This window comes from Triticum urartu, chromosome 7A (genome assembly GCF_056163025.1).
Source record: "Triticum urartu cultivar PI428250 chromosome 7A, HENAU_Tu73, whole genome shotgun sequence".
NCBI lineage: Eukaryota > Viridiplantae > Streptophyta > Magnoliopsida > Poales > Poaceae > Triticum > Triticum urartu.
Window position 1 is genome coordinate 659389126 of NC_141879.1, and position 70807 is coordinate 659459932.

Consider the following 70807-nt stretch of genomic DNA (forward strand, 5'->3'; position numbering starts at 1 on the left):
CACTTGAGCTAGATGATGTCGATCTTGACTTCCTCAAGTTGGACCATCTTTCTTGATTGCGTTGGCTTGGTGAAGACTAGTAGATTGCTTCCCCATACTCCACTATGGGTGAGCAACTCTTCCGCACATCTTCACAAGTCCATTGTCACCACAATGGATGGCAAGCTTCAAGCACTTGATCTCTTCATGATGCATCACTTGAACTTGCACACGGCAACCTAACCCCACACAGAACTCTCACGAAGACCATGGGTTAGTACACAAAGCGTAATTGACAATGCTCACCATACCATGACATCACTTGATCCCTCTCGGTACATCTTCTATGCTTTGTGGGTTGATCAACTTGATTCACTTTTTGACTTAGTGTTTATCAACCTCTCACAAGACTAATCTTTAGGTAATTCCTTAAATAGCACCTTGGTCGACACAAACTCTCCTTGAAACCAACACATGTACTTCAAGAAAAGCCTATGGACAAAATCTTCAAATATAACTCAAGGCAACCATTAGTCCATAGAGATTGTGTAACATCCCAAATTTTCAATTTGGAATGTTATACATTAGATCATCATTGCATACCATATTTTATTTTGCATTTTGGTTGATCCTAGAAATTCTACGCAACTCAATGACCCACGGAGAGAGTTGGGGATTCCGTTATCGATTGATTTTATTTATTTTATCATCAATTATTTCTATTACAAAAAAATGAGAGAGGGAATAAAATGACTTTCCCAAAATAGAGAAATATTGAGGATTTAATAGTAAAATCAAATAAGATTTTATTTCGGAGTTTTCCGGTGTTTTATTTGAATTTAGGAAAAATGTGTGTTTTTCAAAATTGCATTTAGGTCCCAAATAAATGTTCACCTTGTGCGGCTTGATTTTAGAAGCCCGTGAAAATTTATTTCGAAATTTTTGGAGTCCGTTTACTATTTCTTTTTTTTTCTTCTGCGCGTAATTAAAAAAACGAACCGACCTACGGGCCGTGTCCGACTAGGACTCCGGCCCGAGGTGGCCTTTATAAGCCGGCCCAGCCCCGGGGGGGAAACCCTAGCCCCGAGCCGCCCCGCCCCGCCTGCGCCGCCGCACGCGCCGCCGCCGCCGCCCCAGCCGCCGTCGCCATTGCCGCCGCGCCTCGCCGCCGCCACGCCGCCCCGCCCGCACGCTCGTTGAGGTTCGCCGCCGCCTCGTTTTCCGTGCCGTTTTTTTTCAAAAAACCGTCGGTTTTTCGTCGGTTTTTTTAGATTCGGTTTTTTTAAATAGATCGATTTTTCCGGTTTATTTAAATAGCGAGCGTTCGTCCGTTCGTTTGTTCTAGCGAACGTTCGTCGTTTTTCTTTTTCTCGGATTAAATCCGCGATTTTTCTGATCGCGATTCCTGATCCGATTTTCGTTTTAGTATAACTTTTTGCTCGTTTATCGGAATCAGGCGATTCAAGCGCCTAGAGTTTCGTCTCGAAACCCTCTATCCGTTTAACCAACTTAAACAAGATTTTGCTACTGTAAAAATTGCCCTAGATCCAGCTTAGTAGAACAAAGTTGTTTTCTTTCGCCGTTTGACTTTCGTTGCTTCGTTCGATTTGATTTCTTTTGCCAACCGGAGTTCTTAAGTTGAACCTTCTGGCTAGATCTCTTATTTGAGTTTTACCCGTGCATTAGATGAGTACTTATTGTATGCTCGTTTGTTTGTCTGTGATAGAATACCCGGAGTGCGCCGCCTGTTACTTCGAATCGTTAGGTTTCTCGGATCATCAGCAAGGCAAGTAACACTTTGATCATACCTTTTCTACTACCCAGTTTTATTGCATTAGATCAATCCCCACACATTGCATGGTTAGGATTTAATTAAATTGTGGGATGGGAAGTAGATGAGGTAGTACCTATTACCTGTTTATTATCAAACCTTTGGGAGTTACTTCTGTATTTGCTTATTATGCCATGCTATGCTAGTAGACGTGGATTGGGTGAGTGATATGCATGACAGATGTGAGTTTTGTTAATTAATGGTTTATCTAAGGTGGCAACTTAAACACACATCTGGGTGGATTGAGACACATGGGTATTGCAGGACTTGCTTGTTTTCTTTTGGACCGCCACCCAGGCTCAAAGGGATCATGAGACTATTCATACTAGAAACTTCCGTGTGCAGCCACAAGCTATTATGGACTCTAGCATAGTTGACTAAGTTGTGCGAACTCTTACAGTGGTAGACTAGCAGATGTAGGGGATGTAGGTGATATGGTCTACCCGATCGTAAGGTGCTAGCGCTTCTAAAAGACTATGTCTCGGTCATCCGTCTTCTCAAACACCATGTAGTGCGAGAAACCAAACGGAGGCGATCAGGCTGCAACGTTAATGTTGCAGACTTTTTAGACGACGATTAAGGAGTTTTAGGTCGTGGTCCTATACTCAGTGATGCCGTTGGAGTTGATGGACTCACTTATCTTCCAAGCCTTCCGCTGTTATCGTTATTAGATGGCCTTAAGCCATATTTATTGTGATAAGTTCTCTTTTGAGACACTCGATGTAATAAGTGTGTGATTGCTACTCTGCTATAAATCCTCCGAGTACTGTGTGGTGTCAGCATTACTGATCCAGGGATGATACCGGAGCACAGAGATCAGACTGTTTGAGGTCTGGTCGCTACAGAGATGGTATCAGAGCACACGCTGACTGTAGGACACGACCACTAAGCTAAAAGACCTAGATCACTATTCACTCTCTCCTCCTTTGACCTCTCATCTTTTCTACTCATTTAGGATGGCGGATGCAAGGAACAAGTTCACACAACCGGATGAAGATACACCCTTTGGACGTCACTTGAAGGAAGTCACTAGATACCTGAACACAGAAGTACCAAGCTTCACCGGAACCTACAATGCCACTTTACCTGAAGAAGAGCGTTGGATGATTCAAGTTCAAATTCCAGGAAGAACGTTCATGCCAGTCACTGAGCCCATAGAGTTTTATTTTGATGCACTAACTTGGAGTCTAGGAAAGAGCATGGCAGCTCACATCGCCATGGGATGCATTGGAGAAGTCTACCGCAATGATCTCAAGAATACTATCTACCAGATTTGTGGGCGCCGAGATGAGCACTGGGAGATGATCAGCACCCGGAAGGATAGATCAATTGCAGCTTTTATCCAGGAGTTAAACCAGCACATTCGACGACAGGAGAACCAGATGTGCGCCGACATGATAGATCTGAAGAAGGCTAAGACAAGAATCAAGGAACTGGAGGAAGAACTCAAGGCTACACGTGAAGATTATGAAGAAGAAATTGAAGTATTGGTGGATAAGAATGCCGACCTAACAAAGAAGATCGGGATATTTATGGGAGGCCCTACACCAGTAGATGAAGACGAAGAACCCAAGGAGATTCACCCGGAAGACTACATCATCATCGACGACACCGACTCGGACCTAGATGATAGCAATGATGACTATGTTGATGAAGCCGGAGCCGATATCATGGAGTCTGCAACCGAAGAATATTTCTAGTAGACCACCTCATCAGTAGTAGTAGTCCACCATGTAAATATAGTAGTCCGAGCACTTTTGCGATAGATAGATCGATTGTATGCCCTTGTTTGATTGATTGAAGTAAATTGTTTTCTTTTTCCTCATGTGCATATGGGTAGTGTTTTCTCTTTAGACCCCCTCTATTCTTACATCTCATCTTTTCTAAACCCTCAGATGCCTCCGAGACGTGACTCCGGATTTGCCTTTCCACCGGAGCTCACTCAGTTGATCCAGCAGCAAAACACATTGATGCAGTTGCTAGTCCAGAATCAGAATCAGGGGAACAACAACAACAACAACTCACCACCACCACCTGTTGACCACTTAGCCCGTTTTCTTAGGCTGAATCCGCCGGTGTTTTCCAGTAGCACCGAGCCGATAGTAGCAGATGATTGGCTCCGCAAGACAGCTAGGGAGTTGACCACAGCAGGATGTATGGATGTGGAGAAGGTGAAGTTTGCTGCACATCAGCTAGAAGGACCCGCAGCATCATGGTGGGAGAATTTCACCGCCACTTTGCCAGTCGACACTGTCACATGGGACCAGTTTTAGCAGGCTTTTTGTACTGCACATGTTTCAGCAGGAGCTATGGCCATGAAGAAGCGTGAGTTTCGCAACTTGCGCCAAGGAGGACGGACAGTTGGCCAGTATGTGGAGGACTTTAGTAAGTTAGCACGTTATGCCCCATATGACGTCGCTACGGATGCAGCTAAGCAGGAGAAGTTTCTGGAAGGATTGAATGATGAGTTGAGCATGCAGTTGATGGTAGCCACCTTCAACAACTACCAGGAGTTGGTAGATCGTGCTCTTATGATTGAAGGGAAGCAGCAGCAAATTGAGAATCACAAGAGGAAGTATGGACAAGGAAAGTACACTTCAGGAGCTCAGCAGAAGCCACGTTTTATCCCTAGACCGGGAGGACATTTTCAGCATACCCATGGAGGAGGTAGATCGCACAATCACAATGGCACCAAGAATGGAAATGGCAATGGAGGAAGCAACGGCCAGAATCGCACCAACCCATCAACCCCAGCTAAGAAGGACCTGAGCCAAGTCACTTGCTTTAAGTGTCAGAAGACCGGACATTATGCCAATGAATGTCCTGAAGGCCAAAATGGCAATGGAAGTTCTGGAAAGAAGCCGAACCCTTTCAACAGGGGACAGGTGAACCACGTTAGCATGGAGGAGGTTGAAGCTTGCCCCGATGCAGTAATACGTAAGTTTTTGGTTAAGTCATTTACTGCACTCGTTCTTTTTGATACTGGTGCATCGCATTCATACATCTCAAGGGGATTTGTGGATAAGAATAACCTATCAACCCAAGCCCTTAGGTCACCCATGTTAGTAACCTCGCCTGGAGCAGAGTATGTGGCTAGTCTATAGTGTGATCGGTTACCATTAAGGATTGGTAACTATGTTTTTCCCTCAGACCTAATAGTATTGGAATCCCAAGGATTTGATGTGATATTAGGCATGGATTGGTTATCAAAGTATGAAGGGAATATTGAATGTGCTAGTAAGTCAATTCTGCTTACCACCCCAGAAGGGAGAAGGATCAAGTATGTACCCCGACATGTGCCAAAGAGGACTCAAGTAAATTGCCTAACAGGAGTTGTGCAGGAGGAAGTACAAGTGGTAAGGGATTTCCCTGAAGTATTTCCAGAGGAATTGCCAGGCATGCCACCGGATAGAGATATTGAGTTTTTGATTGAGCTATTTCCATGCACAGGGCCAATATCAAAGAGACCATATAGCATGCCACCAAAGGATTTGGTGGAAATTAAGAAGCAGATTAAGGAGTTACTGGATAAGGGATATATTCGCCCAAGTTCTTCGCCTTGGGGATCGCCAGTACTTCTAGTGGAGAAGAAGGATGGATCGTTAAGGATGGTTGTTGATTATCGAGGATTGAATGAAGTAACGATCAAGAACAAGTACCCACTACTAATGATCAATGATCTGTTTGATCGATTGCAAGGAGCTAAGGTATTTTCCAAGATCGATCTGCGATCAGGATACCACCAGTTGAAGATTCGAGAACAGGATATTCCGAAGACAGCTTTTACCACTAGGTATGGGCTGTACGAGTATACCGTTATGTCATTTGGTCTGACTAACGCACCTGCCTATTTTATGAACATGATGAACAAAGTGTTTATGGAGTTTTTGGATAAGTTCGTCGTAGTGTTCATTGATGATATCCTGGTTTATTCGAAGAATGAAGAGGAGCATAAGGAGCATTTGCGTTTGGTACTTGGAAAGCTCAGAGAACATCAATTATATGCCAAGTTCAGCAAATGTGAGTTTTGGTTGAAGGAAGTAGGATTCCTCGGACACGTTATATCCGGAGAAGGTATAGCAGTAGATCCCACTAAAGTTGATACTGTGACCAAGTGGGAAGCCCCAACAACAGTTGGAGAGATCCGGAGTTTTCTTGGACTCACGGGATACTACCGGAGATTTATTGAGAATTTCTCAAAGATTGCGAAGCCTATGACTGAGTTGTTAAAGAAAGATACCAAGTTCATATGGACAGAGGAATGTGAGGCTAGTTTTCAGAAATTGAAAAAACGTTTGGTTACCTCACCAGTGTTGATTTTGCCAGACCAGACCAAAGATTATGAGGTGTATTGCGACGCTTCACGTCGAGGACTTGGAGCAGTGCTTATGCAGGAAGGGAGAGTTGTTTCATATGCCTCAAGACAACTGAAGCCTCATGAGCTGAATTATGCTACGCATGATTTGGAGTTAGCAGCCGTAGTGCATGCTTTGAAAACATGGAGGCATTTCCTCATTGGAAACCATTGTGAGGTGTACACGGATCATAAGAGTTTGAAGTACATTTTCACCCAGAAGGAGTTGAATCTCAGACAAAGGAGATGGTTGGAGCTTATCAAGGATTATGATATGAAATTGCATTATCATCCCGGAAAGGCTAATGTAGTAGCTGATGCATTAAGCCGTAAGAGCCATGTCAATACGTTAATGATGGGAGAAATACCCAAGGAGTTAGCAGAAAATCTTCGTGAACTATGTGTGGAAATAGTTCCTAGAGGCTATGTAGCAGCATTGGAGATTCAGTCAACTTTGATGGATAGAATCAGAGAAGCTCAGAAGACCGACAAAGAAATTGACGCTATTAAGGAGAAACTGAGCAAAGGAAAAGCTAAAGGATTTCGTGAGGATGAGCACGATACCCTATGGTTTGAAGACCGCGTTTACGTGCCCAATGACTTGGAGATCGGGAAGTTGATTTTGCAAGAGGCACACGACTCACCGTATTCAATTCACCCAGGAAATACCAAGATGTACTTGGATCTGAAGAATATTTTCTGGTGGACCGGAATGAAGAAGGATATTGCGGAGTATGTAGCAGTTTGTGATGTGTGTCAGAGAGTAAAGGCAGAGTATCAGAAGCCAGCAGGATTGTTACAACCATTGCCGATACCCGAATGAAAGTGGGATAAGCTAGGCATGGATTTTATCACGGGATTGCCCAGGACTCGTTCAGGCTATGACTCGATTTGGGTTGTAGTCGATCGATTGACGAAAGTAGCTCATTTCATCCCAGTAAAGACCACTTATACCAGTGCTAAGTTGGCAAAGATATACATGACCAGGATCGTATGTCTGCATGGAGTTCCAAGGAGTATCGTATCAGATAGAGGAACCCAGTTTACCTCAAAGTTCTGGAAGCAGTTGCACGGAACTTTGGGAACCAGGCTAGAGATCAGTACAGCTTTTCATCCATAGACAGATGGACAGACCGAGAGAATCAATCAGATTTTGGAGGATATGCTGAGAGCTTGTGCGCTAGATTACAGATCTAGTTGGGACGACAATTTGCCATATGCAGAGTTCTCTTACAACAATAGTTATCAAACCAGTTTAAAGATGGCCCCTTCCGAAGCTTTGTACGGAAGGAGGTGCAGGACACCGTTGTCATGGAACGAAGTTGGAGACCGCCAGTTGTTTGGACCTAACCTGATTAAATAGTCTGAACAGAAGGTGAAGTTGATTCGCGATAGGCTTAAGGTAGCCCAGTCCAGGCAGAAAAGTTATGCAGATTCTAGACGCAAGGAGACAGTTTACGAAGTCGGAGATAGAGCTTATCTTCGAGTATCTCCACTTCGGGGAACAAAGTGTTTTGGAGTTAAAGGGAAGTTAGCGCCACGATTTGTAGGACCATATCGAGTTTTGGAGCGTATGGGAGAAGTGGCCTACAAGTTGGAATTGCCCGAAGGATTGTCAGGAGTTCATGATGTGTTCCATGTTTCTTAGTTAAAGAAATGTCACGCGGAGATGGCTGACATACCGTTGAGGGATACAGTGCCATTGGAAACTATTCAGTTGGATAACGATTTGACGTACGAGGAGAAACCAATTAAGATTCTCGAATTTGCCAGCCGAGTTACTCGCAGCAAGGTTATCAAGTTTTGCAAAGTTCAGTGGAACCACCACACGGAGGATGAAGCCACCTGGGAATGAGAGGAAGATTTGCTCAAGGACCACCCTCACCTATTTTCTAGCCAACCCGAATCTCGAGGGCGAGATTCATCTTAAGGGGGGTAGGTTTGTAACATCCCAAATTTTCAATTTGGAATGTTATACATTAGATTATCATTGCATACCATATTTTATTTTGCATTTTGGTTGATTCTAAAAATTCTACGCAACTCAATGACCCACGGAGAGAGTTGGGGATTTCGTTATTTTCATATTTGAGTTTTCTCAAATTTTGAGAATAGGATCGTTTGATTTTATTTATTTTATCATCAATTATTTCTATTACAAAAATATGAGAGAGGGAATAAAATGACTTTCCCAAAATAGAGAAATATTGAGGATTTAATAGTAAAATCAAATAAGATTTTATTTCGAAGTTTTTCGGTGTTTTATTTGAATTTAAGAAAAATATGCGTTTTTCAAAATTGCATTTAGATCCCAAATAAATGTTCACCTTGTGCGGCTTGATTTTAGAAGCCCGTGGAAATTTATTTCGGAATTTTTGGAGTCCATTTAGTATTTCTTTTTTTTCTTCTACGCGTAATTAAAAAAAGAACCGACCTACGGGCCATGTCCGACTAGGACTCCGGCCCGAGGTGGCCTTTATAAGCCGGCCCAGCCCCGGGGGGGGGAACCCTAGCACCGAGCCGCCCGAGCCGCCCCGCCCCGCCTGCGCCGCCGCCGCCGCCGCACGCACCGCCGCCCGCCTGCGCCGCCGCCCCAGCCGCCGCCGCCGTTGCCGCCGCGCCTCGCCGCCGCCGCGCCGCCCCGCCCGCACGCTCGTCGAGGTTCGCCGCCGCGTTGTTTTCCGCGCCGTTTTTTTTCGAAAAACCGTCGGTTTTTTTAGATTCGGTTTTTTTAAATAGATCGGTTTTTCTGGTTTATTTAAATAGCGAGCATTCGTCCGTTCGTTCTAGCGAATGTTCGTTGTTTTTCTTTTTCTCGGATTAAATCCGCGATTTTTCTTATCGCGATTCCTGATCCGATTTTCGTTTTAGTATAACTTTTCACTCGTTTATCGGAATCAGGCGATTCAAGCGCCTAGAGTTTCGTCTCGAAACCCTCTATCCGTTTAACCAACTTAAACAAGATTTTGCTACTGTAAAAATTACCCTAGATCCAGCTTAGTAGAACGAAGTTGTTTTCTTTCGCCGTTTGACTTTCGTTGCTTCGTTCGATTTGATTTCTTTTGCCAATCGGAGTTCTTAAGTTGAACCTTCTGGTTAGATCTCTTATTTGAGTTTTACCCATGCATTAGATGAGTACTTATTGTATGCTCGTTTGTTTGTTTGCGATAGAATACCCGGAGTGCGCCGCCTGTTACTTCGAATCGTTAGGTTTCTCGGATCATCAGCAAGGCAAGTAACACTTTGATCATACCTTTTCTACTACCCAGTTTTATTGCATTAGATCAATCCCCACACATTGCATGGTTAGGATCTAATTAAATTGTGGGATGGGAAGTAGATGAGGTAGTACCTATTACCTGTTTATTATCAAACCTTTGGGAGTTACTTCTGTGTTTTCTTATTATGCCATGCTATGCTAGTAGACGTGGATTGGGTGAGTGATATCCATGACAGATGTGAGTTTTGTTAATTAATGGTTTAGCTAAGGTGGCAACTTAAACACACATCTGGGTGGATTGAGGCACATGGGTATTCCAGGACTTGCCTGTTTTTTTTTGGACCGCCACCCAGGCTCAAAGGGATCATGAGACTATTCATACTAGAAACTTCCGTGTGCAGCCACAAGTTATTATGGGCTCTAGCATAGTTTACTAAGTTGTGCGAACTCTTACAGTGGTAAACTAGCAGATGTAGGGGATGTAGGTGGTACGGTTTACCCGATCGTAAGGTGCTAGCGCTTCTAAAAGACTATGTCTCGGCCATCCGTCTTCTCAAACACCATGTAGTGCGAGAAACCAAACGGAGGCGATCGAGTCTTGTGGGGAAAAATGCGCAAACCTCTGCAGAGTGTAATAAACTAATCATGATTAGTCGTGTCCCCAGTTATGGACATCTTGAGTATCTAGTACCTGGATTATCATGTGAATCTCAACATGTTACTCTAAATTAATTTTGTTGGGTTATGTTTAATGATGATGATGATGCTTAATTGGGATTGAGAATGCTGTCAACCATTCTCAATGTTTAACAACTACCATGATAGTAATTAAATTTTATTCCTTTGAAGTAGGGAAAAATTGGCTTTACGCAAAACTGTAACCATAGAGCTTTCCACCAGCCAAATATGCACATAGTATAGCTGTTTCATTCCATTACTCTCTATGTGTTACATTGCCAGCATATTCCATGTGCTGACCCGTTTCGGGCTGCAACGTTAATGTTGCAGACTTTTCAGACGACGATTAAGGAGTTTTAGGTCGTGGTCCTATACTCAGTGATGCCGTTGGAGTTGATGGACTCACTTATCTTCCAAGCCTTCCGCTGTTATCGTTATTAGATGGCCTTAAGCCATATTTATTATGATAAGTTCTCTTTTGAGACACTCGATGTAATAAGTGTGTGATTGCTACTCTGCTATAAATCCTCCGAGTACTGTGTGGTGTCAGCATTACTGATCCAGGGATGACACCGGAGCACAAAGATCAGACTGTTTGAGGTCTGGTCGCTACAGATTGTCATCAATTACCAAAACCAAACATGGGGGCACCGCATGTTCTTTCACTTGGCTGTGTAGATTTTAGAACAACGTACCTCAGCTGGAGTACATGTGGTCGGCGTTCCGGCAAAGTTGGAAGATCGTTGTTCCAGCGAAATTTGTAGAACAACGAGACTGGATGCATCCGCAGAGGGGCTTGAGGCCGTCTTTTATGTATCTGACCATCTCACAATAGTATCCTGGACAGAGAGGAATAAGCATTTACCTTTTAATTTGTGGGCTATAGTCTTGGAGGTCAATAAGAATATTTAGAGTTTAAAAAGTATGGTTCAGTACAAATACTACGAAAGACTACATTGCTACTCATTGGATCACTTATCTGAACAAAACAGACCATAAATATGTGATGTGAAAACATTTACTTTTTGGAAGAAGACATTTCCAATACATTCACTACTGCAAAGAAATCTGTGGCGGGAAGGTAGATTGACTGTCTGAAGCAAGTTCACACTTCAGATGATAATGAAACTTAAACGTATATGAATGCTCACGAAACAATTGACCAATCCTCTTCTAACCGATTCAGACAAGTTGTAATAAATCATATTATAGCAACAACGGCAATGAAGGACATGACATCGTCCATATCTAGGGGCTAATCTAGATGGCAGAGAGAAACAAGAGATGTGGGAGGGAAATGGAGAGATGACGTGGAGGGATTGGTCTATAGAGGAAGGGCGACCACACTACCTCACCTCCACCCCCTGTAATTAAAGAGTTGATGTTCTTCTCATAGGCCCAACCGTATCTTCTCAATCATAATACAATGGAAAATGAGAGAAATAAGTAACCAATTAAGCATTAAGGGGAATTTCTACATAGTTCTTTCATTTTGTAAAACATCAAAACTGGGACTCTATACAAAAAACTGTATACCGCAAACCATTGCATATATGAAAGAAATGACAACTCTTAATTAGATGATGTCTTCGTGCACCCACAGGACATCCAAGAAGGAAACATAAATAGCTGAAGGAATTAGGATTGGACACGCATGTCGTTGTGCCCCGCCACACATGTCGTCGAGGGCGCCATCGAACACTCCTGAGAAGACATCATGGCTGGAGAGCACTAAAGCACACGGAGACCAGCAAGTCATGTCAAACCCCGTTGAGGGCACTGACGTTGTAGATGGCCTACGTTCCATGGGCAACAAAAATCAGAAAAATTAGGAACGACGAACCATTTTTGCACGAACAACCGAGCAGTTTCTTGCTCTGTAATCGACACAAAAAAGGTTTCTGACAACAAAAAGAATAAATACTACTACCATTCAATTGTGGTTTCTTGCCCTGTAGTACTACCCCATCCAATCCAATCCCCAACGATCAAGAACTCACAACCAAACCTAGGCTACGATGCAATCTTGGCTATTGGAATCGATCACTGTATCCACACAAAGGCCTTTGTACATGGAAGTGAGAGGCGCGCACGGACGAACTCACGAACCTGGTACATGGATTTCGGAAGTTGTTGAATCGGCAACATGAGTCATTGTTGTCGCATATGACTTCGACGGTCGGGGTTTCGTCCACCCAATGGGCCGCCCCACCAGGATGGCGTGCGGTGCCTCCATGCCCGCGACGGCCGCTGGCTGCCACGATCTGAAGGCTGAAGAAGCGCCGCGCCCCTCGGGCTCCTTCCTGGACGCCTTGCACCGCTCCTCCTCGTGCTTGATCCGGATGTAGGACGCCCGCCCCATCTCCTTCCCGCCGCCGCAGACGCCATCTCTCCATTCCTCCGCCGCTTACCGCTCCAGTTGCTTCAGGAGGTTGGTTCCTCGTGCCTAGGGTAGCAGAGGAGAGGAGTGGCGGGCGGCGGCGATGGGAACAGGGAGGAGTTCTGTGGAGGCTGGGGTGGAGTTGGAGACGTGATGTTTTTTTTTTTGCAACCGAAACGTGATGTTGGTTTAAGGGTAACTAGTACAAATGCCTGTGCGTTGCACCGGACGAAAAATGTAATATAACCTGCTCCACGTGCCATTATGCAATATTTTTTTAACTATTTTTTGCGAATGTCAGAAATATGGTTACACTGAGTATTTCTTTTTGTATAATGAAATTTGGACGCCAGAAATAAGACTACATGTCCACTGATCTTCTAAGAGTGCTCACTGCACTTGTTGAAAGTTTACAACACATGACAACATATTCGGCAGCAGGGAAAAACAAGTAATGTTGTTATCGAACTACAGGACCATGCTCTGCTCTGTATGAGATTTGGTATGTTTAAGAAAAGTATCTCTCAGCTGCATCCTGGGAAAATGAACAGATATTATCAAGTTGCCATACTAAATTCCTCATGATAGTAACCGATAATTATGCGTAAATTATTTACTAATATTTACAACGGCCATATTCGAGTGATTCATTAAACAGAGAACTACCTTCATCATTAACTTCGGATCCTTCAGGTTTCTCCTGAGCGCTTTAGTGTAATGCTTCACTGCTTCTGGGTATTTTTGCTGCTTAGGGAACTCATTAAACAGAGAACCTCATCATTAACTGCCCCAGACTATTAGGGGGCAAAAAAGCAGTGTTAACAGTATAATTCACGCAGGTTACCTTTCTCTCGCTCCTCATCAGCTTTTTATGGATCATAATACTCTTGTTGCTTGAGCTCCTTCTTTGCTCGTTTAGCATCATTTAGTCTTTTCAGGGTACCTGGGTTTGATGCTCAGTTAGAGCCTTCTGGAATCAATGGCAACATCGTAGTCTTTGGAAGACTTGGCAAGTTTGACAAGAGCAGTTGCTTTCCTTGCCAGTGCCCTTGAGACCATCTTGAAGTTAGCACAGTTAGCATGAAGTTCCCTTCCCCTCTCAACAACCGTATCACAATCCTTAATGCAATCATCATACTGGTATTTGGAGAAACAGAATATTAGCTCTCAAATCACCAGAGGCATAAGTAATTCGAGAGGGCTCCCGATTCCAATAATTAAGTTAAAACATGTGGCAGTGAAAAATCATAGCAACACTACTGATTTACGAAATCTGCGGTTCATTCAAGCCCTGTAATATCATACAGAGCAAGTCCAAGCCCCCAAAAGGTAAGAAGGCAGATATATAGAGATAAATTCACTGTTGTTATTAAATATTGATTAATGTGTAAGGATCGCCTCGACGGTGAAATCACTCTAACTACCAGTAGTCTCTATCAAAAAATACTAATGTGTCTCTAAAACGCCCTCGCATGTGCTCCGAGCCACCGCTGCTGATGACGCCTCCTGGCATCATTTTCTCTTAACTCGGTAAAATATGTTTCCGGTTGTACACATATGGTTCCAGCAGTGTGAATAATTTTAAGACAGAATGATAAAAGCACAAGTGCTGCTATATTTAATCCTACAAAAACAATTCAAGACATGTTTGTACTGAATATGTTAAATGCTAATACCAAGAGCATACCAATTCATCAAGAAGGGTGGTGAATTGTGAGCAGACAACGCTAGAAAGACAAAGCCTTTAAGATGTCCTTTTGAACATGAGATGCGGATAGTTTGTATTTACTGGATAGGCTGTGCTCCTGCCATTTATACCTAACAAATTATACAAGTTCCCTAGTTGCATCCAATTTTTTTAAATAAAGATGTCAGAGTTAAGTTATTTACAAGGAATACAAATCTGCATCTCAAACTCAAAGGTGCGGCATACAAGATTTTCTTCACTCACAGTAACACAACTTTTACAGAATTCATACAAACAATTGACTGAATGGCACTCTCATTGAACAGGCATTATCAAACACGATCATAAGCACAGAACAAACTCACCTCCATCTATCTCTCTGAACCAGCAAAGACCGCCACTTCCTGCCCCCGTACCACCAGCAACAAAAGTAGCCCGCCTAATGAGACATCACAGCTTGAAAATGTTGGGGATGGATGGTAAACAAGCAGAAATGTTATGTACCTCTGTAGTCTGCGCACCAGCTGCCTCACGAGACCGTGAAACCTCACCCTTTGCTTCCATTTCCTGCACCACAACAGCTGTGTCCGTATCCCTGACCAGCACCTCATCGGCCTTCGTCTCTGGTTGATGCGCAGGATGCACCTTGGTTGTGTCCCGGACCACCACCTCCTCGCTCTTCACCTCTGGTTCCGGCACCTCAGGTGCTTCGGACACCAAGACATCCTGCACCACGGCGTGCGCTTCCGTTCTCACATCCACCTTACCCTCTTGTTCCAGGTCAACAACTTCAGGCGGTAAAGCATTAACCATGATCTCCTTCCCGGCCTCGCCCATGCTGCCGTCATCAACGTCCTCGATGGCACGCTCGACCGGCACCTCCGACGTGCCCCCCTTCTTCCCCTTCTTCTCCTCCTCGGCCCAGCATGGAGGCCTGCGTCGTCGAAGCTCCAGATCAAGGTTTTGTGGAGGAACACGCCCCGGCTCCCAGCGGCCGCGAGGGCCTCCAGCGGCGTGGGATAGGGCCAGCGTCCTGCGGAGGTCGAGGGTCACCAGCCTTACCAGCTCCGGAACCACCCCTCCCCCTTGGCGATCTCCTTTGTCACACAGCCGACAGCTCACCGCAGCTTGTGCATATACTCAAACACCTTGTCTGCGTCCCTGGCCTTCACGCCGACCTCAAGGAGCGGGGCGAGCTCGAGCTCTTCCGGCGATGCAGCGGAGGCCGCCATGTGGGCCTCAACCGCGTAGGCCTTGCCAGCCTTTCCGGCGCGCTGGAACGCAGCAAGCACGGGGCTGTAGGACCGGAGGCGCGGCACGAGGCCGTACTTCTGCCGCATGGAGGAGACGAGCCTGAAGGCTTTGTAGGCGCCCTCGGCGTCTGCAGCGACGACGCAGGTGAGCGAGGTGATGGTGGCCTCGGACGGGGGCGCCCTGGCCTCCAGCATGCCGGCGAACACGCGCCGCGCGGCGGCGGCCGGGTGGACGGGGAAGACGGTGCCGTTCACGGAGGCCAGCAGGTGGAGGAGCTGATTGTACTAGTGCGCAGCGAGGCGGAGGTCAGGCACCGCGTCCGGGCCGGAGACGGCCGCGTCGAAGGTTGCCATGGCGGCCGCGGCGTCCCCGCGGCGGGTGCAGTCGGTGAGCGTGCGCCCCTTCCAGCCGGTGGATAAGATGAAGAAAGGAGCGCAAAATGCAGGGGTTAATTTGCAAAATCGAAACGTTTTTGCAGATCCACTTATGTAGGGACTGCGGGTTGAATACAGAAAACGGTAGGGGCTTTTTTGAAAAACTGGCACGACGATGAACCCGGAGACTTAATCCGTGTTTTATTATTAAGGAGAGAGGAGAGATGAGGTCCTGAGTGGATTAGTGGACATGCATGGAGACCGTACGTTGCTGGCAGACTGGCAGAACATTTAATCTCGTATGTTCGTTTAGATGGCAGACCACCGAAGTAATATGGGCTCTTAGATACAATTAAGTGGGTTAAATCTAAGGGTTCTGATTTTCTTGTGTACACTAAGTTTGGTGGATTTAGAATAATTGATATTTGCTTTTTTAATAGTAGTATAGAAAATGACAATGTTGCGGCCGTCACTGTTCAGATCAAGTGAGGCCTACGGACTCCATGTAAATTTTTGATGGTGGAAAAAATTCAATTAAAATTGAATTGAAGTCAACATCAAAGTACAAGAAGTGTATGATTATTATTTTTCCCTTGTAGCACTACTAGTTTGGCCTCGTGATAGTCGTTCAAATAATCTGTACTATTAAAGCCGTATCTGGTCGTCATTGGTACCCAACATCCCACCACCGATCGAATGAGTACCCCTTAGGGCATCTCCAGCCGGCCCCCCAGGATACCCTCCACGAGCATTTTTTAAACGTCGGCGCTTAATTTTTCTCCCAGACGGGACCCCAAGAACTCAAATAGCGCCGGATTTGGCCGAAGTTATGCCCGGCGGTCCCGATCCAAACCCAAAAAGCCGGGAGGCACTTGGGGGCGCCGGCGCTCCTTTTTGCATGCAAAACCCTCACATGTCGGCCTCTCTCCTCACTCTCTCTCCTCTTTTTTCTGCTAGGCCCACCCGTGCATGTGGGAATCTTTCCCTCGCCCAGCCCCGCCTTCTCCGTCCCGCCCCGCCGAGCTCGCCGCCCCGCCTGCTCCGCCCGCGCGCTCGCCTCCGCCCCCGCAGCCTCCCTCGCCGGCTCGCGCTCGCGCCCTCCTCTGCTCCGCCAGGTCGCCTCCCCTGCCTCGCGCTTGCCCCCTCCGCCAGGTCGCCTCCCCCGTCGTGCTCTGGCTCGCGCTCTCGCGGCTGTGTTGCTTGCTTCGGGTGGAAGGCTTTGCTTGGACTGCGTGGCGCCGTGGCATGGGCGGGCGCCCGACTCCTCCCCCGCAGCATGTCGGAGCTGCGTCAGCTCGTCCGCCGGCGTGTGGCTGTGGCGTGGCCGGGCCGGAGCTCGCTGCGTGTGGCCATGGCGTGTGGGCGGGCGGGCGGGCGGGCGCGGCGCTGCCTGGGCGAACGGGCGCGGCTGTGGGCTCGATCGTCCTCGCCCTCGTCGTCAGGAGAGCAACAAGGAGGAGGACGACCAGTGGACGCTCTTCATCGATCTGCCGGTGCTGGAGGCCGCCACCGCCGGCTTCTCCGACGGCAACCTGCTTGGCCGCGGCGGCTTTGGCCCCGTCTACAAGGCAAGCGACCAGCAACCTCCTCCTCCTCCTTGTTGCTCACGCCGTCGTCCTCGCGTGGTGCCTCGGCGACGCCGTCGTCGGGAAGGAGCAGGAGACAGTGGAGGACGCCATGATGAGGTAGGGCGCAGCTGTGGCCTGGACGGCACGGCGCGGGCGGGACGCGTCTACTACGCCTGCCGGCCACCGCGTCCTGGGCGCCCGCCCCGTCCTCGTGCAGCCCGCTGACGGGGCGCGTCGAGGCGGCGAGCAGCGGGCGCGGCCTGGACGGGCGCGGCCGCGGTCAAGATGCTCGATGAAATGCTGCTGCCTCCGTGGGAGCCCAGCGCTGCTCGTGCTCATGTCCGTGTGGTCTTCCGCCAAGCCTCCGTCGACGCTCGCGCTCCTCCGCTGGCTGGAGGTCGTCGACGCCGCCGCGGTCAAGGTGCTCGACGAAATGACGCTCCGATTGTGGGAGTCCAACGCTGCTCGTGGGGAGGCAACGAGTGGAAGTGGTTTGGCCCCCAAGGCCTAAGTTCTCGCCGGCAGCCCCCCAGGAGGCGAAAAAAGGTGCCTCCTGGGGGGCAAACGGCTGGAGATGCCCTTAGTATCCCCTCATTACAAAAAAAATACATTTCCATAATAATACGTGTTTGTCACAATATGTCACATTTTCTGTCATGCATATACATCCATGACGATTTTATAAAAGAATTAAGATAGTCATACATGTGTTGTAGAAGCGTTTCATGACAATACCAAAATTGTCATCAAAGAAGTTTCCACTTCCATGACGATAAATGACGCGTCATGGAAGTGTTCCATGGCAATACCAAAATTATCATCATGGAAGGATAACCAGCACGTCGCATCCACTATAACGGGTCGCTGTTAAGCTATCAGGTGGCAAGGAGGAGGAGATGGTGAACGCCCGGAGGCCGGAGTGCGCCCGTCTCGCCGGCGCACGCCCACTGAGTACGTATTCAAGCCAGACATTGCGTTCCCGCCCTTCGCCTCCGGCGCCGTTGCGGAGATGGCCGACGACCGGAGTGGCCCCGCCTCACCAGCGCGACCCGGTCGACCATGTCACATGTTTTTCTCATCCGGCGATCGATGCTTGGGTCGTTGGGCCACGGGGAAGCAGAGGGGGCGGCTGGCCATGATTGCAGAGGCTGAGCTCGGCGGCCATGGAGCTGTTAGAGCTTGTGCACCGGATATGCGGGCAAACCTTCGTATTTACGATACACAGGTTAAAAAAACCGCATCCAACTCCCGTAAAAAATCATATTCAGTAAAAAAATACAGGTTTCCACATATTAGAGCATCCATCGGTCATATATGGAGGATTCGGGCCGTTTTCTAGGATACCGTAAAACCGGTCAACGCCGGAGCAGGGGGTTGGCAACGCCGCGCGCGAGCAGCGAGCAGGCGAAGGAGTTCGGCAGTGGTTGGCCGGAGTGTCGCCGGAGTAGGCGGTGGGCCGGAGCAGGCGACAGACCGGAATGACGCCGTTCTGGCCAGCTAGAGTTCGAGTTCATCCATGCGTGCTTCCCAGGGAAGAAGAAGTGTGAGGAAAAGAGAAGAAGAAAAAACTTTTAGAATATGGGTTTGCACGGAGACAGGGGGCGAGCAAGGCCTGGGCCCCCTATCGATCGACGAGACACGAAGCACGGCGTGTTGATTAGTGATGTGATTTCACGTAAACAAGTACTTGGCCCCCTTATCTTAACGTGAATTCTGAAAGAAGGAAATAGCCCACATAAAAGCCCATTAATGAGTCATTTTCAAGTCTTTGGGAAGGCTAGATTGGCCTCGCTAAGGGCTGGGCATTCTCTCCGTAATTAGCGTGTGTGTGCGGATTAGCGCTACACCGCCGCCGTTCTGTACTCCCGTGCCCTTGCGGCCTTGCCGCCTGCTCGCCTCTGCTCTCCCCATCGATCGATTCACACGGCGAAGCATGCTGATTCACTGGTCAATTCTTCATGTTCAGCCAACGAACTAGCCGAGGTTAATACATCAAACTTTTTTCACGGGGTAGTTAACACATCAAACTATCTGCCAATCTCTCTTACTAGTATTTCTCATCTTACATCGTATTTTAATTATTTTTGTTCATCACAATGCTAGGGCCTAGGGCACCCACAGTTGTCAGAAATCACGCGCATGCCAATGACGACCAGCCGATCTACTTCAATTAGACCTAATATATAGCAGAGGGAACGAGCAAGAGCTGAATTTGATTCTCTAGGTATTTTCCCTAATACAAAAACACAAAATATGACAATACAACCAATGATGATTTTTAATTCAAACCTATATAAATGCAAGCTAAAAGCCAATCGTTTTGATATACAATGATTGTTCTTGTTTGTATATTTTAAATTTCCATATGAATTTTTTTAGTACCATGGCATTTCATGTCATATTTTGCAGTAGTTTGATTATCAACTTCATTATTGACCTTTTAGCTATAGCTAGACAATGCCTCCGGCTGATAAATAAGTGTGTGTCTAGGCAAAGTGAAATATGAATGATATTTGGATACAAAACTATTGGGTACTTTTGTGATGCAAAAAAATTTGGCCTCACCGACGTCGTTTGCCCCCCCCCCCCCCCCCCCCCTGTCCAAATCCCTGACTCCGCCCCTGTTTACGGCGCTCCTCCATGTTGGCGTGCAGCGACAGTTAGCAAAGCTGCCATGGCATCTAGCTCTAGCAACGAAGGTCCGCGCAGGGTTCGCCGTGGTCGTCCTCATCCATCTTTTCCGCCAGCCGGCCACCACCGCCCAGCCTGATGACGTCCATGCGGCTATGCTCGACCGGCGGCTACAAGACTGGCTTACCGCCGTTCCATGCTTGACTCGGGGTCAGCAAGATGGGATAGGAGAAGAAGAGTAGGTACACGAGATTAAAATATACAGAAGTTTTGCTTTTGTTTTGGCAGTAAAAGGTATGCGTGGAGAGAAAAATATTGTAACCGTTGGATGAATATTTGGTGAACGGGGAGCACAGATGGGAGCACCGAACGGGAGCAGGCAAGCCCCGTCCCATCTTGTCATTGAGGTCGCTCGCGCCGGAGTTCTGTTCCGCAGACGCAACTCGATAAGAAATAGTAGGTGGGAAGATGAGAAGTCCATCGCTGCACGCAGCGGCAGCTGCACGCACCGCATCCACGGCTGGCACAGCGTCGCGATTAGGATCAGCCGGAAGTGCTACTTCGAGTATAGTGCACCGCCGACGAGCGTTACGTTTCGTATTTGTTGTATTCGTTGTACTACGCATTAACAGACGGACTGACCGGTCTGCTACAAGCACTGCACATGTGCAGGCGAGAGGACAGAATACTACCCTTGCACCGAACACTGTATAATGTAAACGCTTTACCCAGCTGCATGTATTTAAGGCCCATGCACCAGTTGTGGACAGTACCGATCGTTTTGCACGCTCTCCTTCAAACACGCACACAAGCACCTCGAGCTGCCGCGTTCCATCGACGCCGCCGTGCCGGTGCCACGATGCCCCAGAGCTCATCTTCCGCTCGTCGTCTCCGGACACCTCCGACCCCGCTGCCATTGATCTTGTGCTCGAGGTGTGCCAGGACGAGGACTAGATGGTTTGTCTCCGCGACAGACCGAAACCCCGGCGTTCGTTTTTACAAGTGCCCGAACCAGGGAGTAAGTCTGTTTTTTGAACACCCATCCATAGATGTTGCCGTTTCTGCTGTTGCTTTGCGTTTTCTTGTTCATCATTCAGTTTTGGAACTGACGCAGGACGGAGCTGCACACCAGACTCGTCAATTTTCTGATAGGCCCGTACAACATACGACCTGCTCCCGTCGCCACTTGCTCAAGAAAGTAGGCACTTATCATAATTTGCACTGACAGAAAAAGGTTCAACCAATATAAAAGAGATGCCGCCACACAGCGAGCCAGCATATCAACTCGTTTTCAAAACCTCGGGAGGAACGTCAAAGCAGGAAATGTAAGCATAACAGCACTAAGTCAATTTTACAGTCCCAACAAGTTGTGACATCCCTTATTGGAAAATGAAAATCACATGTCACAACTGTTCTCCCTCTCTGGTTTGCCCTGTAATTTAGTTACAAAACAATAAACAGGAAAAATATGTCAGCTCATTCCCGCATAAAACAAGCCATGCACGGCACACAAGCACAAAATATAAACACAAAAAAGGGGCTTACAGCGCAGCCGCACACAATCTCTTGCATACATTTGGTGCCATTGACATTTTGCCTGCTTTTGCCGTATCGAATCCCAAACCGCACCTCCCATGAATAGAGATTGTAGAATTCATACGCCTCTGCCAGCGAATCAAAAATTGTGCCAAGCGCCGGGTTGACCACCACCTCAGTCCCCCTACCAGCGAATCCTTGAATGGCAGCTTCAAGCGGCGAAACGCGATCAACTACTACAGCCATCTCGTCTGGCGCACGAGAACCTCTTGGCCTGCAGTTAGAATAGCACAATCCACATAGTTATGGGAGGAAAAATAATTATCACAAAGAGCAGAAACAAAAGAGCGCCATAGAATGAGAGAAATGCGGTTACACTATATGTAGTCATGACCTTCGTTCATTGAAAATTGTAACTATCCCGACAGATAATCAACTGTTTCAACGTACATATGCAGAACACACAACATTAGCCAAACACCATACACATGCAGACCATTGAGTGTTATTAGTAGCAGACCACATCTTTTTTTTGTCAACGAAAAATAACCAGGATATATAATGTCGGGGCACTGGTACTCATGATTAAGAAAACGAGTAAGGACCATTTTTGCCAAGCTTGATTCAGACTATATTCTATCCCCATTCTACATTCAGTCTGCTGCACGAAATTGACCAAACTTCTACAATTGGATTCAGATTTAGACTATATTCTCTCCCCCACTCTACAGTTGGATTCAGATTTAGACTATATTCTCTCCCCCACTCAACAATTGGATTCAGACTATTCTCTCCCCCACTCTACATTCAGACTGCTGCACGAATTTTACTGCAGTGGCATGGGTTATTTTTTTGCTAACAAACCACTGGGCAGGGCTTAAGGATAACATCTAATAACTTTTTGGCCAGGGGTTGATTCAGATTTCTATTGTTTCCCCCAGTCTTTATCCAGGTTCCTACCCAAATTCAACAATCTAATGAAACGTTTATTAGTTGCTCGGATGACCGTGAACAAGAAATTACACCATTGGCCTAAGCGATAAAAAATCAATAGCTACCTGCGCTTCCAGCCAACGCGGATGGTGGTGTTGCCCGTAGCCGGACCGTTGTGGCCTAAGGACTGCACGGCGCAGCTCGAATGACCGCCGGCGTCTTGTCGCAGACTCATGCCAACGACACGCCCACGCCCCCAGAACTGAATGTCGTGCAGGATTCCGCCGTGGCACTGCGAAGGCTGGACTCGATGGAGGTGTGCGAGACGACGGCAGGAGTCGCACACCCGGGGTTTGCGGACGCCACATCTCCACCCCAAGAATTGAAGGTCTTGCAGGAAGCGCCGGAGGACTGGACATCAGTCAAAGCCCCCTCCTTGATCCAACCAACGCATGTCCGCCGAGGCCGCTCCGACGGCCGAATCCGGCGAGCCTACGGCCGATTCGGGCAAAGCGTTACCGCCCTCCTCCAATACGCACGGCTCCTCGCGCGCCTCTAGATCCCTTGCCGCGGAGATTGATCTGCAGCGCCGGCAACCGGAGCGAGCTCGTTAGATCTATATTTCAACCAAGAAGAACTAAAGAGGCAGGGGTTCACTCACCCAGAGTCCATCGCCGCCCCCGTCGTCGCTCCTGGAATCAGCATGAGCATAGCCAGCCGGGACAGGAAGCAGCCCGGACGCCGGTGCTGTTCTCGCAGCTCAGCTTGTTCTTCGACCACCAAGACAGGAAAGGGAATCGTGCGAGACGCAGCACATGCGGCTAACCTGTGTCCTCACCCTCAGGTCCAGTCCGTACAGAGCTTTCCGGGTAGACCATCGGGCCCATGGAGCAGAAAAACAATGTCTCATTCTGCAAGCCGTGCGTGGCACGTCCCTTGCCCGCGTCAGAAAGTACAATGGACCGAACCCACTGGACGGACGTGAGGCAGTGTATTTGACTGTATCACGCCATGTATCTCCGCTTTACCCCTTTTGCAAATCAACTTGCACGCATCACCACGCGACGCGCTGCCGCAGGATAACTGCGTGCAGCTGCCGCTGCGTGCAGGACATCCACTCTCGTGGGAAGATGTGTCGTCTGTTACGAATAGGAAACGATGAATGTGCGGACAGCTTGCATGTTAAGATGAATAAAGTAATGGGGATGAATTTCTTAGATACATAGGATTCAGTAAAATTCTTGGAAATCTCACCGGAAGCGAAAACCATACTCCGAACGTGTTGTTCGCGGACGTTTGATCCCCTCCGAAGTCCGAACGGTGATCCTGGAGTTGGCTATTCTTGTCGGCCAGCCGAGCTCAGCCTCCGCAGGCGTGGCCCGCCGCTCCCTCTGCTTCCCTGCCGCCCAAGCATCGACCGCCGAATGAGAAAGAACACGTGACAATGACATGGTCGATCGGCCCGCGCTGGCGTGCCGGGGGCGCTCCGGCCGTCGGCCATCTCCGCCGCCACGGCGCCGGAGCCGCAGGGCGAGAACGCGGTGCCTGGCTCGAGCACATACTCAATGCCGAGTGCGCCGGCGAGACGGGGGCACTCCGGGCGTCCGCCATCTCCTCCTCATGGCCACTCCCTTCGTCATTCCAAGTGGGACCACGCCGTCAGTGGCGAGCCGTCAAACTCCCGGATAAGATTTCCAAGCCAAGGGAAAGGGAAGGGAAATAGCAGAGCAGAGGCGATGGCCGCATCCTGCTCGTTCCGTACCATCGTCCGAGCTCCGCCGCCTCCGCGGGGCCTCGCCGGGGCCAGGAGATCAGTCCGCTGCTGCAGCAGCGCCGCTCCCGCAGGCGCCTCCACATCCAAGGTCAGCACGCCCGCCCGTACCACGTATTCGGCTCTCGATTGGGGATTTCCTCCATCTTTGCTGCTCATCTTTTTCGACAAAAGGTGGTTTTTGTTTCCTCGATCTTTGCTGCTGATCTGCTTCATACTAATTCGTTAGAAGCTAACCTGCTGGGTGCGGATCTCGCATTGGCTCTTCCTCTGTTTGGGCAGCTCGTCCTGGAGGTGAAAGAGAGGCTCGAAAGGGAGCATCCGGGCCTCCCGACGGGCAGGAGCGGCAGGGATGACGACGAGATGATCCTCTGGTTCTTGAAGGACAGGAAGTTCGCCGTCGACGAAGCCGTCTCCAAGCTGGCCAAGGCCATCGTATCCTCCCCTACAAAATGCCGATACATATTAGCTTAGCCCTTATCTAATTCTTTCCAGTTTTCACAAATATCCCAGTGAGCGTTTCAAGTTATAGCTCTCACACTCTCACTCAATGGTTGGGTTGCACATCACTTGCCTAAGTTCTCGTTGTCAAGCCTGATTGTTATGTTTGTTATAGTCTCTCACTCTCTTACTCAATGGCTGCAGCAAAACTATAAATATAAAGTACTACAAAGTACACTAAATTTTTGTGTATATATACGAACTTTTAAATTGTGAGCAACTTGCAACAGTCTCAACTTAAAAAAACATAGACGAAAAGAAAGAGATAAGCTTTTGGTCAAGTCTTGGAAGGGACTCCCATCCCAGAGTGTGAACGAAAGCTCTCGAGAGAAGTGAGTCGGCAACACAACTGGAGCTGCCCTTTCTTTGGTTTAGTAATAAGCTTCCTAGCAACTGTTTTGACCAATTGCAAAATGTCTGTTTACTCAGAGGGGATTTCTTATCCCTGATTAAAGGAGCATGATTGGTTCCCAGTGTGAGGATTTTTTTTTTAAAGATGATGTTCCTTTTGTCAAGTTTTCTACTCCCTCCGTCCGAAAATACTTGTCATCAAAATAGATAAAAAGGGATGTATCTAGAACTAATATACGTCTAGATACATCCCCTTTTATTCATTTTGGTGACAAGTATTTCCGGATGGAGGGAGTACTTTGTAGTTTCATGGAGGGCCTAACATTTTGCCATTAAATTATAATGAATGTGAATAATTGCCTTTTGTATTTTGCAACTCAAGTTTTCCTTCATCTGCATTAGAAATGGCGTCAGGATTTCCGCTTGTCAGAACTATCAGAAGAATCAGTGAAAGGGTTGTACCAAACTGGCAAGGCATATGTGCATGATTCTTTTGACATCAACGGCAGGCCTGTGCTAGTAGTAGTGGCAGCCAAACATTTCCCTTCTGTAAGTTTTCCCACATCTGAATTTGAAGACAAGAATTTGAACAAACTGATGTTCCTTCCCCTGAATTTATGCATGACTAGTGAGTAGTGATGAACAATGAGAAAGTACTGATACAGAATTTATGCATGACTAGTGAGCAGTGATGAACAATCAGGCAAAACTTTTGAGAGTAAATACAAATTTAAATGGTTCACTTCAACCTGAAATGTCGTACATGTTGCCTCTATTTTATTCTGTATTTTTTCCCCAATTATATGACTGATGGGTGTATAATATTGCTATTACAGAAACAAGACCCACTTGAAAACGAGAAGCTATGTGCCTTTTTGGTCGAAAAGGCTCTACGTAAACTTCCCATGGGAACAGATAATATACTTGGAATTTTCGATCTTCGAGGCTTCGGTGTAGAAAATGGTGATCTCCAATTCTTAAAGTTTTTGGTAAGTTCAATCCTTCTCTTAGCTGATGCCATCATTTACCCTGATTGTGTTGGCAGCTGTGAGACATTAACGAAGCAGTCCAGATGAGAGTGGCATACGTTTTGAGGATTATGCATACACCTTTCATTAGATCTATCGAGCAGAAAATAAAAGTTGATTTGTTTGAATACTTTGATCTGCAATTGCATATGATATTTCAAATGATATAATTCCCTAATTGTCATTTCCATATCCATTTCCAAGAAGAAAGTAGCGATGGTTGAAAGATAATGCTTTCTATATACCCTCGAACAGAAAATTTTATCTACATGCAAAGGCATGAAGAATTATTTTTCTAATGGGTTCTTGCGTGGATATCCTGTACTTCCAAGATTTTGAAGCCTTAGTAGCTGTTGCACCTTCGCGTACTTGCACATACAACTAGTTCATTACTGTTGTGAATGGATGTTAATTTCGAGAGATTTTTCAGATTGATGTGTTCTACTATTACTATCCCAAGCGGCTTGGCGAAGTTCTGTTTGTCGATGCACCATTTGTGTTTCAGCCAATGTGGCAGCTCGTTAAGCCTCTGCTGAAACAATACGCCTCCTTGGTCAGTACTGTTTTTCTTTTCTTTGAATGATCTTGGTCACTACTGTTTCTCTTAAGGCATTTCATCAAACGGTTTTTACCTCTAATAGTTGTTGCTTGTTCTGTATATAAGGTGAGATTTTGTGATGCCGAGACCGTGAGAAAGGAGTACTTCACAGAAGAAACCGTGCCTCCCGATTTCCGCCGTTAGGCGTCATGGTTTCTGAATACTGAGCTGACATACTGTTAATGGCTGGTGGCCAGATTCTGTGGAAGGTCAGTTGATTGCTGATCTCCCTGTTTCTGCCTTTCTTGGTCCTTCTGTCGGTTTATTTTTCTCCAGCAGCATAAAGTTCCAGGCATGAACTGTGAACTGGACCATGAGTAATGTAATGCAATGCATGCTAAGGCCGATGGGTTACAGATTAGGGGGTGCTAGCTGATGTTACAGCGTTGCAGCCATGGCGTCGACGAGAGCTCTAACCTTTACCACCGGGGCGTTGGACGCCGTATGTGAAGGCAGGCCATGCCCACACTCTGCTGGTGCAACCGCTGGATGTCTCGAAAACTTTTCGCCTGCGGGTTTGTTTTCAAGATATGTTTGAGGATTGGATGTTGGGCAACCATCTTCTACGAAGTTATTGCGGGCGTATATTTAGTTTGAAGATTGTCAACGCGGAATAACTTTTTGTAATGAGTTTGTGGAATAAAAAGTTTATCTCAATAAACAATACCAGTAAGATTTTTTTTATTTTTTTGAGCAAAAGGCAGGAGCTCTGTCTATGTATCAAGAGTGGAGTGAAACCAAATAGTACTATGTCAGGAGGTGCATGTTTTCAAGGGACGCGCTGAAACCAAAGACTGCTGCCCAGGCATTGTTGGAGAAGGCCATGGCCATGCACTCCAGACTCCAGATTCGAAGCTTTCTTGCGGTTTGGGCGATAGGGGCGTGGCTTAAAGATGAGCGCCGTCATGTGGATATCCACTACACAAGTATACGTACACGACAATTCAGTTGGAACCATCAGATATGCATGTTCTCTCCTCCCCCTACAGGCAGTCAGACGTGCCGTCTTAGCTAACCTACCCACGAAGAAAGAGAGGGAGAGAAAGCAATCGCTATCGCCTATCGGTCAGATGCTGCTGTGCCGGGGAGGGATCTCGAGCAGTGAACCCAAGCAGGAACGCCACCGGCCCGGCGCAGCGAGCGAGCCCTGCGGCCACCTCCGATCCGGGCGTTGCCCCACCGGTCCAGGCATGCTTCGCACGGACGCCGCGGTGCGCGCCTCACGTCGGGCGGTGAGGCGTGATCAGGCGGCATCATGGGAGCGGCAACGCTCACGGGCGGCCTGTGCGGCGCGCGCGCGCCTGGTCCCCCGGCCACGCTCGCTCGCCCGCCTGCCATAAGGATCCCACCCCGCGCACTGGTCTGGCATACTGCCGCACTCTGCATCCCGATCCAGACACACGCAGACAGACATAGCTTTTTTGGCAGCTCCTGCTCGGCTGCTGCGGCTGCTCCCATGGGGCTCTGCCTGTCCGTGGCCCTGTGGAAGGACAAGGCCCACGCCCGCCGCCGGGCCGTGCAGCACGACGGCGCCGTTGACGTGATAGTGCGTGGCGGCGGCGGCGTCTCTGACTACGGGCTTCTGGCAGGGGGCGGAGTACCGGAGGCGGTGGCGGCGCCGAGGGCTTCGGGCGCGCTGGGCACGCCGGCGCGGCCGATATGGCAGAGGAGGGTGCTGATGGGCGTCAAGTGCCGGCTGCCGAAGTTCAGCGGCATGATCCTGTACGACGAGCGCGGCCGGCCCGTGGGCGGCGGCGTCCGGGACAGAGCCCGTGACCAGGTACGTACGTGGTCACCACGTTTGCTGAACGTATTATGTGTGTGTGAATGGATGTATCATCGTCCTGAATCTGTCTGCCTGCAGGAGAAGCACGCCGCTGCCATTGATAACATCCTGAGGGACCTGCACTGGTCTAGCCGGTCGCCGGCGGGCAGCTTGATTCCGGCGTCGGCCCGGTCCAGTTGAATACCCCTCTGTCCTTTCCAGTTTGTTAGGCCCATATTAAGCAGAAGAAAATTCAGAAATTTCCTCTTTGCAAGCCTCATTGTTTTGGGAATAGCCAGCTAGAGCTGTGCCTACGCTAAATTCTGCCCAATTCTGGGGGTTCTCAATGTGACATCAACCTATGAAATGGAGGAGACAGAGGGCCATCCATGTAGCATTAACTAGTTGAAAACTCTTATATTTGGATAATGGGACAACTTTATTCGTAGAGATGCCAGTGTTCTGATTTTAAGCTTCTATGCTTGTCTTGATCAATCCCCAATCAAATTAACCAACTCAAGGCCATCTTACATTTGAAGCCATTTTGCTGTGTGCTGTCTTTGGCATAGTTTCACACTAGTAAGGCATGAATCACTTTCACAACACTAAATCTCTTCAAACAAACATACTGCACAAAGAAGAAATATTTTCAGCTCATCGAAATTAGAACAAGTAACCAACAAACTGGGCCAAAACTGCCTCCTCGGATTGATCAACATACTGTGAACATCAGCAAGCTCAAAATAGTTCCCCCTCCGGGCTATAACGGAACATTGCTAGGCTCTCCGGGCTATAACGGAACATTGCTGGGCGATAAGCAATGTAAGCCAGCATAGAAATTTTAATGCATTGCAGAATGGCTTGTTCTCGCACTTTCTTAGTTCCAATATGTGTGCATCAGGATGAACAAGTTCATAACAAGCCATGATTTTTCCTCTACTAAATGATCCATTAAGATATCAAGATTCAGGATTCAAATCATCACTTTAACCCAGCGTTAACAACGGCCATGCCAGCATCTAAAAGTGTAGAACCAACATCCAGCTAGGCAAAGTACACAGAAATAGGAATTACTATCTTACCATACATAATGAAAACTTTGTCGCGCCGTACACAATCACCAATTTTCATAGCATGCTCTTGGTTCATGTAATTCTGAAATTAGTCTGGCACTTCTCCTCGGCAAGCAGCCACATAGTCTTCAGCAAGGTGCGGTGCAGCTTCCTTGTGAGGACATATGCACTCCTCCACGAATGCCTTCTCAGTGAACTTGGCGATTGTATAATAGCTCGGGTCACCTTTGAGCAATCCGTTTTCCTTAAGAAACTTCAAAACATAGTAGCAGGGTCTGAGCCGGATCTCCAGGCTAAAGTTCCCCTCCGTGAAATTAGCTCATATAAATCTGAAATTAGTCGGCATTTCCCCTCTGCGAGCAGCAGCATAGTCTTCAGGGAGGTGCGGCGCAGCTTCCTCGTGAGGGCATATGAATTTCTCCGCAAACACCTTCTCGCTGAACAAGACCATACCGTAGTAGTCTCTGTCATGATCTAGCAATCCATTTTCCTTGAGAAACCTCATAACGTAGTACCGGGGCCTGAGCCGGCCCTCCAGGCTATAACTAAGCATCGCTGGCCGACGAGCAATGTACGCCGGTTCCAATCCCACCTCCGCGACGAGGAAGTCGGACTTGCGCTGCAGCGTTTCCTTGGACAAACTCAGCACAGTCGGCCACCTGGACACAGCAATGCCGGCATCGGCATCTGACCACCTTGTTGCCTTCTTCAAGTGATCCACTTTGGTGGCGATCTTCTCCTCACTAACTAATGCAACAGACCGCAGAGCTTTCCTGAACATGGCAGAGCCAGGATGCACGCCTAAAGCTTGAGCAGAGGCGACCATGGCCCGGATTCGTTCCACGTTGGCGGTGAGCATCCTTGGCAAAGAGATGGCCAGCTTGCCAATGTCACAAGCACCTAGCGTGCACTCCCGCAGCAGCCCCACGTTCCGCTTGACCACCTTCTCGAGGCTGGGCGAGAGGAGATGGTGGTTACCCTTGAATACTCGGAGGAATTTCTCGGAGGCGCCCAAGAGGTGCAGGTAGTAGTGCACCTTGGATACGACGGACTTGCAGCGGAAGTGCTCGGCAGCGAGCGGGACGAGTCGCGCGATCTCGGAGCGCGACAGCCCGAGGCCCGTGAGCTCGACGACGATGGGGGACAGGGTCGCCTCCACGCCGGCGCAGAGGAACTTGGGATCCCGCGCCACGAGGGCGGCCACGTCGGCGCTGGAGAGGCCGAGGCCGGCGAGGAAGGCGAGGACGGCGTCGGGCTTGGCGGGGGACTTGAGGTGGGAGAGCTTTGCAGAGGCCTTGACCGCTTGTGCTCGGGTGAGGCCGCAGGTGTCGACCAGGTACTCCTCGACGGCGAATCCGGTGGGTGGGGAAACGGCGGTGGTGGCGGAGAGGAGTCGGCGGAGAGTTTGGCCGTGAGAGGTGATGGGAGAGGAGAGCAGGTGCGCGACGACGCAGCTCCGGAGGCGGAGCATGGCGAAGGCGACGGCGCCGGCGGCGAGGGGATTGGGGAACGACCGCCGCCGGTGAGAAAGTTTTGGCCTTATTTTTTGAAGTGAGAAAGTTTTGGCCTTTGTCACTCCTCGATGCGCTCCAAGAAGTGGGCCTTTGAGCCTCATCACTCCTCCGAGAAGCCCAACTCTTGTGAGCGAAGCCCAGCTTTTCATCCCCTATGTAAGTATACTATGGAAGTCCCGTTTGTCTCAGAAAAAAATGGAAGTCCCGTTGCTAAAAAAAAATGTATTGACTTCTCAAAGGGAAAAGGTATTGACTTGTAATTTTTTTTATTGAAGCCCCATTTTCAAAGTGACTTTAATATTCAGATAAACCACTGAGGGGTGCACCAAAAAAAGGCTCATTTTTTTACAAATGGTAATTTAATCACCAGTTTTAGCAAACTTGACCTGTCTTTTTTTTTGCGGGTTAAAACTTGACATGTCTTCCAACATACACCTATCTAGAAGAACAAACTATGTGTGTTTCAATGGTCGGACTAGTGGCCATCGTCAAAACTTAACAACACATTTTTTGGCAACTATAGGATGGGCTATATAGGGATTAGACATTGACCATGTCATTTTAGTCCCCAATCCAATGTTTAGTATCTAATAGGAATTATTTGGGGGAATTTAGGAGAGAAGTTTCTTACCATGTTTTGTTAGTCATAATATATGAGGGATTAGCTAAGTGATGATAACAAAAATTGTGATGAAACATCTTAATTGTGATGAAACATAGCTAGTCCATTAATAATGCTATGGCATGTCATTTTGATCTCCCATGCATGTGGGGGCCAGCACTCTTGGATTAAGAGGCAACCGGAAGCGAAGGCGCACTTTGGTCATAGCACTAACTTCATTGGCTGGCGGTTTAATTAGTTCGATGACGACATAAAGTTCTGTCAGGTAGCCAATTTCATCCTTTTTCCCACTTGCATGGGGTTGACCTCTACACCCAAGTGTTGTAGACTAGCAGTAGGCTTGATGTACTTTTGATTTTATGAGTCAGATGCACCAGGTTTGAACAATTTGAGGTACCTTTTTTTGCGATAAACTTCCAATCTATTCTTCTTTCACTACAAAAAACCTGTTAATCATGATTGATTTTGGGTGATATTCTCAGAAACCGTCATCGATAATGACGGCTTTCTCTGGTTTGTCATGGAAGCCGTCACGGGCCAGCAATAGAAGGATGGTTTGTCAAATTGGCAGCCTCATTATGACGAACAAAGAGGGACTATCACGAAATCCATCATGGATCGACCCTCAGGCCTAGCTTATACACCATTTTCACCGCCACGGATGGATGGTGTTGATGTGTCATGTGTGACTCTTGTTTACCCCACATGTGTGTCACATATAGTCAATACTAGAAGGGTTGTGCACGCTTTGCTGCGTCGTTAGTGCTGTTGGGTTTCTTAAAATAATTACTCACTCATCTTCAAAATATAAGATGTATGAAAAGTCAAACCTTTTAAGTTTGATCAAATTTGTAGAGAAATATATCAAAATCCATAATATAAAATCCGTATGATATAGATTCTCATGAAATGAATTTTCATACTTTTTTATTTAATATTATAGATGTCGATATTTTTTGCTCTGAATTTGGTCAAAGTTATAGAAATTTGACTTTTCAAAAAACTAATACTCCTTATATTTTGAAGAAGTTGGAATATTTAGTTTGGCAGGTGGGGGAGATGATGGGGTGTGCTTTGTTTTTATTTATAATGCGGTGATTTGGTGGGCCTTTCGAGGTGTGATTATGTGTTATCCGCAACCAACCTATATGTATGGGGGAAATTTTTTTGCATCAATGACTACATGTACTATATTGGTGCTACAGTGCCACATGGTGGCACTTCTTTTTTTAGATGGTGGTAGGGTGCCCGTGGGGGAGATGATTTTTATAGGCCGGTTGTTGTTGATTGATTTGTAAATTGTTGGTCCGGTCAAAATCGTAAAACAAATCCAGAATTGAATACCTCAGTTGAATGAAAAAACTTCAAAATTATGGAACATAGTGAATTAAATAATTGAATGGAGAGCTCCTTGAAAAATTGTTGACCTGGTCAAAATCGAGTGACTCAATCTAAACTGGAGACCTCAATTACTTGTGTTGCCTTAAAAACTAGGAAGAATGGTGTATAGTATAAATGAATTAAATAAGAGAGCTTTGGAAAATTGTTGACCCGGCCAAAATCGGGTTCTGCAATCAAGTGTTGAATTGGGAAAGCTATGCTCCCTAGTTTTAAAGAGCCCAAATTCATGTGGACAGCTTAAGAGCTCTGCAATCAAGTTCACTATCCTTGTTTCTACGCTTCACTTCACCACGCGAGGCCATTAATAGTCCTTCATTAGCTTCACGTCATATCACTGGTAGAAAACAGGGCTTGGGTCCAGGCCGGGTCAGCCCATTAGTCCCGGTTCAGTCCAGAACCGGGACCAATGTGGGCATTGGTCCCGGTTCGTGAGCCCAGGGGGGCGGCCGGGCCATGTGAGCCATTGGTCCCGGTTCATCTGGACCTTTTGGTCCCGGTTGGTGGGATGAACCGGGACCAATGGGCCTCGCTCCTGGCCCACCACCATTGGTCCCGGTTGGTGGCTTGAACCGGGACCAAAGGCTCCCCTTTAGTCCCGGTTCATGTCACCAACCGGGACCAATGAGGTGCCTATATATACCCCTCGCTCGCGAGCAGAGCACCCCAGTGCTCTGTTTTTCTCTAGCCGCGGGGGAGAGGGCTTTGTGGTGCTCTAGCTCACCTCCTATGCACATGAGGTGTTCGATGGAATGCCCGAGGCACACTACTTAAGCTTTCTCCTCTCGAAGCTCGACCTCCAAGCTCCATTTTCCTCGAGATTTGTCTAGATTTAGCGGTCCGTCACGCCCCGTCCCCGTCTTCACCGCCGTCGATCACCCGCGCCGATCTCATCACCGACACCACCGTGGTGAGCCTCTTGTTCTTATCTTCTTTCTGAAAGGAAAAATATTCTTACTTGTATGTTTAGATAGATACTTGTATCATTTTCTTACATTTATTATTGCATCTTATATAGTGCGATGGTTTTGGTATCCGCCCCCGTCGGCCCTCGTCCTGTCTATGATTCGGATGTGGTATGTATATTATCTTTATAACTATTGGTTCATTTATTGTTTATGAAAATTATGCCGACCAACGTGACATAGATTTTATTTATCTAGGATGTATGTGAATCGGAAATGCCAACCGACCCTATTGTCGAGAGGTTAAATTTAGTTGAAGAAGAAAACAATTTGTTGAAGGAAAAAATAAAAAAAATTGAGGAGGAGAAGATGATATTGGAATTGCATGTTGCGGATGTCGTCGATGATCACAAGATCAAGATGGATGCAATGTGCTTGAAGATTAGAAAGATTAGAAAATATGCCATTCATACCGAGGCTTGGTATCATTATGCCGTTGGATCAATTGTTACCTTGGTTGCAATTATGATCGCATTTGTTTTCGCATTGAAATGTTTTACATAGTTTCAATGTATGGTTTAATTAATTAGATACTCTGGAGAGCTATATGTTGTTAGATGAGAACTATGTATGCACTTTGGTTTTAATGTGATGATGAACTTCTATTAATTTGGACACTTAATTATATATAATGCACGCAGATGAACCGGCAATGGATGTACGGTGATAGACACACCCGCGAGTACATTAAGGGCGTGCATGAGTTTCTCGATGCGGCTGAGGCAAACAAGCAGAATGGTTTTATGTGTTGTCCATGCACTGAATATGGGAATACGAGGTCTTACTCTAAGGAGGTTCATTAAGGACTTCTCAAAAATTTCTCGGCCTCTGACTAATCTATTACAAAAAGATATTCCTTTTGTCTTTGGTGATGATTGTGTAGAAGCATTTGAATTACTTAAGAAATCACTGATTTCTGCACCTATTGTTCAGCCACCTGATTGGAATTTACCCTTTGAAATTATGTGTGATGCTAGTGATTATGTTGTAGGGGCTGTTCTAGGAAAAAGAGTTGATAAAAAATTAAATGTTATTCAATATGCTAGTAAAACTCTAGACAATGCCCAGAGAAATTATGCTACCACTGAAAAGGAATTCTTAACAGTTTTATTTGCTTGTGATAAGTTTAGACCTTATATTGTTGATTCTAAAGTGACTATTTACACTGATCATGCTGCTATTAAATACCTTATGGATAAGAAAGATGCTAAACCTAGACTTATTAGATGGGTTCTCTTGCTACAAGAATTTGATTTGCATATTATTGATAGAAAGGGAGCTGAGAACCCCGTTGCAGACAACTTGTCTAGGTTAGAAAATGTTCTTGATGACTTACTACCTATTGATGATAACTTTCCTGATGAACAATTAAATGTCATAAATGCTTCTCGAACTGCTCCATGGTATGCTGATTATGCTAATTATATTGTTGCTAAATTTATACCACCTAGTTTCACATACTACCTCCGTTTCAGTTTACAAGTCCTGCGCGTATACCTAGGTTGCCAATTTTATCACCCTAATATAAACTATATAACACAAAAATTATACCTTTTGAAAGTAGAAACTCCGAAGTTTATGTTGGTATATTTTTTATAATATATGACTTGTATTAGGTTAGTTAAATTGATGATCTAGGGATACGTGCACGCCCTGTAAACTGAGAGAGAGGTAGTACCAACAAAAGAAAAAGTTCTTCTATGATTTGAGACATTACTTTTGGGATGACCCACATCTTTATAAAGAAGGAATAGATGGTATCATTAGACGTTGTGTACCTGAGCATGAACAGGAAAATATCCTACGCAAGTGTCACTCCGAGGCTTATGGAGGACACCATGCTGGAGATAGAACTGCACACAAGGTATTGCAATCCGGTTTTTATTGTCCTACTGAGGGAGTCCTGGATTAGGGGGTGTTCGGGTAGCCGGACTATACCTTCAGCCGGACTCCAGGACTATGAAGATACAAGATTGAAGACTTCGTCCCGTGTCCGGATGGGACTTTCCTTGGCGTGGAAGGCAAGCTTGGTGATGCGGATATTCAAGATCTCCTACCATTATAACCGACTTTGTGTAACCCTAACCCTCTCCGGTGTCTATATAAACCGGAGGGTTTTAGTCCGTAGGACAACTTCATCATACAACAATCATACCATAGGCTAGCTTCTAGGGTTTAGCCTCCTTGATCTCGTGGTAGATCTACTCTTGTACTACCCATATCATCAATATTAATCAAGCAGGACGTAGGGTTTTACCTCCATCAAGAGGGCCCGAACCTGGGTAAAACATCATGTTCCTTGCCTCCTATTACCATCCAGCCTAGACGCACAGTTCGGGACCCCCTACCCGAGATCCGCCGGTTTTGACACCGACATTGGTGCTTTCATTGAGAGTTCCTCTATGTCTCTGCTTTTAGGCCTGATGGCTCCTTCGATCATCAACAACGATGCAGTCCAGGGTGAGACTTTTCTCCCCGGACAGATCTTCGTCTTCGATGGCTTCACACTGCGGGCCAATTCGCTTGGCCACCTTGAGCAGATCGAAAGCTACGCCCCTGGCCATCAGGTCAGGTTTGGAAGCCTAAACTACACGGCTGACATCCGCGGGGACTTGATCTTCGACGGATTCGAGCCACAGCCAAGCGCGCCACACTGTCTCGATGGGCATGATATAGCTCTGCCGCCGAACAGCGCCTTGGAGGCCGCACACACATCGGTTCCGACCATTGATTCGGAGCCTACTGCGCTGATCGAGGATCAGCGGTTGGACGCTGCCTCAGGGGCTGCGATCTCAGAGGCGATCGAGCCAAACTCCAGCCCCGTACTCCGCATGGCCTGTGACTCCGAGGAGCCGGATTCCTCTCCGAACTCCGAGCCCCCCGCGCCCCTGCCGATCGAATCCGATTAGGCACCGATAATGGAGTTCAACACCGCGGACATCTTTCAGCACTCGCCCTTCGGCGACATCCTGAATTCTCTAAAGTCTCTCTCTTTATCAGGAGAGCCCTGGCCGGACTACGGTCAGTAAGGTTGGGATACGGACGATGAAGAAATTCAAAACCCACCCACCACCCACTTCGTAGCCACTGTTGACGACTTAACCGACATGCTTGACTTCGACTCCGAAGACATCGACGGCATGGACGACGATGCAGGAGACGAACAAGAACCAGCACCTGTAGGGCGCTGGAAGGCCACCTCATCATATGACATATATATGGTGGACACTCCAAAGGATGGAGATGGCGATGGAACAGCGGGGGACGATACCTCTAAGAAATAGCCCAAGCGCCGGCGTCAGCGGCGCCGCTCTAAATCCTGCCAAAGCAAAAATGGTGATTCTGGCACAGGAGATAATACTACTCCGGATAGCGCTGAGAACACCCCCTCCAGCAAGATTCAGCATAGGAGGACAGAGAAGCCAGCCCTCACGAGAGGGCGGCGGACCAAGAGGTTGAGGACGATAATTATACGCCTCCCTCCAAAGACGAGGCAAGCCTCGATGGCGATGAGTTCGTCGTGCCAGAGGATCTCGCCGAACAAGAGCGTTTTAAACACAGGCTTGTGGCCACGGCAAGCAGCCTCAAGAAAAAGCAGCAAGAGCTTAGAGCTGATCAGGATTTGCTAGCTAACAAATGGACTGAAGTCCTTGCGGCCGAAGAGTATGAACTCGAACGCCCCTCCAAGAGTTACCCAAAGCGCAGGCTGCTACCCCGACTAGAGGAGGAAGCACCTACATCACCAACGCATGACATGGCCGACCGGCCACCTCGTGGCCACGACAGAGAGGCCTCTCGGCCCTCCACTCAAGCCATGCCCCGGCGCCGCGTCAAGCATACTAAGGCACGGGAAAATGCGCCCGACCTGCGCGACATACTGGAGGACAAGGCAAGGCAAACAAGATCGATCTACGGATCGCGCAGGCGCCCCACGGCACGTGACGGTGATCATCACTCCGGACGCAATGAATCTGGCCGGGCCGAACTCAACTGACAAAGCTCCTTCGAGCTGCATCGTGATATAGCCCAATACAGAGGCGCCGCACACCCACTATGCTTCACAGATGAAGTAATGGATCATAAAATCCCTAAGGGCTTCAAACCCATAAACATCGAATCATACGATGGCACAACAGATCCTGCGGTATGGATCGAGGATTATCTCCATATCCACATGGCCCGTGGTGATGATCTACACGCCATCAAATACCTCCCACTCAAACTTAAGGGACCGGCCCAGCATTGTCTTAACAGCTTGCCAGCAGACTCAATCGGTTCTTGGGAGGACCTGGAAGCCGCATTCCTTGACAACTTCCAGGGCACTTATGTGCGACCACCGGACGCCGATGACCTAAGCCACATAATTCAGCAGCCAGAGGAATCGGCCAGGCAATTCTGGACACGGTTCCTAACAAAGAAAAACCAGATAGTCGACTGTCCAGATGCAGAGGCCTTAGCGGCCTTCAAGCATAATATCCATGACGAGTGGCTTGCCCGGCACCTGGGACAGGAAAAGCCGAAACCTATGGCAGCCCTCACGACACTCATGACCTGCTTTTGCGTGGGAGAAGGCAGCTGGCTAGCTCGCAGCAACAATTTAACCAAGAACCCTGGTAATTCGAATACCAAGGACAAAAGCGACAAGTCTCGTCGGAACAAACAAAAGCGCCGTGTTAACAGTGACAGCAACGAGGATACGACAGTTAATGCCGGATTCCGAGGCTACAAATCCGGTCAACGGAAAAAGCCATTCAAAAGAAATACTCAGGGCCCGTCTAGTTTGGACCGAATACTCGACCGCTTGTGCCAGATACATGGCACCCCCGAAAAGCCAGCCAATCACACCAATAGGGACTGTTGGGTGTTCAAGCAGGCAGGCAAGTTAAGAGCCGAAAACAAAGACAAGGGGCTGCATAGCGACGACGAGGAGGAGCCCAGGCCGCCGAACAACAGTGGACAAAAGGGATTCCCCCCGCAAGTGCGGATGGTGAACATGATATACGCAACCCACATCCCCAAGAGGGAGCGGAAGCATGCGTTACGGGACGTATATGCGATAGAGCCAGTCGCCCCAAAGTCCAACCCATGGTCCTCCTGCCCAATCACCTTTGATCGAAGGGACCACCCCACTAGCATCCGCCACGGCGGCTTCGCCGCATTGGTTCTAGACCCAATCATTGACGGATTTCATCTCACAAGAGTCCTCATGGACGGCGGCAGCAGCCTGAACCTGCTTTACCAGGATACAGTGCGAAAAATGGGCATAGATCCCTCGAGGATCAAACCCACCAAAACGACCTTTAAAGGCGTCATACCAGGTATAGAAGCCAACTGTATAGGCTCAGTCACACTGGAAGTGGTCTTCGGATCTCCGGATAACTTCTGAAGCGAGGAGTTAATCTTCGACATAGTCCCTTTCCGTAGTGGCTATCACGCACTGCTCGGGCGAACCGCATTCGCAAAATTCAACGCGGTACCACACTATGCATACCTCAAGCTCAAGATGCCAGGCCCTAGAGGAGTAATCACGGTCAATGGGAACACCAAACGCTCCCTCCGAATGGAGGAGCACACGGCAGCGCTCGCAGCAAAAGTACAAAGCAGCCTCTCTAGGCAGTTCTCCAGTTCGGCCTTCAAAAAGCCGGACATTGCCAAGCGCACCCGGAGTACCCTACAGCAAGACCGCCTGGCACGTTCTGAGCTAGCGTAGCAATGCGACCCCAACCCTAGCCCTCGCGATATAGCGAAACCAGTGCTTCGCGTACATAACTACGCTCTTGAAATACCATGGGCACAGGGGAAGGGGAACTATCACGGCACGCCCGAAATACGGCTTAAACCGCACCAGGGGCTGCCGGATTCCTTTTTTTCTTTTTTTCTCTTACTCTCAGGACTCCATACTTCGGATGACCCGTTCGGCAATTCAACTACCGCACAAATGATGCAAGATCCAGGAAAGCAGGCAAGCCACGCCGCATTATGGAACTCCCAGGTGGTCTCTATTGCGAGCAGTATACCTGTTTTTTAATACAATTCCGCGGTCTGCCCCTAGCTAGGACATGTTAAATAGTCCAATTTCTTTTGCTTATCGCACTATTTGTATTGTTCCGCTTTCTTAGCAGCCTTTCTATAAACAATGCATAGCTTTTTGTCTGTTTTTTGCATTATCCCCTTTATATATATGTTTATCAATAACATGTTGCATCCGTGCACTGTGGTACGGCAAAAATACGCCAGGGGCTTCAGTACCCATCAATATGGCGTGAGAAGTCCGTAAACTTTCACAAGTGCGGCACCCCGAACTTATAGCACTATATGCATCGGCTCCGAATCATGATTTGGGTCAATAGTTGGGTTTGCCCGGCTCCTATGTTTTGGTGCCTTATGTTCCGCTATATCGGCTAAGGTAGCACTAGGAGAACTACTGCGATTGTGCCCCAGTTGAGCTGGGCTGAGCACCTCAGTAGAGAAAGCTAAAACTGACTGTCATGATGAGGCGAGAGACCGGTCGCTGTTCGAGAGGTTTTTCGAGTCCTTAAAGACTTATGCCGCTTCGAGCGAGGAACCGGCTTTGTCCGGCCAAGGCGTGGATAGCGCCGCGAACTCGGTCTTCCGAATACTAGGGGCTTCGCCGAAATTTAAAATTATAGAGTTCTATGGCTAAGTGAGAGTGTCCAAGTATTATAGTCCGATTGCCTTGTTTGTTGTGCTGAGCGCCTCCCTCGACGGACCCAATCATGGGAAAAAGAGCGCTCAGGTTTATCCCGAACACCCCAGCACTAGTGGCATGGGGGCAGAAGCCGACGACTGGCCATCTCTCAATTTTTTGATAAACGGCCGCACAGAAAGTAATATTTTAAATTCAAGCATTGCTTAGCGCATATGAGCAAGTTTTCAGCGCACAGGATAACACAAGCGAGTTCATTCAAAAATTACATCCTTGGTGCATTCATCCGCCATAAGGCGGGCACCGGCCAGAACATCCTTGTAATAGTTCTCGAGCTTGCGAAGCTCCTTCCCCGGTGGCGGCCCGTCCCTCACAAGCTTCTCACCGTCCAGCTTACCCCAGTGCACCTTTGCACGGGCAAGGGCCCTACGGGCACCTTCGATGCAGACGGAGCGCTTGATGACCTCGAGCCTTGGACAAGCCTCCACCAGCCGTCGCACCAGTCCGATGTAGCTCCCAGGCAGGGCCTCTCCAGGCCACAGCCGAACTATGAAGCCCTTCAGGGCCTGTTCGGCCGCCTTGTGGAGCTCGACCAGCTGCTTCAGCTGGTCGCTTAAGGGCACAGGGTGTCCGGCCTCAGCGTACTGAGACCAGAACACCTTCTCCGTCGAGCTGCCTTCCTCGGCTCGGTAGAATGCGGCGGCATCGGATACGCTGTGGGGAAGATCTGCGAATGCCCCTGGAGAGCTCCGGATTCGGGTAAGTAACAAGTAGTTTACTTTTATATGTCTGCTTTGCATAGAGAATGCCTTACCTGCCGCTATCTTCTTCATCGCATCCAATTCCTTTAGGGCCTTCTGGGTTTCGGCCTTGGCAGATTTGGCAGTTTTAAGGGCCGCAGCAAGCTCGGACGCTCGCGTCTTCGAGTCGAGCTCCAAACTCTCATGCTTTTTCATGAGAGCCTGAAGCTCTTGCTGCACCTCGCCGACCTGCGCCTCAAATTTCTCCCGCTCGGTGCGCTCCGTGGCCGCTCTCTTCTTGGCCTCGAACAGCGCCTGCTTAAGGGTCACCACCTCAGTTGTGGCCCCTACAATAAGCAGTATACTCCTGTCATTTTTTGCAATTGCGTCTTCTTATAGGCATTTTTTCTATAAGGTATCTCTTACCTTCTTTCTCCTCGAGGTGCCGTTTGGCAAGGCCGAGCTCTTTCTCGGTCCGCTCGAGGCCCTGCTTTAGGGCACCCACCTCCGCAGTCAGTGCGGCGGTGGCCAGCAGTGAAGCCTGCATACGTATATTGACTCTTTCTAGTTAGACTCCTGCGATATTTAATAGATCCTCTATTCGGCTTTTCTTTCCGAACGCCAAACAGAGCATCAGGGGCTACTGTCTATGCGGTAATATTTTTACATATTTTTACTTACCTCGAAGCCTGTTAGAAGGCTAGCACAAGCTTCAGTAAGGCCGCTTTTGGCGGACCGAACCTTCTGGATCACCGTACTCATGATGTTACTGTGCTCCTCGTCGATGGAGGCGCCCTTAAGCACCTCCAGGAGATTGTCCGGCGCCTCTGGTTGGACAGAGGACGCCAGCTCAATAGGCTTGCTCCTCTTGGCAGGAGTTCGCCTTCCGCGGTCCGGAACCGTTGATGATTCCGGCACGGTGTCCGGCTTAAAGCCGGACTTGGAGCCCTGGGGGGTCTTGTCCCCTTTACTCCTGGAGTCCGGGAGGTTGCCTCGTGGCTCCTCCTGGACCACCTCCTCTTGCCCCGGAGCTTGTCGCGATGCCACTTCGGCGTCATCCGCAGCACAGGGGGAGGCAGCAGGCGAAACTGAATTCACGTCCGATGAATCCAGGGAGCCGCTCGATGACTCGTCGAGCCCGTCCTTGGGCTGGCTGCATGATTATATTCGACATTAGGGAAAGCTGTGCAACAAAAGGAATATCATGAGTTACTCTGGTATCCGAACACTTACAATTTCGCCGGACGATTGGCCCTGTCCGGCCACTCCTCGTCGTCCTCGTCGGTGTCGGGGGCGTAGTCCGGCGGAGGGGTTTTCCTCTTCTTGGACCCCTCGGCCTCCCCTACTGGGGTGGCCTTCCTCTTCTTTCCTCCCCCCGCTGGAGGGGGAGAGGTTTGTTATTCCTCCTCCTCGTCTTCAAGGGAGGAGTGCGTCTCGGACTCACCGGACGATGAGTCCGACACCACCATATGCCGGGAACTCTTTCGAGTCCCCGTGGCCTTCTTCTTCTTGGCCTTCTTCTCCGGCACCACATAAGGTGTCGGAACCAGCAGCTTCACTAGGAGAGCAGGGGCTGGTTCTTCGGGCAAGGGAGCCGGACAGTTAATCATTCCGGACTTCGCCTGCCAATCCTGTCAAAGGTGAGGGAGTTTAGATCCCGCATAGAGTCAAACTAGGAAGAAAACTTAACATCCTGTAAAAGATGAAAATATTTTACCTCGCCAGCAAGACGCTGCGAGATGAATCCGCGGTCTTCGGAGGCGGATGTGGGAGCCTCGGCGCCTTTGGTTAGCCCCTTCCAGACATCTTCGTACGTCGTGTCGAAGAGCCTGCTCAGAGTTCGGTGCTACGCCGGGTTGAACTCCCACAAATTGAAATCCCGTTCTTGACACGGAAGGATCCGGCGGACGAGCATGACCTGGACTACATTGACAAGCTTGAGCTGCTTGTTCACCAGGGACTGGATGCATTTTTGCAGTCCGGTCAACTCTTCTTCGTCGCCCCACGACAAGCCCGTCTCCTTCCAGGACGTGAGCCGCGTAGGGGGTCCGGATCAGAATTCAGGGGCTGCGATCCACTTCGGATCGCGTGGGTCGGTGATGTAAAACCACCCTGACTGCCACCCCTTCAAGGTCTCCACAAAGGAGCCCTCGAGCCATAGGACGTTGGCTATTTTGCCCGCCATGGCACCTCCGCACTCCGCTTGGTTGCCGCGCACCACCTTTGGCTTGACGTTGAAGGTCTTGAGCCAGAGGCCGAAATGGGGGCGGATGCAGAGGAAAGCCTCGCACACGACGATAAACGCCGAGATATTGAGGATGAAGTTCGGGGCCAGATCGTGGAAATCTAGGCCGTAGTAGAACATGAGCCCGCGGACAAATGGGTGGAGAGGAAAACCCAGTCCGCGGAGGAAGTGGGGAAGAAATACTACCCTCTCATGGGGCCTTGGGGTGGGGAGAAGCTGCCCCTCCTCAGGAAGCCGGTGCGCGATGTCTTTGGACAGGTATCCGGCCTTCCTTAGCCTTTTGACATGGCCCTCCGTGACGGAGGAGACCATCCACTTGCCTCCCGCTCCGGACATTGTTGGAGAACGTTGAGGTAGGAAGTGTGGGCTTGCGCGCTGGAGCTCGGGTGCGCAGAAGATGGATAGGCAAAGGAGGAAGAAGGCATAGGTAAAAAGGTGGATCCTTATCCCCTTATATGAGCGGATGCGACTATGCGTCCCCACCAGCCTAGTAAAACTCGCTTGCCTTCCAAGCGCCGTGATAAATGGCGCGGTTGGGTTACCCACGTCCGTATTGATGAGAATCCCGTAAATGGAGGACACGATCTCTGCTTTGACAAGACGTGCCAAGGAAACCGCCTTGCAAAACACGCTGAGGTGGAAAAGTGAAAACGATTCGAATAAAGGCTTGGCCGTAGTGTGATGTCACGCTGCGGAATACGTCAGCAGATTAGATTTGTGTTAATATTATTCTCTGTGTGGCAATACGTGGAAACTTATTTTGCAGAGCCGGACACTACTCTTGGTGTTTACAAACTTTTATGAAGAATTTGGAGGAGGAACCCGCCTTGCAATGCCGAAGACAATCTACGCGCCGGACTCATCGTCATTGAAGCCTGGTTCAGGGGCTACTGAGGGAGTCCTGGATTAGGGGGTGTTCGGGTAGCCGGACTATACCTTCAGCCGGACTCCAGGACTATGAAGATACAAGATTGAATACTTCGTCCCGTGTCCGGATGGGACTTTCCTTGGCGTGGAAGGCAAGCTTGGTGATGCGGATATTCAATATCTCCTACCATTGTAACCGACTTTGTGTAACCCTAACCCTCTCCGGTGTCTATATAAACCGGAGGGTTTAGTCCGTAGGACAACTTCATCATACAACAATCATACCATAGGCTAGCTTCTAGGGTTTAGCCTCCTTGATCTCGTGGTAGATCTACTCTTGTACTACCCATATCATCAATATTAATCAAGCAGGACGTAGGGTTTTACCTGGGTAAAACATCGTGTTCCTTGCCTCCTGTTACCATCCGGCCTAGACGCACAGTTCGGGACCCCCTACCCGAGATCCGCCGGTTTTGACACCCACACCTACTCTCTTCAAGGATGCCTATAAGTTTGTCTTGTCTTGTGATGAATGTTAAAGGATTGGTAATATTAGTAGACGTCAAGAAATGCCTATGAATTATTCACTTGTTATTGAACCATTTGATGTTTGGGGCTTTGATTATATGGGACTCTTTCCTTCCTCTAATGGGTATACACATATTTTAGTTGCTATTGATTATGTTACTAAGTGGGTAGAAGCTATTCCAACTAGTAGTGCTGATCATAACACCTCTGTTAAGATGCTTAAAGAAGTTATTTTCCCGAGGTTTGGAGTCCCTAGATATTCAACGACTGATGGTGGTTCACATTTTATTCATGGTGCCTTTCGTAAAATGATTGCTAAGTATGATGTTAATCATAGAATTGCATCTCCATATCACCCACAGTCTAGTGGTCAAGTAGAATTAAGTAATAGAGAGCTCAAATTAATTTTGCGAAAGACTGTTAATAGATCTAGAAAGAATTGGTCCAAGAAACTTGATGATGCATTATGGGCCTATAGAACTGCATATAAAAATCCTATGGGTATGTCTCCGTATAAAATGGTTTATGGTAAAGCATGTCACTTACCTCTTGAATTAGAACATAAGGCATATTAGGCTATTAAAGAGCTCAATTATGATTTCAAACTTGCCGGTGAGAAGAGGTTATTTGACATTAGTTCACTTGATGAATGGAGAACCCAAGCTTATGAAAATGCCAAGCTGTTTAAAGAAAAGGTTAAAAGATGGCATGATAAAAGGATACAAAAGCGTGAGTTCAATGTTGGTGATTATGTATTGCTATACAACTCTCGTTTAAGATTTTTTGTAGGCAAACTTCTCTCTAAATGGGAAGCTCCTTACGTTATCGAGGAGGTCTATCGTTCCGGTGCCATAAAAATCAACAACTTCGAAGGCACAAATCCAAGGGTGGTGAACGGTCAAAGAATCAAACACTATATCTCAGGTAATCCCATAAATGTTGAAACTAATATTATTGAAACTGTAACCCCGGAGGAATACATAAGGGACACTTTCCAGAATGTTTCAGACTCCGAAAAGGAATAGGTACGTGGTACGGTAAGTAAACCGACTCCAACACAGTTCTAATGGCAATATTTCTTCGTTTTGGAATATTTAGAAAAATAGGAAAATAAGAAGCAGACCGGAAAGGACACAAGGCTTCCACGAGGGTGGGAGGCGCGCCCTACCCCCCTGGGCGCTCCCCTACCTCGTGGGCACCTCGTGCGCTCTCCGGACTCCGTTTTCTTGCACGATACTTCTTTTGGTCGGTAAAAATTCATTATATAATCTCCCGAAGGTTTTGACCACTGAGGGAGTCCTGGATTAGGGGGTGTTCGGGTAGCTACCTTCAGTCGGACTCCAGGACTATGAAGATACAAGATTGAAGACTTCGTCCCGTGTCCGGATGGGACTTTCCTTGGCGTGGAAGCCAAGCTTGGCGATGCGGATATTCAAGATCTCCTACCATTGTAACCGACTTTGTGTAATCCTAACCCTGTCCGGTGTCTATATAAACCGGAGGGTTTTAGTCCGTAGGACAACTTCATCATACAACAATCATACCATAGGCTAGCTTCTAGGGTTTAGCCTCCTTGATCTCGTGGTAGATCTACTCTTGTACTACCGATATCATCAATATTAATCAAGCAGGACGTAGGGTTTTACCTCCATCAAGAGGGCCCGAACCTGGGTAAAACATCGTGTTCCTTGCCTCCTATTACCATCCAGCCTAGACGCACAGTTCGGGACCCCCTACCCGAGATCCGCCGGTTTTGACACCAACAACCACCGTATCACGCAAATATCTCTTATCTTTGTTTCGAGCTGTTTTTCTGACAGATCTAGGTCATCGTGTCGTCTTCAATCTCCCTCAAGGACAAGTTCTTCGAGAAGGTCATCAACCCCTACCTCGCGGAGGTGCTGCAACACCCTCAAACCATTGAGATGCGTGAGGGGTTGTTGCACATCCGCGATGTTGAGGTACCAAGGAGGACCGGAAGCACGGAGGCAAGGCTCGAGGCATTGAAGCAACAAGTTTTCAAGTGTCAGGAGATGGTGGAGCGTGGACTCGACTCCAATCACATTATGATCACGGAGTTCACCAACAAATGCAAGCTGGACATCAAGGACATTGTGGAGGCCATCTTCAAGCTTCATGAGAAAATCGAGCACCTTCAAGCCCAGATCTATGACCTGCAAAATCAAAACTGTGAGTATGAATATAGATTCAAGAGGATGAGTTTGGCTGCAGATTTGAGGATTCAGGAGACTCAATCATCCTTCTATGATGGTGAGCCCATGCCTTGGAAGAGGGACGACAAGCCTACATCATCAACAACTCCATCTCCTTCACCAGCAAAAGAGATATAATCACATGGGTATGGGCACTCCCCTTGGCAACTGCTAAGCTTGGAGGAGTGCCCCGGTATCGTATCACCATCACTTTTGTCTTTACCGTTTTTCTTAGTTCGATCCTTTCGGTAATATCTTGATCTAGTAGAATAAAGTTTTAGTATGATCTAGTTGTGAGTTTTGCTTTATATTCCCTCTATGTAATCGAGTCCGTGAGCTATATAATAAAGATTAGTGTTGAGTGAAGGGCTTGATTATTTTGTTATGATCTTGAGGGAATGAAATAAAAAGAGAAAGAATAAAAAGAAACAAAGAGATCATCTGGATCTTATGGAAAGTAATGAGCTCACATATAAAGAGTATGATGAATAAAAGTTGTTGAGAGTTGACAAACATAGTTTTGGTCATCGTTGCAATTAATAGGAAGTAATAAAGAAAGAGAGGTTCACATATAAATATACTATCTTGGACATCTTTTATGATTGTGAGCACTCATTAAAGTATGACATGCTAAGAGTTGATGTTGGACAAGGAAGACAACGTAATGGGTTATGTTTTCTTATATCTGAGATAAATTATATTGTCATGGATCATCCAACATATTGAGCTTGCCTTTCCCCACTCATGCTAGTCAATTTCTTCGCACCAAGTAGAGATACTACTTGTGCTTCCAAATATCCATAAACCTAGTTTTTCCATGAGAGTCCACCATATGTACCTATGGATTGAGTAAGATCCTTCAAGTAAGTTGTCATCGGTGCAAGCAATAAAAATTGCTCTCTAAATATGTATGACTTATTAGTGCGGAGAAAATAAGCTTTATACGATCTTGTGATATGGAAGAAATAAAAGCGACAGACTGCATAATAAAGGTCCATATCACAAGTGGCAATATAAAGTGACGTTCTTTTGCATTAAGATTTCGTGCATCCAACCATAAAAGCGCATGACAACCTCTGCTTCCCTCTGCGAAGGGCCTATCTTTTACCTTTATCTTCTACCTTACATAAGAGTCATGGTGATCTTCACCTTTCCTTTTTACATTTTATCCTTTGGCAAGCACAATGTGTTGGAAAGATCCTGATATATATAGCTAATTGGATGTGAGTCTTTATGAACTATTATTGTTGACATTACCCTTGAGGTAAAATGTTGGGAGGCAAAACCATAAGCCCCTATCTTTCTCTGTCTCCGATTAAAACTTCATACCCATAAATATTGCACGAGTGTTAGCAATTGTGAAAGATTAAATATGGTTGAGTATGTGGACTTGCTGAAAGCTCTTATATTGACTCTTTCCTATGTTATGATAAATTGCAATTGCCTCAATGACTGAGATTAGAGTTTGTTGGTTCTCAATGAAGTTTATGATTCATACTTGAAATTGTGATTGAATTGTTACTTTAGCATAGGAGATCATATGACTATATATATATATGTGTGTGTGTGTGTGTGTGTTGCTGCTCTAAGAATGATCATGATGCCCTCATGTCCGTATTTTATTTTTATTGACACCTCTATCTCTTAACATGTGGACATATTTTTTAATTTCGGCTTTCGCTTGAGGACAAGCGAGGTCTAAGCTTTGGGGGAGTTGATACATCCATTTTGCATCATGCTTTTATATCGATATTTATTGCATTATGGACTGTTATTACACATTATGTCACAATACTTATGCCTATTCTCTCTTATTTTACAAGGTTTACATGAAGAGAGAGAATGTCGGCAGCTGGGATCCTGGGCTGAAAAAGGAGCAAATATTAGAGACCTATTCTGCATAGCTCCAAAAGTCCTGAAACTTCACGGAAGCTATTTATAGAATATATAAAAAATATTGAGCGCAAGAAGTTCCAGAGGGGGCCACACCCTGGCCACGAGGGTGGGGGGCGCGCCGTACCTCCATGGGCGCGCCCCCTGCATAGTGGGCCCCCTGGTGGCCCTCCGATGCCCATCTTCTGCTATATGGAGTCTTTCATTGAGGAAAAAAATCATAAGCAAGCTTTCGGGACGAGACTCCGCCGCCACGAGGCGGAACCTTGGCGGAACAAATCTAGGGCTCCGGCGGAGCTGTTTTGCCGGGGAAACTTCCCTCCGGGAGGGGGAAATCATCACCATCGTCATCACCAATGATCCTCTCATCGGGAGGGGGTCAATATCCATCAACATCTTCACCAGCACCATCTCATCTCAAACCCTAGTTCATCTCTTGTATCCAATCTTTGTAGCCAAACCTCAGATTGGTACCTATGGGTTTCTAGTAGTGTTGATTACTCCTTGTAGTTGATGCTAGTTGGTTTACTTGGTGGAAGATCATATATTCAGATCCATTATGCGTATTAATACCCCTTTGATTATGAACATGAATATGCTTTGTGAGTAGTTACGTTTGTTCCTGGGGACATGTGAGACGTCTTGCTATTAGTAGTCATGTGAATTTGGTATTCGTTCGATATTTTGATGAGATGTATGTTGTCATCCCTCTAGTGGTGTCATGTGAACGTCGACTACATGACACTTCACCATTGTTTGGGCCTAGAGGGAGGCATTGGGAAGTAATAAGTAGACGATGGGTTGCTAGAGTGACAGAAGCTTAAACCCTAGTTTATGTGTTGCTTCGTAAGGGGCTGATTTGGATCCATATGTTTCATGCTATGGTTAGGTTTAACTTAATACTTCTGTTGTAGCTGCGGATGCTTGCAATAGGGGTTAATCATAAGTGGGATGCTTGTCCAAGTAAGGACAACACCCAAGCACCGGTCCACCCACATATCAAATTATCAAAGTACCGAATGCGAATCATATGATCGTGATGAAAACTAGCTTGACCATAATTCCCATGTGTCCTCAGGAGCGCTTTACATCATATAAGAGTTTGTCCAGGCTTGTCCTTTGCTACAAAAAGGATTGGGCCATCTTGCTGCACCTTATTTACTTTTATTACTTGCTACTCGTTACAAATTACCTTATCACAAAACTATCTGTTACCGACAATTTCAGTGCTTGCAGAGAATACCTTGCTGAAAACCGCTTACCATTTCCTTCTAATCCTCGTTGGGTTCGACACTCTTACTTATCGAAAGGACTACGATAGATCACCTATACTTGAGGGTCGTCAGTAATCTAGTGATTTCAAAAGCCCATCAGCATGGAGTTTCTTCATGAGCTTTATACCAATATGACCTAAATGGCAGTGCCGCAAATAAGTTGCACTATCAGCATTAAACTTATATCTTTTGGCTTCAATACTATGAATATGTGTATCACTACTATCGAGATTCCATAAAATTAGACCACTCATCAAGGGTGCATGACCATAAAAGATATTACTCATATAAATAAAACAATCATTATTCTCTGATTTAAATGAATAACCATCTCGCATAAAACAAGATCCAGATATAATGTTCATGCTTAACGCTGGCACCCAATAACAATTATTCAGGTCTAATACTAATCCCGAAGGTAGATGTAGAGGTAGCGTGCCGACCGCGATCACATCAACTTTGGAACCATTTCCCACACGCATCGTCATCTCGTCCTTAGCCAATCTTCGCTTAATCCGTAGCCCCTGTTTCGAGTTGCAAATATGAGCAACAAAACCAGTATCAAATACCCAGGCGCTACTGCGAGCATTAGTAAGGTACACATCAATAACATGTATATCAAATATACCTTTCACTTTGCCATACTTCTTATCCACCAAATACTTGGGGCAGTTCCGCTTCCAGTAACCAGTCCCTTTGCTGTAGAAGCACTCAGTCTCAGGCTTAGGTCCAGACTTGGGCTTCTTCACTTGAGCAGCAACTTGCTTGTTGTTTTTCTTGAAGTTCCCCTTCTTCCCTTTGCCCTTCTTCTTGAAACTAGTGGTCTTGTTGACCATCAACACTTGATGTTCCTTCTTGATTTCTACCTCTGCAACCTTTAGCATTGCGAAGAGCTCGGGAATTGTCTTATCCATCCCTTGCATATTATAGTTCATCACGAAGCTTTTGTAGCTTGGTGGCAGTGATTGAAGAACTCTGTCAATGACACTATCATCAGGAAGATTAACTCCCAGTTGAGTCAAGTGGTTGTGGTACCCAGACATTCTGAGTATATGTTCACTGACATAACTATTCTCCTCCATCTTGTAGCTACAGAACATATTGGAGACTTCATGTCTCTCAATTCAGGCATTTTCCTGAAATATTAACTTCAACTCCTCGAACATCTCATATGCTCCATGACATTCAAAACATCGTTTAAGTCCCGATTCTAAGCCGTAAAGCATGGCACACTGAACTATCGATTAGTCATCAGCTTTACTCTGCCAGACGTTCATAACATCTGGTGTTGCTCCTGCAACGGACTTTGCACCTAGCGGTGCTTCCAGGACATAATTCTTCTGTGCAGCAATGAGGATAATCCTCAAATTACGGACCTAGTCCGTGTAGATGCTACCATCATCTTTCAACTTAGCTTTCTCTAGGAACGCGTTAAAATTCAAAGGAACAGTAGCATGGGCCATTTATCTACAACAACATAGACATGCAAAATACTATTAGGTACTAAGTTCATGATAAATTAAAGTTCAATTAATCATATTACTTAAGAACTCCCACTTAGATAGACATCCCTCTAGTTATCTAAGTGATCACGTGATCCATATCAACTAAACCATGTCCAATCATCATGTGAGATGGAGTAGTTTTCAATGGTGAACATCACTATGTTGATCATATCTACTATATGATTCACGCTCGACCTTTCGGTCTCAGTGTTCTGAGGCCATATCTACATATGCTAGGCTCTTCAAGTTTAACTCGAGTATTCTGCTTGTGCAAAACTGGATTGCACCCATTGTATGTGAACATAGAGCTTATCACACCCGATCATCACGTGGTGTCTTGGCACGACGAATTGTAGCAACGGTGCATACTTAGGGAGAACACATATACCTTGAAATTTAATGAGAGATCATCTTATAATGCTACCGCCGTACTAAGCAAAATAAGATGCATAAAGGATAAACATCACATGAAATCAATATAAGTGATGTGATATGGCCATCATCATCTTGTGCCTTTGATCTCCATCTCCAAAGCACCGTCATGATCACCATCATCACCGGCTTGACACCTTGATCTCCATCGTAGCATCGTTGTCGTCTCGCCAACTATTGCTTCTACGACTATCGCTACCGCTTAGTGATAAAGTAAAGCAATTACATAGCGATTGCATACAATAAAGCGACAACCATATGGCTCCTGCCAGTTGCCGATAATTGTATTACAAAACATGATCATCTCATACAACAATTTATATAATCACATCTTGACCATATCACATCACAACATGCCCTGCAAAAACAAGTTAGACGTCGTCTACTTTGTTGTTGCAAGTTTTACGTGGCTGCTACGGGCTTAGCAAGAACCGTTCTTACCTACGCATCAAAAACCACAACGATTTTTTGTCAAGTTTGTTGTTTTAACCTTCAACAAGGACCGGGCGTAGTCACACTTGATTCAACTAAAGCTGGAGAAACAGACACCCGCCAGCCACCTGTGTGCAAATCGCGTCGGTAGAACCAGTCTCATGAACGCGGTCATGTAATGTCGGTCTAGGTCGCTTCATCCAACAATACCGCCGAATCAAAGTATGACATGCTGGTAAGCAGTATGACTATTATCGCCCACAACTATTTGTGTACTACTCGTGCATATAACATCTACGCATATACATGGCTCTGATGCCACTGTTGGGATCGCAGTATTTCAAAAAAATTCCTACGATCACGCAAGATCTATCTAGGAGATGCATAGCAACGAGAGGGGAGAGTGTGTCTACGTACCCTCGTAGACCGAAAGCGGAAGCGTTAAGTAACGCAATTGATGTAGTCGAACGTCTTCGCGATCCAACCGATCCAGTACCGAACGCACGGCACCTCCGCGATCTGCGCATGTTTAGCTCGGTGACATCCCTCGTACTCTTGATCCAGCTGAGGCCGAGGGTGAGTTCCGTCAGCATGACGGCATGTTTGGCGGTGATGATGAATTTACCAACGCAGGGCTTCACCTAAGCACTACGACAATATGACTAAGGTGGAAAACTGTGGAGGGGGCACCACACACGGCTAAAGATCAACTTGTGTGTCTATGGGGTGCCGCCCTCCCCTGTATATAAAGGAGGGGAGGAGGATGCCGGCCGGCCACAAGGGGAGCGCCAAGGGGGAGGAATCCTACTCCTAGTAGGAGTAGGTTTCCCCCTTTCATAGTCCAAGAAGGAGAAGAAGGGAAAGAGGAGAGAAGAGAAGGAAGGAGGGGGCGCCCCACTTACCCTTGTCCAATTCGGACTGGGCAAGGGGGGGCACCTCTGGCCGTCCCTCTCTCTTCTCCACTAAGGCCCACTGTGGCCCATTAATCCCCTGGGGGGTTCCGGTAACCTCCGGGTACTCCGGAAAATACCCGATACACTTTGGAACCATTCCGGTGTCCGAATATAACCTTCCAATATATCAATCATTATGTCTCGACCATTTCGAGACTCCTCGTCACGTCCGCGACCTCATCCGGGACTCCTAACACCCTTCGGTACATCAAATCACATAAGTCATAATACATATCGTCATCAAACGTTAAGCGTGCAGACCCTACGAGTTCGAGAACTATGTAGACATGACCAAGACACATCTCCGGTGAATAACCAATAGCGGAACCTGGATGCTCATATTGGTTCCTACATATTCTACGAAGATCTTTATCGGTCAAATCGCACAACAACATATTTTGTTCCCTTTGTCATCGGTATGTTACTTGCCCGAGATTCGATCGTCGGTATCATCATACCTAGTTCAATCTCATTACCGGCAAGTCTCTTTACTCGTTCCTTAATGCATCATGCTGCAACTAACTCATTAGTCACATTGTTTGCAAGGCTTATAGTGATGTGCATTACCGAGAGGGCCCAGAGATACCTCTCCGACAATCAAAGTGACAAATCCTAATCTTGATCTATGTCAACTCGACAAACACCATCGAAGACACCGGTAGAGCATCTTTATAATCACCCAGTTATGTTGTGACGTTTGATAGCACACTAAGTGTTCCTCTGGTATTCGGGAGTTGCATAATCTCATAGTCATAGGAACATGTATAAGTTATGGAGAAAGCAATAGCAATAAACTAAACGATCATAGTGCTAAGCTAACGGATGGGTCTAGTCCATCACATCATTCTCTAATGATGTGATCCCATTCATGAAATGACAACACATGTCCATGGCTAGGAAACTTAACCATCTTTGATTAACGAGATAGTCAAGTAGAGGCATACTAGGGACACTCTGTTTGTCTATGTATTAACACATGTACTAAGTTTCTGGTTAATACAATTCTAGCATGAATAATAAACATTTATCATTATATAAGGAAATATAAACAACAACTTTATTATTGCTTCTAGGGCATATTTCCTTCACTCTCTCTAATAAGGCCCATGGTGGCCCATTAGTTCCCCCGGGGGTTCCGGTAACCCCCTCCGGCACTCCGGTTTTACCCGAAACCATCTGAAACACTTCCAGTGTCCGAATAACATGGTCCAATATATCAATATTTATGTCTCGACCATTTCGAGACCCCTCGTCGTGTCTGTGATCTCATCCGGGACCCCAAACACCCTTCAGTACATCAAATCACATAACTCATAATACAAATCGTCATCGAACATTAAGCGTGCGGACCCTATGGGTTTGAGAACTATGTAGACATGACCGAGACACAACTCCGGTCAATAACTAATAGCAAAACCTGGATTCTCATATTGGCTCCTACATATTCTATGAAGATTTTTATCGGTCAAACCGCATAACAACATACGTTGTTCCCTTTGTCATCGGTATGTTACTTGCCCAAGATTCGATCGTCGGTATCATCATACCTAGTTCAATCTCGTCAGCAGCAAGGCTCTTTACTCGTTCCGTAATGCATTATCCCACAACTAACTCATTAGTCACATTGTTTGCAAGGCTTATAGTGATGTGCATTACCTGGAGGGCACAGAGATACGTCTCCGACAATCCGAGTGACAAATCCTAATCTCTATCTATGACAACTCAACAAACACCATCGGAGACACCTGTAGAGCATCTTTATAATCACATAGTTGTGTTGTGACGTTTGATAGCACACTAAGTGTTCCTCCGGTATTCAGGAGTTGCATAATCTCGTAGTCATAGGAACATGTATAATTCATGAAGAAAGCAATAGCAATAAACTAAACGATCATAGTGCTAAGCTAACAGATGGGTCTTGTCCATCACATCATTCTCTAATGATGTGATCTCGTTCATCAAATGAAAACACATGTCTATGGCTAGGAAACTTAACCATCTTTGATTAACGAGCTAGTCTAGTAGAGGCATACTAGGGACACTCTGTTTGTCTATGTATTCACACGTGTACTAAGTTTCCGATTAATACAATTCTAGCATGAATAATAAAAATTTATCGTGATATAAGGAAATATAAATAACAACTTTATTATTGCCTCTAGGGCATATTTCCTTCAGAAGATGGTCTCTCTCAAACAACCCTGCAACCAAATACAAGAAATATCTTGTGTCCCCAACACACCTAATACAATGGCAAATTGTATAGGTACACTAGTTCGGCGAAGAGATGGTGATAAAAGTGTCATACGGATGGTAGAAATATATTTTTACAATCTTAATAAATAAAAACAGCAAGGTAGCAAATAGTAAACGGGCACAAAAACGGTATTGCAATGCTTGAAAATGAGGCCTAGGGTCCGTACTTTCACTAGTGCAACCTCTCAACGATGCTAATATAATTGGATGATACAACTGTCCCTCAACGTGCAATGAAGAATCACTCCAAAGTTCCTATCTAGCGGAGAACATAAGACTGAATTGTTTGTAGGGTACGAAACCACCTCAAAGCTATTATTTCCAATCGATCTAACCGTGACGCCCCCAATTCAATCATACACTAATCATACACACAAACGTGTACAATCAAGATCAGGGACTCATGGGAAGATATCACAACACAACTCTAAAAATAAAATAAGTCATACAAGCATCATAATACAAGCCAGGGGCCTCGAGGGCTCGAATACAAGTGCTCGATCATAGACAAGTCAGCGGAAGCAACAATATCTGAGTACAGACATAAGTTAAACAAGTTGCCATAAGATGGCTAGCACAAACTGTGATACAGATCGAAAGAGGCGCAGGCCTCCTGCCTGGGATCCTCCTAAACTACTCCTGGCCGTCGGCGGCGGCCTGCACGCAGTAGTAGGCACCTCCGGTGTAGTAGGAGTCATCGTCGACGGTGGCGTCTGGCTCCAGGGCTCCAACATCTGGTTGCGACCCGAGAAGAATGGAAAGGGGGAAAAGAGGGAGCAAAGCAACCGTGAGTACTCATCCAAAGTACTCGCAAGCAAGGATCTACACTACATATGCATTGGTATCAATGAAATAGGTAGTATTTGTGGACTGGACTGCAGAATGCCAGAATAAGAGGGGGGCAGCCTCCATCTTGAAGCATATAGAAGAGAGTAGATGGTAAGTTCACCAAGTATCATCGTATAGCATAATCCTACCCGGTGATCCTCCCCTCGTTGCCCTATGAGAGAGTGATCACCGGGTTGTATCTGGCACTTGAAAGGGTGTATTTTATTAAGTATCCGGTTCTAGTTGTCATAAGGTCAAGGTACAACTCCGGGTCATCCTTTTACCGAGGGACACGGCTATTCGAATAGATAAACTTCCCTGCAGGGGTGCACCACATAACCCAACACGCTCGATCCCTCTGGCCGGACACACTTTCCTGGGTCACGCCCGCCTCGGAAGATCAACACATCGCAGCCCTACCTAGGCACAATAGAGAGGTGCGCCAGTCTAAATCTTATGCGGGCAGGGGTCTGGGCCCATCGCCCATTGCACTCCTACATGTTGCATACGCGGCCGGTGAGCAGACCTAGCAACCTCCATTACAAAGGAAGTTGCGTTACGTGGTCCAACCCGACGCACGTCGCTCAGTCACTGACGTCAAGAAAGGCTTCGGCTGATACCACGACGTCGAGTGCCCATAACTGTTCCTGCATAGTTGGTTAGTGTGTATAGGCCAGTGGCCAGAATCAGATCAAATACCAAGATCTCGTTAAGCGGTTTAATTGATGTAACCGCGGACGCCGACCAGGGCCAGGCCCACCTCTCTCCTAGGTGGTCTCAACCTGCCCTGTTGCTCCGCCACAAAGTAACAGTCGAGGGCCGTCGGGAACCCAGGCCCACCACTACCGGGATGGAACCACCTTTCCTTTCAGCCCCCACACCGGAATCACTCGCGGGTACTCTACGAGCCGACCCGACTTTAGTCACCAAGTATCACATATTATGTATATAAGTATATACTCGTGATCACCTCCCGAGTGATCACGGCCCGATAGTATAGCATGGCAGACGGACAAGAATGTAGGGCCACTGATGGAATACTAGCATCCTATACTAAGCATTTAGGATTGCAGGTAAAGGTAACAATAGTAGTAGCAAAGACAGGCTATGCATCAGGATAGGATTAACGGAAAGCAGTAACATGTTACACTACTCTAATGCAAGGAGTAGAGAGAAGAATAGGCAATATCTGGTGATCAAGGGGGGGGGGTTGCCTGGTTGCTCTGCAGACAGAAACGGGCCATCGAAGGTGAAGTAGTCGATCATTGGTTCAACCGCGGTCTCGGGGTCTACTGGAAAGAAGTAACGGAGGGGAACACAATAAATAACTGAGCAATCAAAGAATCACAAAGCATAACATGGCAATACACGGTGCTAGGGGTGACATAACGCAGTACTAGGTGCTACCGGCGAAAGGGGAAACATCCGAGAAAGCATTCCCGGTGTTCGGCATTTTCGGACAGATAAACCACAGAGGAAAGGTTGCATGTTCGCTATGCTAGTGACGTGTGGCAGATGAATGAACTGCGTATTCGGATTCGCCTCGTCTTTCTGAGCAACTTTCATGTACAAGGTATTTTCATCTGAGCTACGGATTATTTTATATGATTTTCCAAAGATTTAAACAGCTATTTGGAATCCTGAAAATTGGCTAAGTCTGAGAATTATTTAGTTTTTAAACTTCACTTAGCTGTTTTTCAAAGGCTATAACTATTGTTCTGCCCATCCTATGGATTAGTGCCTTATATCAATATTGACCACTTCCTGTGATCTACAAGATGATATCAATTGCATCATTGTTAGAGTTCATTTGCTTAATCAAAACCTTGCTTGAAAAGTGCCACTAGTTGTTAATTCCAGCAACTGTTAAAATATACGAACATAGGATTTTGTGATTTTCACAGGATTTAATCCATGCCTTATTTGAATTTGGTTTAATGGGCTAACTTGGAGCTTGTCAAGTGTACTACCTGCCATATAATTCTTATCCACATTAGAAGTCGTTTTGGTGTTGTTTTGCTGCAGTACAGAGGGCTAGTCAGTGTAAGCGTACCAAAGCTAGCTACTACTACAGTAACTGAACATTACTGTAGCAGAGCAGCATCAAAATGCAGCGGCAAGCAGGCTTCAGCAAGCAAAGCAGCAGCAGGCATTAGCGAGCAGAGGCCGCAGCGGCGCTAGGCAGGTCGCGGGCGGGGAGCAACGGCAGCGACGACGCTAGCAAGGGATGGGCGCGATGCATGGGGGAAAAGCGGCAGGGCGCGGTGGCTGTGGCCAACGGCGGAAGCAACAGCGGCATCAGGCAGCCGCGGGGTCAGAGCAGCAGCAAAGCAGCGAGCGGGCGGCGCGGGGAAGAGGACAGCTAGGGGCGGCAGCGGACGAGTCGGATGGGGTGAAGCGCGGCGGCAGGGCGCCGAGGTGGCCGCGCGAGTCGCAGGCGGGCGTGCGGTCAAGCACGAGCTCGTGCGGCAGCAGCAGCCTAGAGCAACGGCAACAGCCACTAGCAGGAGCCATAGAGTAGTAGTAGCGGTAGCAGCTAGTAAGAGCAACAGCCAGCGGCAACAAGAAACAGTAGTAGCAGCGGCTAGAGGTAGCAGTAGCAAACAGACATGATTGCCGCGCCCGCGTACGATGCAGACCTACGGTGGCGCCTATGGCGACCACAAGGCGAAGGCTACGGTGACAGATTTAAGGGGGAAATGAGGTGAATCGGTAGAGTAGCTCACCGCGGAGCTCGTGGACGTGCTCAGGAGGTCGGGGGCGGCCCGGAGCAGCGGCAACCGACGACGGACGTCGGCGACCGTGGGCGGAGATGTGGACGATGGCGAAGCTACGGGGCGTTCCGTCTCAGGTTCTTCGGTGTAGACGAAGGAGACGACCGCGGGGAGGCTCCTGGACATGCTACCAGGCGACGGAAAGGCCGGTGGCCGCGGCTACGACAACGTCCATGGCTCACGTACTCGGGCGCCGTCAAACCGAGAGGAAGAGGAGAGCAAGGGTTAACAGAGAGGCTAGGGTTGTGCATCGTGTCGGGGAGGGTTTTATACACCTCCAGGGGGCTCCGGATGGTTTCCACGGCTACCATCGGCGGCGGACGGCGTGCGCGCGTACACGGCGCCATGGCCTCCCTGCCTCTGTACACGGGTGGGGGAAAAGGCCATTGTGGGCTGGGCCGATTGCACTGTAGTTGCATAGAGCCCACCAGCAGAGTAGCTTATTAGGCATTTTCCTTTTATATTTTTTGTTTTATATTTTGCTCTTTGATTTGTATTTCATTTTCGATCCAAATAAATTTTGTTACATAGGAAACTTGTCTCATAAATACTTTGTAATATTTTGGAACTATCCACAGAGTTTTAGATTATTTTTTAAAGGCTTTAATCTCAGTTTGAATTTAAATGGGCCGCTAAGTGTTGTTTGCTCAATTCAAAAATAGATAAGGGCAAATTTAAGTTTCAAATGATGCTAGTTCCATCGTGCAAATTGATCAGGAGAATTTATACTTAAACTTGAACATTTTAGTTTTATAGTTTAAAGAAATAATATTTTGACTTTATTTTAAATTTTGAATGTGAACTCGGTTTGGATCAAAGTGAGGTTTAGCAAATTAATTGCGGTGACATGGCACCATTAGTGTGTGATTACTATAGGTTAAGTATCAGGGTGTTACAGATCTAACCAAGAGTTCGTACTAAAATAACACCAAAGCAAATTCAGATTCATAATATTCAATCGAACACAAAGAACTTTAAAGAGTGCCTCGAGATTTCTACCGGAGAAACAAAGACAAGAACGTGCGTCAACCCCCTATGCATAGATTACCCCAATGTCACCTCAGGAATCCGTGAGTTGAGTGCCAAAACATATATCAAGTGAATCAATACGATACCCCACTATCACCACAAGTATTCAATTGCAAGACATATATCAAGTGTTCTCAAATCCATAAAAGTATTCAATCTGATAACAACGAAATCTCAAAGGGAAAAACTCAATTCATCACAACAAGATAGAGAGGGGAAAACACCATATGATCCGACTATATTAACAAAGCCCGCGATACATGAAGATTGTGACATCTCAAGAACACGAGAGAGACAGATTAAACACATAGCTACAGGTATAAACCCTCAGCCCCGAGGGTGGACTACTCCCTCCTCATCGTGGTGGCCATCGGGATGATGAAGATGGCCACCGGAGATGATTGCCCCCTCTGGCAGGGTGCCGGAATGGGGTCTAGATTGGTTTTCGGTGGCTACAGAGCCTTGCGGCGGGGCGAAACTTCTGATCTAGGTTAACCCCGAAGGGTTTTGGAATATTTGTGAATTTATAGGGTAAAGAGGGGGTGTGGGAGGCCACCGAGGTGGGCACAACCCACCTGGGCGCGCCTGGGCCCCCAGGCGCGCCCTGGTGGGTTGTGCCCCCTCGGGGCACCCCCTAGGTGCTGCTCTGGCCCATCCTGGGTGTTCTGGTCCATAAAAAATCCCAAAAAAGTTTCGCGGTGTTTGGATTCCATTTGATATTGATTTCCTGCGATGTAAAAAACAAGCAAAAAACAGCAACTGGCACTAGGCACTGGGTCAATAGGTTAGTCCCAAAAATGATATAAAGTTGCTATAAAATGATTGTAAAACACCCAAGAATGATAATATAACAGCATGAATACTTCATAAATTATAGATACGTTGGAGACGTATCAGCATCCCCAAGCTTAATTTCTACTCTTCCTCGAGTTGGTAAATGATAAAATAAATAATTTATGAAGTGTGAATGCTAGCAAAGTGCACAAGTTTGATCAATAATAATTTCAATCACTTTTCCTAGCATCATAACAACAATTCTTTCTTATAAAACTTCTCATGTTATAGTAGCAACCAGTACATATGTTAAGGTTCAAACAATGAATTCTCTTGAAACTCAACAACCTATGTTCTTAGTCACCAAGCAATTGTAACTCAACTTATTCAACAGAGTTTAAGTAAGAGCTCCACATACTCAACCATCATATAGTCTGTCAGATCACGGGTTCCGGAAAAACCCTTAAGGTTCGAACACTGGGGTGCGCGCGAAGATCTCCCCCTACCGATCCACGTCCTAGCTCGGTTAAGATCTTACGGACTAACTCGACGAACTCACAACACAAAGGACACAAGATTTATATTGGTTCGGGCCACCGTTGTGGTGTAATACCCTACTCCAATTGTGGTTGTGGTGGATTGCCTCTTGGGCTGAGGATGAATAATACAAAGGGGAGAACAGCCTCCTGAGGTTGAGGTGTTCTTGTGCTCGGTGAACTTGTGCGTGTGTGGATTCGATTCACCCTATCTCTCTCTTCTTCATCGATCGATCCCCCCACTGATGGTGGTGGCTAGTCCTATTTATAGAGGCCCTGGTCCTCTTCCCAAATATTGAGCGGGAAGGGATCCCACAACGGCCAATTTGAAAGGGGACAGCTAGTACAACTTATCCTGACAAAAGAAGTTTTCGCCTGCCAAAGGCTCTGGTGGTGACGCCGTCTCGGGCTCCATGGTGACCTCCGTCTTGCCGACCTTCTAGTCTTGGTCTCGTTGCACCGATATGGAAACCTTTGCTTGATGCCTCGGTACTCCGCACATGCGCTTGCCCCCTTAGCACCAAAGAGGAAACAAGGACTCTGCGCGCGCTAGCGCCCGCCTGGCGCCCACCCGGTCTCGATCGTCATGGCTCACGTCATGAGAACCTCGCGAGGTTTGCCTGGCCTTGAACTCTCCGCCCCTCGCGAGCCAGCCTGGTGAGGCTGCTCCTGAGGAGGTCTTGCGTCATCCGCCTCGTGAGGCTTGGCCCCTCGCGAGGGTCTTGAATGCCTTGTTGATGAAGATGGGCCATACAGGCCTGCTAGCAAAGCCACGCCGTGGGCCGCAGGCAGGCAAGTCTGGGGACCCCCGTTCCCAGAACGCTGACAGTAGCCCCCGGGCCCAAGGCGCGCTCGGGCTTGGCTTCGAGACGAAGCCAAAGGTCAAGTGCGGAGCGCCGCGGGCCCCAATAGCTTGCGGCCTTGGTCGACGCATGGCGGTTGATTGGACGTGGGCGTCTCCGCTTCCCCATGCTGCCTTGGCAATTGCTCAACTTGACAAGTCTCTGCGACATGCAAGGAAAACCATCATTACCTGTGATCGTGGGGGGTGCTGGTTGGCCTTCTCCTGCTATAAATGAGGAGGGGGCAGAGCCCCCGTCGCCCATCTCTTCCTCTCCCGCTTCTTCTCCTTCCTTGCTCCTCTCCTGCTACCAATGGCGCCATCGAGGAGGTTCACTGCCGCGGAGAAGGGAAAGGCCCCTCGCGAGGGGCCCGGCTCTCCGGTGCCTGATGACCCACAAGTATAGGGGATCTATCGTAGCCTTTTCGATAAGTAAGAGTGTCGAACCCAACGAGGAGCGGATGGAAATGATAAGCAGTTTTCAGTAAAGTATTCTCTGCAAGCACTGAAATTATCGGTAACAGATAGTTTTGCGATAAGGTAATTGGTAACGAGCAGCAAGTAATAAAAGTAAATAAGGTGCAGCAAGATGGCCCAATCCTTTTTATAGCAAAGGACAAGCCTGGACAAACTCTTATATGAAAGAAAGCGCTCCCGAGGACACATGGGAATTATCGTCAAGCTAGTTTTCATCACGATCATATGATTCGCGTTCGGTACTTTGATAATTTTATGTGTGGGTGGACCAGTGCTTGGGTACTGCCCTTACTTGGGCAAGCATCCCACTTATGATTAACCCCTATTGCAAGCATCCGCAACTACAACAGAAGTATTAAGGTAAACCTAACCATAGCATGAAACATATGGATCCAAATCAGCCCCTTACAAAGCAATGCGTAAACTAGGGTTTAAGCTTCTGTCACTCTAGCAACCCATCATCTACTTATTACTTCCCAATGCCTCCCTCTAGGCCCAAACAACGGTTAAGTGTCATGTAGTCGACGTTCACATGACACCACTAGAGGGATGACAACATACATCTCATCAAAATATAGAACGAATACCAAATTCACATGACTACTAATAGCAAGACTTCTCCCATGTCCTCACGAACAAACGTAACTACTCACAAAGCATATTCATGTTCATAATCAGAGGGGTATTAATGTGCATAATGGATCTGAATATATGATCTTCCACCAAGTAAACCAACTAGCATCAACTACAAGGAGTACTCAACACTACTAGGAACCCACAGGTACCAATCTGAGGTTTGGATACAAAGATTGGACACAAGAGATGAACTAGGGTTTGAGATGAGATGGTGCTGGTGAAGATGTTGATGGAGATTGACCCCCTCCCGATGAGAGGATCGTTGGTGATGACGATGGTGATGATTTCCCCCTCCCGGAGGGAAGTTTCCCTGGAAGAACAGCTCCGCCACAGCCCTAGATTGGTTCCGCCAAGGTTCCGCCTCGTGGCGGCGGAGTTTCGTCCCGTAAGCTTGCTTATTATTATTTTCTCGACAAAAGATTCCATATAGCAGAAGATGGGCATCGGAGGGCCACCAGGGGGCCCACGAGGCAGGGGGCGCGCCCAGGGAGTAGGGCGCGCCCCCACCCTCGTGGCTGGTAGGTGCCCCCCCTCTGGTACTTCTTGCGCTCAGTATTTTTATATATTCTGGAAATAACTTCCGTGAAGTTTCAGGACTTTTGGAGCTGTGCAGAATAGGTCTCTAATATTTGCTCCTTTTCCAGCCCAAAATCCCAGCTGCCGGCATTCTCCCTCTTCATGTAAACCTTGTAAAATAAGATACAATAGGCATAAGTATTGTGACATAATGTGTAATAACAGCCCATAATGCAATAAATATCGATATAAAAGCATGATGCAAAATGGACGTATCAACTCCCCCAAGCTTAGACCTCGCTTGTCCTCAAGCGAAAGCCGAAATCGAAAAATATGTCCACATGTTTAGAGATAGGGGTGTCGATAAAAATAAAATATGGACATGAGGGCATCATGATCATTCTTATAGCAGCAACATATATATATATATATAGACACACACACACACACACATATATATATATAGAGTGGCACTATTCTAATCTCAGTATTAGAATAACTATTTGGATCATGGGGCCCTATATAGGGAGCGATGCGTTGTTCCTCAAATTCGAAAGATGCAAAAAAGCACCAACCACCGTCCCCCACCTCCCACACCTCTCTCCCCTGGATCCCCGCCGCCACCCAGGAAACCACCGACCCACCCATCACCGGGGACCACCCAATCGGCGCCGCCCTCAACCCCACGGGTCGTCGCCCCCGACCGCAGGCGCCGCCATCCCGCCAACCCCGTGCACCGCTGCCCCTGAAAACCCCCAACCGGGAATCAACACAGGCCGCCTACCCCACCTAGCGTGACGACGCCTCCTACCGTGACGCCGCCGCAAGCCTTCTACTACGACGCCGACGTCGGCCTCCTCCCGTAGCACCGCTGGCGCTTTGTCGGTAGAAGTTCGAGGCTGAATCCAGAGGAAGTTCGAGGGTTCCTCCTGACATCTCCTGCAGCACACCAGAGCCACTCGCCACCCCGCGTGAGGATCCTGCTAGAGAAACCGAGATTGACCTGCCAAATCATTGGCTCCTCCTGGGGTCTGCCGCCCTGCTCCCATGATCCGCCGGCCCCCTGCACCAACGCCCTTGCTCCCCGAAGCCGCCGCCCAGGGGCATTACGCAGTCGGCATGGCCTCTATCCAAACACACCATGCTCCTTAACTCAACTCTTCACCTGCTGCCTTGGCATCCTTCATGCGTGACCTTCTGCAGCTCCTTTGATTGACCTTCCCATCATCTCTTGCTTGAACCCCTGCACCACTTCTTCCAAATCAGCTCTACTCGTTCAAAGCTACATGAAACTTTGTTGCTTCTACAATATTGTTTGCAAATTCAGTTTTGCTGGTTCTCTTCTGTTCATCTTAGTATGTTAAAAGAAGAACCATGGACGATTGGGTCTGTATTGATCTTCATAAAAGGGAGCCCATTTCTGAGTATCGATTTGACAATTCATTTCATATGCTGTTAAAAAAAGAATTAACCATGTATAATGTGACATGTGAGGAACTGAGATGTACATGCTAATGCATGTGTTCATACTTTATGTCTACAAACAGAGGACCATTTAGAAATCCTAATGTGCAGTTGTTCTTGTGTGTGTGTGTGTTTTGTCCTTCAGAGCCTTTTCTTCTAGGTAGTGGAGAGCACCCTCACCTTGATCCGATCTACAGGGCCGCCCTGCGTCCTCCCAAAGCAACCCGAGCCATTGAACTACACAGCCACGGGCCATTCAACGACAGAGCCGCTGCTCGTCCATGAACACATCAGCCTAGATCCTGCTGCCCACCATCCAGTTCAACTTCTACTGAATCTAGTGAAGGGAGACTTCTTCTGAGACCAATTCCCTCTTAACTTTTTTTCGTTCAAAGTTTTAGTTTATTACCTACCACGGGTGGCACGCATTCAGCTGGGACTTTCTTTCTGTTTCCACATGTCGCTAGTTGCCACTTTCTTGAAAAGATTTATGTATACTGGGATCTCCATGTACTATACATGTTAAAAAGATATCTCATGTATATTCGTACCTCGTGTGCTGCAACCCCTTAGCTCGCCGCGACTTCTCCAGCAACCATGGTGGTGAGTTGTGCGCGACCCTACATCCAAAATTGTTCCTGGCGGAGACACCACTCTGCTTGTCGCTACCTACATCCCGTGGAAGACAGCGCACATGGCCTTGTTGTAGACCCTGCACGTTGCTGGCGGTCGTACTCTTGGCTACCTAGACGTGCCCTTGCCTCTAGCACCCCCGGCTGCCCCGCTGGCCAACTCCAGAATCCCTCGAGAAAATGGCCACCATTGCAGGTTAGCTTCTCCTGATGGGCAAGTCCAGCTGCAAAAAGAAGAATGCATCGAAGCTTCTCCAGAAAATTGGCCACCATTACGGTTGCTTTCTGAATCAAGATGTTGCCTGTTTCAGAGTACAGGGAATAAGAACAAAAGCACGAAGAAGATAACGCATCAACACTTTGTGGATAACGTGAGACAAGATACGAAGGGAATGTGTGGTGGAGAAATGTAAGTCTGCCACTAGTTAGTGCATTTTTATGTAAAAAGGATTGGGTGCATGTAGTTACTGTGTGGCCAGGTCATTTGAGAATATTGTTTGTAAGCATGCACTGTCTTTTTGCTGTTGATTCTTATGCTCAAATTATCCCCAAATTTCTACAGCTTTTGCACACTCATTTTAAATCTTTCCTTCTTCTTCTTTTGTGCATGTTTTGCAACTTAGAAATTGTCCTATTGAAAAGTTCATGTATTACTACCAAGGAATTCATGAAACAAAAATTTAGAAGTTGATTTTTTAAATCTAGAATGAGTTTAATTTTTTAGCTCGGCAAGTTCATAGGAAAAAAATGGGTGGTTTTATTTTCTTTTTTTGTATATAAGAGAAAGAGAAAGAAGTTCAAATATAAGAAAAAAAGTTCAAAAAATTGTAACATGATAAAAAGTCCATGTATGAAATTCACGTGCAGAAATAAAATGAAAATTCATAATGAAATTCATGTATAAAAAAACTTGAAGTTCGCGTAGAGTAAAAATGTGCATTTTTGAGAAGATGTGCTGAAAAGTAGATCTTCCTAATTCCTGATGTTTGCATGGTCGTCCCCGAGGCGTAAAAACACAAAGGTTTGAAGGCTATTAAAATAAAACTAAGATTTTTTCCGTTACTACAAAAAGTAATAAAAACCAAGAAGTCCATGTTGTGGTGCGCGGGCTACAGCAACGACTGAATCAGACCTTCCCCAGCATTACCATTCTTCCTCTCGCCTGTCTGACAACCTGCACCGCCACTTGTGAGGCTCCACCCACTAGTATCAGAGACAAAAAAATTGTACCAGAGAAGTTCATGTATTATGCTAAAAAAATTCAGGGAAGTTCATTTGTTTATGCTTGTGGGAGTGTAACCTTTTTCATTTGACTACCAAAAAAATTGTGGATGTGATGTGCGTGTGTGTGTGCTTAGTACACAAAAATGAGAAAAAAATATATTTTTCTCATGTACAACGAAAAAAGAACAGAGAAGAGAAGGAAGTTCGATGTTTACGAAAAATTATTGAGATTTTTTTTCATTAGTAAAAGAAAAATAAAACCTAAAACGATGATTTTCTCGTAAAATACTAGAAGTTCAAATACAAATAGCAGAGCAGTTCAATGCTTATTATTACATTAGGATTTTTTCCGTTACTAAATAATAACCCAAGAAGGCCAAATTAAAAAAATAGAGCAACTCAAAATTTATAGAGGAAATGGAATATCCTCGTTCTACAAAAAAACCTAGAGGTTCTAATTTAAATAATGGAGAAGTTCCATGTTTATTACAATATCAAGAATGTCAAATTGAAAAAATAAAACTGCATAAGATATAACATAGTAAGTTCATAGAAATGGTGGAAAACATAATTTTGTTTTGGAAGTTTAACCATTTCTAAAAAAAATACCTTGAAGTTCAAATTTATATAATACGGTGGTTCAATGTTTATTACAAACCTGTAATTTTCGCCATTGCTATAGAATAAACCAAGAAGTTCAAAAACTAAAAATGGAGTAGTTCGAAAAGTTTATAAAAAAAGGTGTTTCTACATTTTATTAAAAAATTGGAGAACTTCCAATTTGAAAAACATAGAAGTTAAAAATGTTTATAAAAAAACTAGGAAGGTCAAATTAAAAAAACGATCAGTTTAAAAAGTTTGTAAACATGGATTTGCCACTATTATTTTAAGATCTGGAAGATAAAATTTAAAGAAGTGAGTCGTTCGATGTTTATTACATAACTAGGACTTTTCCCTATAGTAATGAATAACACCAAAAAATCATATAGTCCTAATTAAAAATCCTAATATTTCAATTGGAAAAAGCGGAGCAGTTTGATATTATATTTGAAAAATTGGATTTTTCCAGTTACTAAAGAATAAACCAATAAGTTCAATTCAAATCAACGAAGAAGTTCGATGTTTCTAAAAAACCTCCAATTTTCACGTTTCTAAAAATACACAAACGAAGTTCAAATAAAAAAGGTAGAGCAGTTCAATGTCTATAAAAAACTCAGATATTTTCACGTAACCGAGAGAAGTTCGGTTTGATAACTGCCAGAAGTTCACGTACTACTTGGTGTGCATTTGTATAAAAACAAGAATGAAAAAGCAAAGGCTGAAGGTTTTGTTGCTAGAAGTTCAAGTGCTTGGCCCGATAAAGTTTAGAAATTCTTGCGAGAGAGGTTGAACAAAAATACGTGACAGAAATTCAAGGGGAAAACAATGGCAAGTTCAACTACTACACGGAATGCGTTTCAGGTGAGAATAAAAGAATGTAAAACTAAAAGCCTAAAATGTTTGTTGCAAGAAGTTCACGTGCTCCTCCCAGTGAAGTTCAAGAACTCTAGTCCAAGACGTCCGACCTTCAATTACATGTAAAAAATTGGCAAAATGATGTTGTTTTTGCCATTTTTAAAACTGCTCTCAAACGACAATAAATTTGTAAACAACTGTGTACATGAAAAAGATGCTCCTATTCATAAGCTTTCCAATTGTATATAATATGTGCTATATTCCGATGAATGGTTTAAAAGTTTTATGTATACTGTTTAAAATACATTTTTGTGTATTCAAAAAAATTCTTTTGAACCATCACGAGTATGAAAAACTGATCAATACAGGAAAGTTGTGAGTTTTCAACAAGTTTCATCGGTATATCATTTGCTCAATTTCAGTAAGTGGTTTGGAAGTTACTGGCAAAAAATAGCACGTCAAAAACAGAGTGAAGTTCAACCAGACATGCCCCAGAAGTTCAACTACTTCACGCAGTGCATTTCCTTTCGCGTTGAACACAGAAATCATGATCTCGCCATTTTCCAATTTACTTCAAAACGGCAGAAATATCATTTGTGTAAGTTCAAGTCCTCGGTCAGAGAAAGTGCAAAAAATTATGGTGAGAGAGGTTTGTACAAAAGGAATATCATTTGTGTAACACTGATGAATGGATGAGAAAATTACAAACAAAAATAGGTCATAGAAGTTTAACGTGAAAACAACATGAAGTTCAACTACTACGCTGAATGGATTTTAGAGAAAAACTTTTATAACCATCACGAGTATGAAAAAATGATCAACACGGGAAAATTGCGTGTTTACAGCAGCTTTCCATCGGTATATCACTTGCTCAATTCCGGGAGTGGACCGAGAGCTACGAGTAGTGGATGGAGCGCTGCGACCAAAAAAAAGCACATGAAAAACAGAGTGAAGTTCAAGTAGACATGCCGAGAAGTTCAGGTTCATCACGCGGTGCATTTTCGAAGACTCTGTTTCGCGATAAAGGCAGAACGAATGATCCCGCCGTTTTCAAAATTACTTGAAAACAGCTAGGAATCAGAGAAAACCATCAACATGAAAAAGTTTTGAATTTTCCTTAGCTTTTCAACGGTATATTATCTGTTCAATTCCGATAAAGTTTGTAGAAATTACGGCGAAAATACATTTTTAGCCATTTTCAAAATTGACTTAAAATAGTAAGGAATTGGGAGAAACAATATATACCAAAATGTTTCGCATTTCCTCAAGCTTTATTATTTGCTACATTCGGACGTACAGTTAAAAAATTAGCTCGAAAATACAAACTCGGTGCAACATGGACCGTTTTATAAATAACTTTTAAACCGTTGAAAATTAGAAACAACTTTCAACATGAAAAAGTAGCGCATTTTCATAAGCTTTCCAACGCCATATCATTTGCCTCAATTGGATTAGCCGTTTAGAAATGACATCGAAAATATGAACTCGGCTGTTCGGTTTGTGAAATTTTATGATTTTCCAAATTACTCTTTAACCGTAGGGAACTAGAGAAAACTTTCAACATGTGCAAGGAGCGGTTTTGCAGGATCTTTCCAATGCCATATT

At 46.5% G+C, this 70807-nt stretch overlaps 5 protein-coding genes across 7 annotated transcripts; 2 read left to right on the forward strand and 3 right to left on the reverse strand.

Annotated features, from left to right (window-relative positions):
* Window positions 1-12798: 12798 nt before the first annotated feature.
* Window positions 12799-14977, reverse strand: LOC125524210 (uncharacterized). The gene is made up of 5 exons (XM_087536867.1): window positions 14634-14977; window positions 14495-14568; window positions 13287-13579; window positions 13109-13186; window positions 12799-12977 (listed from the first exon to the last, which is right to left on the reverse strand). The coding sequence occupies exons 1-3, from the start codon at window positions 14964-14966 to the stop codon at window positions 13399-13401; spliced, it is 588 nt and encodes a 195-aa protein (XP_087392993.1). The 5' UTR covers window positions 14967-14977; the 3' UTR covers window positions 12799-12977; window positions 13109-13186; window positions 13287-13398.
* Window positions 14978-21200: 6223 nt separating this feature from the next.
* Window positions 21201-23337, reverse strand: LOC125522973 (uncharacterized). Its single transcript, XM_087537130.1, has 4 exons — window positions 23087-23337; window positions 22551-23006; window positions 21502-21766; window positions 21201-21388 (listed from the first exon to the last, which is right to left on the reverse strand). Exons 2-4 carry the CDS (start codon window positions 22658-22660, stop codon window positions 21353-21355), a joined length of 411 nt encoding a protein of 136 aa, XP_087393256.1. The 5' UTR covers window positions 22661-23006; window positions 23087-23337; the 3' UTR covers window positions 21201-21352.
* Window positions 23338-23855: 518 nt separating this feature from the next.
* LOC125518922 (Sec14p-like phosphatidylinositol transfer family protein) lies at window positions 23856-27358 on the forward strand. 3 transcript variants are annotated; one of them, XR_007288183.2, is made up of 7 exons: window positions 23856-24287; window positions 24479-24631; window positions 25451-25597; window positions 25885-26037; window positions 26507-26629; window positions 26741-26883; window positions 27067-27358. XR_007288183.2 is itself a non-coding variant. In XM_048683812.2 (6 exons), exons 1-6 carry the CDS (start codon window positions 23991-23993, stop codon window positions 26816-26818), a joined length of 951 nt encoding a protein of 316 aa, XP_048539769.2. In that variant the 5' UTR covers window positions 23861-23990; the 3' UTR covers window positions 26819-27358. The 3 variants fall into 3 exon arrangements, 1 of the variants encoding a protein (XP_048539769.2); XR_007288182.2 differs by having other exon boundaries at window positions 23858-24287; window positions 27032-27358; XM_048683812.2 differs by having other exon boundaries at window positions 23861-24287; window positions 26741-27358.
* A 107-nt stretch (window positions 27359-27465) lies between these two features.
* LOC125518912 (uncharacterized) lies at window positions 27466-28889 on the forward strand. The gene is made up of 2 exons (XM_048683804.2): window positions 27466-28454; window positions 28539-28889. Exons 1-2 carry the CDS (start codon window positions 27930-27932, stop codon window positions 28638-28640), a joined length of 627 nt encoding a protein of 208 aa, XP_048539761.1. The 5' UTR covers window positions 27466-27929; the 3' UTR covers window positions 28641-28889.
* A 144-nt stretch (window positions 28890-29033) lies between these two features.
* On the reverse strand, window positions 29034-31310 carry LOC125518910 (uncharacterized). The gene has a single exon (XM_048683801.2). It carries the CDS (start codon window positions 31173-31175, stop codon window positions 29832-29834), a length of 1344 nt encoding a protein of 447 aa, XP_048539758.2. The 5' UTR covers window positions 31176-31310; the 3' UTR covers window positions 29034-29831.
* Between the last annotated feature and the right edge of the window lie 39497 nt (window positions 31311-70807).

Coding starts and splice junctions, on each gene's coding strand:
- LOC125524210 (XM_087536867.1), bottom strand. CDS start 14,966: ATGGGCGAGGCCGGGAAGGAGATCATGGTTAATGCTTTACCGCCTGAA. Junction 14,569..14,633: donor CTGGTGCGCAGACTACAGAG/GTACATAACATT, acceptor ATGTCTCATTAG/GCGGGCTACTTTTGTTGCTG. Junction 13,580..14,494: donor GTTCAGAGAGATAGATGGAG/GTGAGTTTGTTC, acceptor TCCAAATACCAG/TATGATGATTGCATTAAGGA.
- LOC125518922 (XM_048683812.2), top strand. CDS start 23,991: ATGCCGAGTGCGCCGGCGAGACGGGGGCACTCCGGGCGTCCGCCATCT. Junction 24,288..24,478: donor CAGGCGCCTCCACATCCAAG/GTCAGCACGCCC, acceptor CTGTTTGGGCAG/CTCGTCCTGGAGGTGAAAGA. Junction 26,630..26,740: donor TGAAACAATACGCCTCCTTG/GTCAGTACTGTT, acceptor TCTGTATATAAG/GTGAGATTTTGTGATGCCGA.
- LOC125522973 (XM_087537130.1), bottom strand. CDS start 22,660: ATGAGTCTGCGACAAGACGCCGGCGGTCATTCGAGCTGCGCCGTGCAG. Junction 21,767..22,550: donor CGCGTTGGCTGGAAGCGCAG/GTAGCTATTGAT, acceptor TTCTAACTGCAG/GCCAAGAGGTTCTCGTGCGC. Junction 21,389..21,501: donor AGATTGTGTGCGGCTGCGCT/GTAAGCCCCTTT, acceptor ACTAAATTACAG/GGCAAACCAGAGAGGGAGAA.
- LOC125518912 (XM_048683804.2), top strand. CDS start 27,930: ATGGGAGCGGCAACGCTCACGGGCGGCCTGTGCGGCGCGCGCGCGCCT. Junction 28,455..28,538: donor GGGACAGAGCCCGTGACCAG/GTACGTACGTGG, acceptor GTCTGCCTGCAG/GAGAAGCACGCCGCTGCCAT.
- LOC125518910 (XM_048683801.2), bottom strand. CDS start 31,175: ATGAAAAGCTGGGCTTCGCTCACAAGAGTTGGGCTTCTCGGAGGAGTG.